At 43.4% G+C, this 72,089-nt stretch overlaps 1 protein-coding gene across 1 annotated transcript; it reads right to left on the reverse strand.

Moving 5' to 3' along the window:
* Window positions 1–11,881: 11,881 nt before the first annotated feature.
* Window positions 11,882–60,557, reverse strand: LOC141128134 (uncharacterized). Its single transcript, XM_073615230.1, has 10 exons — window positions 60,493–60,557; window positions 45,053–45,114; window positions 38,773–38,836; window positions 36,731–36,923; window positions 33,108–33,170; window positions 19,866–19,937; window positions 19,689–19,745; window positions 16,626–16,685; window positions 14,899–14,951; window positions 11,882–14,101 (listed from the first exon to the last, which is right to left on the reverse strand). The coding sequence occupies exons 2-10, from the start codon at window positions 45,096–45,098 to the stop codon at window positions 13,993–13,995; spliced, it is 717 nt and encodes a 238-aa protein (XP_073471331.1). The 5' UTR covers window positions 45,099–45,114; window positions 60,493–60,557; the 3' UTR covers window positions 11,882–13,992.
* Between the last annotated feature and the right edge of the window lie 11,532 nt (window positions 60,558–72,089).

A 72,089-nucleotide genomic window follows, 5' to 3' on the forward strand; every position in this document is an offset into this window, starting at 1 on the left:
AACTAATTTGTCATCATGCTAACAGCTTGGCTTTTATGTTTGTGCATTTACTCAGGTTTTAATAAACCATGTTGCTATGTTTTACTCTACTTTGTTGGCCCCCATGCTTGCCTCATTTAAAGTCCCATGGGCTATTTTCCTTTTGTCTGATTGTACTCAAAGACAATCTGATTTCCACAGCTGACTGTAGAAAAAAGAGAATTCTCCCAATCACGTATTTCCGAAGATGCCATTTTCTGGCTTCACACTAAGCAATATAAGTCTTCCAGACCTTATGATATATCTTCCTAGTGACAGCATTTTTAGCATTTACTAGGGTAGACATCACTGGTCCCGAGATGCCACGGTCCTTCAACAGCCATGCCGTCAAATTTAGAGACTGTAAATTGGGGTGGAAGATAGGACCTAGAGACAGTAGATTGGGCGACGTGGAAGCGCCCATGGCTCATCTATTGTCAGTCACACAATCTCCTGGGCCAGGCTGGTGCCACCAGAATGACTGGAGCCCCCCTCTCCGAATCATGTGCAACAAATGTGGAAGGAGGGGGGAAAGCATAAACCAGGGAGTACTGGCTCCATGGAACCACCAGAGCATCTGCTCCAATTGATAGAGGATCCCTTGTTCGGGACACAAACTGCTGTAGCTTGTTGTTAAACCTGGATGCCAATAGGTCAACCTCTGGCCATCCCCAACACTGGAAAATTTCCTGGAACACTCCTGGGTGTAGGGACCATTCCCCTGGGCAGATCTGCTGGCGGCTAAGATAATCTGCCTTCCAGTTCTCTACTCCCAGGATATGGACTGCTGATAGAATCGGCACATGTCTCTCTGCCCAGGCTAGTACGTGGTTCACCTCCTTCAGAGCTGAATGACTCCTGGTACCATCTTGGTGGTTTATATAGGCCACTGCAGTGGCATTGTCTGACTGAACCCTGATAGGGCAGCCCTGAAGCTCCATTGTCCGGGACCGTAGGGCCAGACGTACTGCCTGTAACTCCAGGACGTTGATGGGCAGGATCTGTTCTGTCCTTGACTATTTCCCCTGAGCTGTGAGCCCCTCTAGGGTCGCTCCCCAGCCTGAGAGACTGAAATCTGTGGTCAGTACTCCAAGTTACCGGGAGGAAGGATCTTCCCTTTAGCAGGTTCTGATCCTGCAACCACCAGTTTAGGCTTAAGCGTGCCCGAAGAGATAAGAACATTGGAAAATCCAGGGCTTGTCCTCTATTGTTCCAAGCCAACACTATGTCTTGTTGTAAAGGGCCTGGAATGGAACTGGGCATAGGGCACTGCCTCGACGGAGGACACCATCCTTCCTAAAAGACTCATAGAGAGCCGAATGGAGGGTTGTCTGTTGCCCCTTATCTGACGTACCCGATCCTTCAGTACACAGATCCTTACAGGTGGCAAAAATATCCTTGCTTGGACCGTATCTAGGATCAGACCTAAATACTTCAGACTTTGAGCTGGTCTCAAGGTTGACTTTTGGTATTGATGATCCAGCCTAAGCTTTCCAAATACCGCATTGTGCAGGTTATGCCCTGTTCTAGAGCTAGTATTGTGAGATCTCTGAGCAGGAGGTCATCCAGATACCCGAGCACCAAGATCCCTCGGGCCCTTAAAAGACCCAGTACTGGTGCTAGGACCTTTGTGAACACCCAGGGAGCTGTGGCAAGCCCGAAGGGTAGAGCCACAAACGGAAAATGATGTTCCTCTACTGCAAATCGCAGGAACCTCTGATGAGGCTGAAAGATAGGTATGTGTAAATACGCGTCCTTTATATCGATGGGGGCTAGAAGGTCTCCCATCTGGAGTGAGGCTACTACTGAGCGTACAGACTCCATCCGAAAGGACTAGATTGGTAGATACTGGTTCAGGGATCTTAGATCCAAAATGGGCCTTGTGTCCCCGTTTGTTTTTTTAACCGTAAACAGGTTCAAGTAAAACCCCGCACCCCTTTCAGATGCAGGAACCTGTACAATCGCTCCATGATGCACTAAATGATGTAGTGCCTGAAACAATAAGTTTCTTTTTGGAGGATCCGAGGGAATGCTGGATTTTAGAAACCTCTGAGGGGGAACCCCCTGCAACTCCAGCTTGTAACCGTGGGATATAGTTAAGGTGACCCACACGTCCTGAACCATTGTTCTCCAAGTGTCCGCAAAGTGCACAGCCTTCCCCCCACCTGATAGAGTGGGGGCTTCCCCTCAAAAGGAGGGCTTGGTGCTGGGTTTAGAAGGGTTTTGAACCCAAGGCTTTTTCTGGCCTTGCGGCTTGCCCCTGGCTCTAGCGCCCTGTTGGCCGCAGAACTGTCTTGGCGCTGAGACACCTGAGGGACGCCTGGTGCTTTTCTTCACAGGAAATAGAGAACTCTTCCCTCTGGAAATCTTTTGGATATATGTCCAAGTGATCAACAAAAAAAACGTTCCCCAGGAAAGGGGGAACCTGACAATAACTTTTTCCAAGGAGGCTCGGCTGACCACTTCTTAAGCCACATAAGTCTGCGCATATGTACAGACAAGAGCCAAACGAGAAACCTGCTGTATTGAACCTTTTAAGGCGTCAACAGCAAAACAGCGCTCAGGAATATCTGTCTTATTTTCAGCCAGATCATCCTCCTGGTTAACCCTGTCAGACCGTTTGACCTGATCCTTTACGGACTGGCAGATACCGATTGCTGCAACAGCTGGCTGAATAGCTGAACTGGCCAAAGAAAAGGAGGCCTTTTAATAATGACTCCAATTTCTTATCAACAGGGTCTTTCAAGCCCTGTGCCTTATCTACCAGACAAGTTAATTTCTTGTTTAAGGAAGAGACTGCTGCATCTAAGGCTGGCATGCTCCACTTCTTAACAAACTTTTCATCCATGGGATATAAAAGGGAAAACCTCTTAGGAGAAACAAAAATCCTGTCAGGATGTTCCCAACAGCATACACTGCCTGTTCCAACAGAGGGTGTAAGGGAAAAGCCTGTGCGGCCTGAAGAGGCCTCAGGGACCCCAAAGAAGACCAGGGGGGCTCAGTAACCTCTGCAACAGGCAACTTAAAGGCACTCGAACCATCTCTGTAAGAGTCTGGATCAAAAGCCTCTGCGACTGAGACACAGACATCAACTGGATATCTTCTTGTCCAGATTGCTCAGAAGCAGACTCATCCGCCAGGCCGTCCACAGAATCCTGAGCTTTTAGCTCTTCCCCATCCTTAACCCATTCCTGCTCCAAACTAGGAGGCTACGGGGAGGGGGATTTGTAATGCTTCTTGTCACCCTGCGGGATGTCAGCAATCCTGTGCTCTAACCCGGCTAGGGCCAAGGACAGTTCATCGCTGGTGATAAAGTGTGAAGCAGTAGCATTGACAGCAGGCACAATACCAGATAGGAGCAGCAGCTCAGATTGCCTGGAAGCCTCTGGTCCTTCAGGGGATCCAACACTAGGGATACGACTAGGTTCATCAGGAACTACTGACGACATAGGTGTGCCCTTCCCTGTAGTGTTTAGTCCCGCTCCTCTTTTTTGAAGACATTTACAAGCCAAAAAAAGAGAGTACCTGGGTGTAGTATTAACACACCTCATAAAGGGAGACCCTTTGATAAGGCACACCAAGCCCCTATGCAACAATCCTGCTAAGCACCTTTAGCCTGTCAAGCAACACCTTGTGACTCACGTGACCCGGGTAAGGAGAAATGAACCGCTGCAAATGCCTGGTTCAGAGCCTGCTCTCTGTCCCACAGCTGCCTTCTGGAAGCACCGCATGCTTGGCATACACAGCTTAAATAAGCTGGCTGTGCGCCGGAACATTCTGCCCATGCATGCGCATGCACATGAGCGGTCCTGGCGAATGGGCGTGGCTGTATTCGTGTATGCCGCGAATCTTTGTGCGCCCAGATAAAGGCTACTGCGCATTTGCGGCTCCACCATGTGTGCCATGGCCGCCAAACAAACTGCTGAGCACAGCAGCGCTCTTGCGAATGCACATGCGCCATGGCGAACCAAGAGACGAAATGGCTCACCATCGTGCGCCATCATACAGGTAAACAACAGCCAGACACAAGCAAAAAAGGTACACTTTGCAAACACCCACAGCAAGCCCAAAACTTTCCTGTATGGTCACTGCACACAGGTGTCCAGCCTGTAGCTAGCTTGACTGATTGTTACAATCACTGGGACACCCCACAATAAGTAAATAAAGGGGTTTCAATTACCCGTCCAGGCGCAGGGCAGCTTAGAAACTAAGAGTCCAATCTTCACCCATCACGACGGTTTCCTTGTCACTTGAGGACCTTCAAGGACTGGGTACCCTTTTCATGTTTAGGGTCCACACCCTTGGACCTGTACAGCACCCTGCAGGAATGCCTTAGCACTGTGGTGTCCAGGAATCCACTTCACAATGTCCAGCACCTGGAGGTCGCATTACAGGCAAAACCTCGCAGGATCTTGTGTCTTCTTTGCGAGCTCAGGTACCATTTATCTAAGCATATAGAGCTCAGAGAGCACAAACAAACGTGCCCATCCACCTTGCAGACATTGGTAAAAAAAACTGAAGTACTTCCTGTGTGGGAGGGGGTTATATAGGGCATCACTTCCTGTCTAAGATATTGTCTACCAGTGCCCATTCACCTAGAGATGGCGTATAACCCAGTAGGTAATGAATATTAGCCTAACTCTGTGTCCCATGATGTATGAAAAAGAAAGACAGTTTTTTGGCATGATCAGTCATATTTGCAATATTAATGCCAAAATTTCACAATTTCTGCCAGGGTATGCAAACTTTTGAGCACAACTGTATGTACACCTAGGAAAGAATCCAGGCTTTTTTTAAAGCAATCTACTGAGCTGGCCAACCACCTCTGGAGGGAGTCTATTCCACATTTTTACACTTCTTACTGCAAAGAAACCTTTCCGCATTTGGAGATGAAATCTCTTTTCCTCCAAACGCAAAGAGTGCCCCCTTGTCCTCTGTAATGATCTTGAAGTGAATAACTCAACACCAAGTTCACTATAAGGACCCCTTATGTATTTGTACATGTTGATCATATCCCCCCTTAATCTCCTCTCCTCAAGAGAGAATAAATTCAGTTTCTCTAATCTTTCCTCGTAGTTGAGCCCATCTTGCCTCTCATCAATTTGGTTGCCCTTCTCTGCACTTTCTCCAGTTCTCCAATATCCTTTTTAAAAACTGGTGTCCAACACTGAACTGCATATTCCAGATGAGGTCTTACTAATGATTTGTACAGGGACAAAATGATATCTCTCTCTCTCTGGAGTCCATACCTCTCATAATACAAGAAAGGATTTTACCCCCTTCCTGACCGGAGCACTTTTTGCGATTCGGCACTGCATCGCTTTAACTGACAATTGCGCGGTCATGCAACGTTATACCCAAACAAAATTGACGTCCTTTTCTTTCCCGCAAATAGAGCTTTCTTTTGGTGGTACTTATTCGCCTCTGTGGTTTTAATTTTTTGCACTATAAAAAAAAAAAGCGTCAATTTTGAAAAAAACTCAATATTTTTTACTTTTTGCTATAATAAATATCCCCCTAAATTTTTTTCCCTAAGTTTAGGCTGATATGTATTCTCCTACATATTTTTGTTAAAAAAATCACAATAAGCTTATATTTATTGGTTTGCGCAAAATTTATAGCGTCTACAAAATAGGGGATAGTTTTATGGCATTTTTTTATTTATTTTTTTATTAGTAATGGCGGCGATCTGCGATTTTTATCAGAACTGCGACATTATGGCGGACACATTGGACTTATTTACACTATTTTGGGACCATTGTCATTTATACAGTGATCAATGTTATAAAAATGCATTGATTACTGTGTAAATGACACTGGCAGTGAAGGGATTAACCACTAGTGGGCAGTGAAGGGGTTAAGTGTGTCCTAGGGAGTGATTCTAACTGTGAAGGGGCTGGACTTCAACACACAGGACAGTGGTCACTTCTCTCGATGACAGAGAGCTGTGATCACTGTCCTGTCATTAGGCAGAATGGGGAAAGGCTTTGTTTACAAAAGCATCTCCCCATTCTACCTCTCCGTGACATGATCGCGGAGCCTCGTGCCCGCGACACCGCTTCTTAAAGGGGACGTATCTGTACGCTCTTTTGCCTACCAGCACCATTCTGCCGACGTACATCGGTGTGCGCTGGTCGGCAAGCGGATAAACCTCATTTGCCACAAAGTTGCCCAATGAAATAGTGCATTGAGGTTGGCTTGTAAATTGGAGACATCTTGTAAGGACTTTATTCCACTGCAAAGCTTGGTGTCATCTGCAAAAATTAAAATGGTACTTTTAATCCCAGACCCTATATCATTTATAAAGATATTACAAAGTAAGGGTCCCAGCACTGAACCCTGGGGTACACCACTGATAACCTTAGACCATTCAGAGTAATGCCTTGTACACATGGGCGGACTTTTCGACTGGACTGGTCCGACGGACTTTCCAACGGACTTTTGATGGACTTCCGACGGACTTTTGAACGAACGGACTTGCCTACACACGATCACACCAAAGTCCGACGGATTAGTACGTGATGACGTACGACCGGACTAAAATAAGGAAGTTGATAGCCGGTAGCCAATAGCTGACCTAGCATGGGTTTTCGTCCATCGGACTAGCATACAGACGAGCAGATTTTTCGACCGGACTCGAGTCCGTCGGACAAATTTGAAACATGTTCCAAATCTAAAGTCTGTCAGATTTTTGACCGATAAAGTCCGCTGCAGGTCCGATGGAGCCCACACACGGTCGAATTGTCCACCGGATTTGGTCCGTCGGACCAGTCCGGTCGAAAAGTCCACCCGTGTGTAGACGGCATAAGAATCATTAACCACTACTCTCTGAATTCTGTCTTTAAGCCAGTTTTCTATCCATTTACAAACTGATCTTTCCAAGCTTGTAGACTTTACCTTACACATGAGCCGTGTGTGGGGAACTGTGTCAAACGCTTTTGCAAAATACAAGTATACCACGTTCACAGCCACCCCTCTGTCCAAGGTTTTACTTGCCTCCTCATAAAAAGAAATCAGGTTTGTTTGACAACTTCTGCCTTTTATGAATCCATGCTGTCTGTTGCTTAAAATATTTTTTTCTAGCAAGAACTCGTCTATGTGGTCTTTTATTAAACTCTCCAGTATCTTCCCGACTATAGATGTTAAACTAACAGGTCTCCAGTTACTTGGTAAAGACTTCGATCCCTTTTTTGTGTATTTTTGCTGGTGTTTATCTGCTATTATGAGTTCAGGGCTGTATGTGGTCAATGTAGTCAATGTTCCATTGCATAAAAATTTTGTTTAGCTCTGTTGTAAGTTTATAATACCTGCGTATATCGTTGTGGTTTATATAACAAAAAATGTTTATGGTTACATTGTGATGGTCTCTCTCTGTAGGATTTCTTTAGGGCATATGCAAATGGCTGTAAGAGGCTTTACAGTCTCCATAAAAACTTTCCCAATACCTGTACAGCCACCTATAGGCAGCAATTTGAAGAAAGAGGATGCGGTTATCTGCTGGGGGTTGCGTAAAGCATGTATACAGACAGATTTAATGGAGCATACGTCTGTGTGTCAGGGTGTGCTTTAGGCCCGGTTCACACTTGTGCGATGCCAGACATCGCATGTAATTTGCAGCGCACTGCTGTTCACATTACATGCGATGTCTGTGCGGTGCGATATCAGCCATACAGATAGTATGGCTGATATCACACCGCATTCGGTCCAAACACGCACAGGACCCTTTTTTCTGTTCGGACCAGAATCGGATCGCACATGTGTTCACACATGTACGATCCGATTCCTGTCCGAACTGTCAGTTCGCAGTGCGATATGCAAGCTGAACTGGGGGTGTCGTTGACAATGTATTGACACTCCCCAGCGATTCGCATATGGCAGTGTGAACTGACATGCGAGTCGGTGCGATGTGGGAACCCGCAGTGGATTCGCTGTTTTCGCATCGCACAAGTGTAAACCGGGCCTCACACACCCCTGGCACATAACTGTGTACAGATGCATCTTTAAAATTTTTATCTATGGGTGGCAGTACACAGCAGTTTCTACGGAGACTCTAGATGTTGTACAGCCCTCTGGCAGCCGTCTGCATAAGCCCTTAAGCTCACTGCACACATTACAATCTGATTGTACAATCTCCCTTACATCTACTAACAATTATGTAGTGCAAGGGCCTGCCTGATTGGATTAAAATGGATTGGATAGATGTGGTAGGTCCTCATTGTTACATAATTTTGGTAAGGGCTGGGTTCACACTTATGCAAATTGGATGCAGGTTTCTCCGCATCCAATTTGCATGACAGGAGACTGTGACTGGCTCTCAATGGAGCCGGTTCACACATCTCTGGGGTGGCCACAGAGCGCACAGCAGAAGGGTCCTGTGTGTCTTTGGCTCCATTTCAGTTCTGAATTCAGGCAAAAATTCGGACCTGAAACGGTGAACGAGGACGCATCGGAGCCCCTGCTGTGCCCTACATAGTGTGAACACAGCCTAAATCTAAAGTTGATGGACAAGGATTGAACAGTCAGATTGTAACGTGTATGGTGACCCTTAGATGTACCAACAGCTGTATACTGTGAGAACTTTCTGAATGTTTCATTCACTTAAACAGGAATATCAGCTTTACCTGTAGTCCTCTGTTTTGTACAGATTAGAATTCAGGTCAAGCACTGAACTCCCTGTGTCTACATTTGCATGACTATAATTACATGGCTGTGTGAAGAGCAAGCAGTTTAAATAATGTATGTGGCAAATAGTGGGGGTTAAGTGTAGCAGGCCCATTGTGATTAAGTCAAACATCCTTTAATTCCCTCCTAAGCCATACCCACTTTAACATGACACACCCTTGTTCCCATTTTTCTAGCTCTGTCACCTTTTTATGATTACACCACTGGCAATGAAGCATATTATGACAAAGACATATAGTACTATTATCTCCTATTAAAATGAAAAGGCCCTCACTAACCTCAGTAGCTGCAGGCACTGTGGACCAATTAGGCATCAATGTTTACAACAAGACACTGAGGTTCTTCATTCAGCAGCTCAGCCCCCCTTTCTTCCTCTCCCAGTGTAAGTAAGTGCCCTGTGAGGGAAGAGCAAGGTGAGTCGAGTTGCTGAAAGAATCTCTTGAAGGACTTTCAGTACCTCTGCTGAATTGTTCCACAGTGCCTGCAACTACAGAGGTCATTGAGGGATTATTTTAAAGCTGAGGGTTGTTAAGGATATGTAAATACTTAAATGTCTATAATCTCGGCACAACTTTAAACTCAGTAAAGGATTATTTATTTATAATAATAATAATAATAATATAATAATAATTATTTATAATAATCGGGTTATTTATAGCCGAGAATAAATAATGCTATTAACTTTCTTCTGAGCACTGCATATTTAAAGAAGTCATAATGAGGAGAATAATACAATGTCACATTTAGTGGACGAACATATTAAACCCTTCGTTCTCTCAAAACCGTCCTACATTGGCGACACCATCCATCTGCTGCAAATCATTGAAGGTGTACAAGTCTCCAAGGAATGCATACTTGTAAGTGTCGACGTAGAGGCTCTCTACAGTTCGATACCGCACTCCAAGGGACTTGCATGCATTCAAAAGATCCTCTCCCAAACCAGCCACCATGAGAGTTCATTCAATTACTTCATACTTCTTTCCTTGGAATACATATTAAGACATAATGTCTTCTCATTTGACGATCGATTTTTCCTCCAGGTACAGGGTAGTTGTGATCCCCAACTATGCCAATCTGCACCTGGGGGAGTGGAAGCGCGCCATTTTTGGCAACAAGGATCTCTCTATGTACCTGTGCCACGCTGTTATGTGGTACATAGATGACATTTTCTTCGTCTGCGATGGATCTCGACAATTGCTGGACGAGTGCCTGCTGGTCCTGAATAAAAATGAATTTAATTTAAAATTTACTATGCTTTCGGACACATCCAAAATCACCTTTTTGGATGTCGAGATATTTAAAGATAACACCAATATGCTTTCTTGCAAACTAATCAGAAAATCCACCGCAGGAAACACTATTCTGCACGCGTCCAGCTTTCATCCAAGACCTCTTGTTGAGTCCATCCCTTATGGGCAATATCTGCAAATGAAACTCAATTGCTCGAAACACTTAGACTTCAAACGTGAAGCAAATAATTTAAAACAATGTCTTTTAGAAAGAGGCTACAGCCATAAATGCCTAAAAAAGGCATTCAATCGTGCAGAAACCAATAACAGACATGATTTATTGACCCCAAGAAAACAAAAAAATCAAATCCCCAGATAGTGACCATCGAATTATTACAACCTATTCCAATGACCATGCCCAGGTAACACAAATCTGCAAAAAGTACTGGCACCTTTTAACTTCAGACCCTATGGTAGGACCATTTGTACCTCCCGCCCCCACTATGACATACAGACGTGCTACCTCTGTGGGTGATCTTTTAGTAAAAAGTGAGTTTCGGGGATAAAGAAGAGGAGATCCATGCAAGACACTAGGAACCTATCCATGTGGTTCTTGCACATATTGCAAATATATGGATTCTAGAAAAGATATATATTTACCAAATGGAATGCGACTCACTCCAAAACACTTTTCGAATTACCAAACTACTAGAATGGTCCATCTCCTACTATGCAGTTGTAACTACTTTTATGTGGGAAAGACCACCCAGAAGTTATGGCAAAGATTATACTGCCATATTAAAGCTGTGCAGACAAGTAACCCCGATCTGCCTCTTGGCAGACATGTCCTACAAACTCATAGTGGCAATTGTCCAAAAATAACAGTCTTGGTCTTGGATCGGATACACCCCAGCTCCCGTGGAGGAGATTTTAATAAGCTCCTCCTACAACGAGAACTGAGGTGGATATCAAATCTAAATGCAACATTACCACCTGGCCTCGACGAGGCCTTTAATTTCAAGCCCTTTTTACTGGGCTTTTCTTCTGGGTCTTTTGAGAGAGATTTGTAGCCTGCCCATAAAAGGATAAATGTCTGTCTTAGAATAAACATATTTATATAGGCGAATATAGACTTGAAGATCCTCCAATAATTATTTCATCTAGCCTTGCTATGCCTAGATGTTTGTATGGCCTTCTGTATATATTTTTCTTTTCTCTGCTTTCCATCCTCCCCACGATTTTAATATGATTATGACATTAAAGTGTTTAATTTATAGCATTATGTACTGTTCTGTGCTCCGCCTTGTGTATCCTCCTTCGGTGTCTGCCCTAATACACAACCATTTGATATGTTGTACTGTTATAATTATACTGTGATTATACTTCTTGTGTTTTTTTGTTACAGACACTGTCTTATATGGATAATAATGAACAAGATTGAAAATGTACAGACGATAACCTAAGGTTCAAAAGAATTTGCTGCATTACCCCTTATGTACATTATAATCTTTTGCAGATTTATTTGTTCCCACCCCCTGTGATCCATCGAGGCTCCCCGACACACAGGAGCCCCTTATTGGCCTTTGAGCCACTCAGGGGCAGTTTCCCTCATGAGTTGTTTTGTCGAGCGCTTTTGTGGAGACAGTTGTTCCCCCCGCGCATGCGCACTGGACACCTCCATCTGGTCCAGTCATTCTGCCCACTGATGTGTCGGCAGCCGTGATATACACCTTTTTCATTCCTTCCTCCGTTCTTTGAGGGGTGATCCTTGCGAGCATTGATGCATCGCTCCGAGGCGGCTACTTAATCTGCTCACATCCATCTAGCTGCAGTCAGTTTGGTCTGCATGCAAATACACACAGAGGGCTTCCAAACTGTTGTGACTAGCTCTTTGAAATACACAGCCATATCTATTCAACAATTTATGGGTATGAAAATGCAGTTCAGCAGAATTTGAGACCTGACGTTTTCATCTACTTTATTGACATGTAGTGTTTGCAAAGAGAACACAGAGCTGTGAGTACAAAATACATTTCTCCATATATGCCATTTTGTTGCTATGCCAAACCAATCAATGTAAAGGTAAACGTTAAAATGTTAAAAATGTTATTTAAATTGTTACAATATTGATATTGACATATGCTTACATATAACCCCTGAGGAAGGAAAAATATACGTCTATGAAAACCCTTCCCTTCCCCCGTTTTCCGAAACATGTTGGGAATCTTGGTCTATACATCATATTGATTTGACTCAAAGTCTGGAACCTTGGTGTCAAAATTTAGCAGCTTTCATTATTTGACATGTGTTCTATCAATTGTTTTTAGGTGTTTTTGAATACACATATTACTGTTGTTAATTAAACCTTTTTTGTACAAATAAAACTGTTAGACTTTTATATCATGTCACCTTTTCTTGGTGTACCCTGCCCTACTATTTTTCTTTGTCCATAATATCCCTGGGGCACTCTTTCTAAATATGTCTATAATTGGGATTTGACAAAGATTGCTGGGACTCCAAATATCTCTGGTTAGTTTCCACTCCCCTTTTTTGATTACATAGAAAGTTTCAGTCATTCTAGAAAAAAATCTGACCTTTCAAAGCTTGTTTAAATGGTAAATCCACCACAATTTTGACCATTTAAAATGTCTAATTTTTTCTCATGGTATAACACCAAGCTGAAATATTTAATATACCAAAAAGCAATTTGTATGTAAATTGTAGCAACTAATCAGTCAGCATTTATGTTTTGTTATTCTGACAACTTAGTAAAGGGGAATTCTGGTTGCTGGTGGTTACTGCACTTGGCATCTCATCATTGTTCATTTTCCTGAGACATTAAATACACCTAAGTGCACTCAGGATGCATTTGCTATGACTGCTTCAGTCACATAAGGCCTCATGCACAAAGGCAGTTGAGCCTCGGTGCAGAGTACAGCCTCCCTTAGGCATCAATGGCTGTTCGTGGCTGTACATTAGCACATCATATATCTAAGTACAGCCAAGCACAACCATTAATGTCTAAGGCAGGCTGTATGCTGCACTTCGGCTTCGTGAGACACATTGAATATTTACATTGCACGGCTCACTTGCTGTATGCAAGAGGCCTCATCTATACAACAATGAAATTAAATGTTTCAAATATTTCTGCCAAACCAGAAAATAACTTCATTTACTTTAGTATGTGAACTATACAGTAACAAATCTAACAGGATAAGTATACTTAAAAATAACAGTCATTTTTAAGCGGAGTCCAATGAGATTTCAAAATACAGTCAAATAGCTAAAATGAAGATCCTTATCCTTGTGTTCAAAAGGAGCTAAACCCATCAATTTAACGGTCTCAAAAAACAGTTACATTCCTGGGTGGAAGATGATGATGACATTCTCCCACTGCCAAGCTTTGGGTACTTTTGTATTAGTGTTGTCATTTTTATTTTGTACCTTTTTCTCGAAAAAAAACTCAATAAAAAACATTCAAGGCATTTGGGAAATCCTGTCACATTTGTTTGTGCTCTCTGAAATGTCAAGCCCAGCGCAGCGGTTTTGCATAGAGCAGCCTGGATCCTCCTTTTCTCGGGTCCCCCGCTGGTGCTCCTAAACTCTTCCTCTGTGCCGTGTGCCCCCACAGTAAGCAGTTTGCTGTGGGGGCACCCAAACAGGCTCACTCCTGAGTGGTGGTGTCCATTCACACACAGAGCTGTGGCTCAGCCCACCCCCTCTCTCACCTCATTGGCTCACTGGCTGTGATTGAAGCAGCGGGAGCCAATGGCTCCTGTTGCTGCCTCAGCCAATGAGGAGTGAGAGTCCCCAGAGAGCTGAGGCACATCACTGAATTGAAAAAGGGCTCAAGTAAGTATTAGGGGGGCTGGGGGGGCTGTTGCATAGAGAAGGTTTTTTTTACCTTCATGCATAAAAGGCATGAAGGTAAAAAAAAACTTGAGCCTTTAGGTTATTTTTAGCTGTTGGTATTCTTTAATATCTTCTATACTGTGACTGGTAAATTTGTTTATAACCACCAGCAATGTTGGATGGAATATCAATACTTTAATTTTTAGAACATCTATTTTCTCCAGCTGAGCTTCAGCAATCGCAGGCATCTTCCAGTGGACTCTTCTTCCTCTTCTTTCTCTTCTTTCTCATCCTCCTCTTTTGAGTCTCTTCGGTTCATTCTAAAAATGAGTATAGCAAAACATCAATTAGCAGATCACTAATGAGCAGTACCACACAACTGTACCACATAAACATATTTTGAAGATACAACATTAACTTTAGTTATATTCATTGGTGCAGATATGTGCATGCATCCCTAGGTGTCTGTCCCTTATACCTGCAGCAGTTTTTTTTAATAGCCAATTCTCTTTAGGCACCTCACTACAAATATTTAGTATAATAGGGTCTGTATGATCATTTGTTTTTACAAATAATGCATACATTCTTAATATTTCTCCATACCAGTGGTCTCCAAAGTGCGGCCTTTCGCTTTTGTTTATCTGGCCCTTGGGACATTATTCCTTCAACTGACACCAACAATGGGGGCATAATTCTTGCCACTGACGCCAACAATGGAAGACTATTCCTCTCACTATTACCACTGATGGGCAGCCTCTGACACCAATGATGGGATACTATTCCTCCCACTGACACCAAGGATGGGGCACTATTCCTCCCACTGACACCAAGGATGGGGCACTATTCCTCCCACTGACACCAAGGATGGGGCACTACTCCTCCCTGATGGCAACAATGGGGCACTGTTTACTCCCTCTGACACAAGGGCATTTTTTACTCCCACTGGCCACAGTTCTGCCCCCCTAAAGTCTGAGGGACAGCAAACTGGCCCTTTGTTTAGAAAGTTTGGAGACCCCTGCTTTATACTGTACAACTTGAGTCATAAAGTATTTTTTTTTTGTTTTTTTGAGCGCTCTGGGAAGATAAAGATGCAAGTTTATTTTATAATAATACTTACTCTTTTTCTTGTGGGATGTAAATACATAAGTCTTCATTGACAAAATCAAGACCCTGTGGTAAAGAACATAAAAAAAAAAAAAAAAAAAAGATAAATGAAAGAAGAAACTACAGTATAAATCACAAAATAAGCTTATGCTTATTTTTGTGATATGCAGGGTTAGAACATTTGCCTGGTTTTTACTGCTATCCAGGACTCCATTTTACCAGACAGGAAGAAACGCTCCAACAGCACCAGAATGCAATTAAAAAAATGTTTTTTGGCTGACCATACACTTTCAGGTTACATACAGTAGTAGCTTTGGCTGGCTGATGCAGTGGTCATCATGCCAGTGGGTCCAGGCAGGAGCTTATATGGGTGTGGTTTTTTTTTTTAAGTCTTTGTTAGTTTTTGGAAGGAGATATTAATCTCTATTCTGCACACAGGGGAATTAGTACATCAGAATTAGAAACATACATAAGGCTCAATTAACGTAACAGGATAAGTGCACTTATTTAAGAAATGACAGCTGTTTTAGCTGAGACCAATAAGATTTAAACATTACAGACACAAGACAAAATTTCAAGAGCCTTCTCCTTGTGTTAAAGATTTGTTAACTGATTGGCTTGTAGCATACAAAACCACGTGCGTTGTGTAAGCCAAAACCTTGAAAAATCAGGCATCTTGAAAGGAGATTGTCTGATAGGGACAACTGTTTTACTCTCTTGAGTTCAGCAGGAGAAGTAGGTTAAACTTAGAGTTCCACCTAAAAATGGAACTTCCACTTTAAGTACTGGTGTCACCCTGACATGCCACATTTGGCATGTCATTTTTTGTGGGGGGGGGGAGCGGGTACCCAGTTTTGACAGGCACCCAGCTCCCACTTCCTCCCCTGGTGCCACGGCGCCGGAAGGAAGTTCACCTATCCCCCTCTCTCCCTGCAACCTTCTGGGACCTGTGACGTGATTGCCCGGCCATTCACAGCATGGCTCACGCATGCACAGTGGGCGCCCGGCTGTGAAGCCACAGCTGGGCACCCACAGTTACAATGCCGGTGCCGCGGAGAGGGAGAGGAGCGAGGCTTTGTGCGCCCGCATCGCTGGACCGTGAGACAGGTGAGTGTCTGTTTATTAAAAATCAGCAGCTACACTTTTTGTAGCTGCTGAGTTTTAAATGGGTGGGAATCTGCTTTAAGGCCGGCCATGGGGAGGGGGGGGTGTAGATGGGGGGGTGTAGATGAGGAAAACCATCTGCGCCAGGAGAAGACAGTGATTATTGCTAGCAGCTATAGCAGCCGCTAGCGATAATCGCAAGTGAATCTGGCAGGCTTGTTGTACCCAAGTTGATTGATCGATCCTGCTGAACCGGCCGAGATTCGAACTGACTATGGCCTGACTAAGGCAGTGCATCAAGGTGGGTTGAAGTAAATTTTGATATATTGCTGCCACTTGTCAATGCTACAATATCTCTTCTTTTTCGTTTAGGTGGTCGTGGTAATGGTAAGGAAAGATAGTTTTGTTGAAATGTAAACAAATATTTCCCATCAGTTGATAAAGCAAAGTGAGAAAAAAGGAAGGCAAAATGACGGTAGGTATTAGAAGATGATAAAGAAAGCAAAAGAAAAGAAGAGAAAATTTGGGCAAGAGAAGGTGGAGGGGAAATGAGGAAGGGAAAGAGAAGGAGAGAGAAGGAGAGAAAAGGATATTCCCTAACGTGATAATTTTTCCATCCATTAAAATAATCCTTACCGTTTTCAGCTGCTGAGGTCCAATCAAAGCTTCTTTAATATCTCGTAATAATGAATGTTTCTGAAAATAAATATAGTTCATTATATTCATGTTGGTGTCTACACAGCTAGCTTTCCTCCACAATGATGATAAACAACCTGCCTGTGAAGTAAATGCATGTATACTGAAAAATGCTATATATATTCACATTTTACAGTATATTTCTAGTACAAGTGATTTTACCAAAAAGTTTGATGCAAGGTACTTAAAGGGGCAGTCCACCCAACAATTATATTTGGTCATGGATAGGTCTTTGTATGTTTAAACATGTATTCGCTTCTAATATTTTCATTGTCCCCAATTTTGAAATGTTCCTACTGATGAACCCTTCCTCTTCCTTACCAAAGCCACAAAGTCTTCAGGCACAGTTCAGTAATGTAACATTAATGTAAAATATGACACTCCTTGTTATGGCCATTTAGAGGTAAATCAGAGAATTCATGTTTATAGATTGGTACTAGTGAGTCTCAAAAACACTTACGTATGAAAATGATGAGCAATTGAACTGATAAGCAAAAAACTACAAAAACTACAAAACTACAAAAAAATAAAATTTCAGTTTTGGTTGAAATGACCCTTACAAGAAATACCATAAATATTTTTACAAGCAACAAAAGCAAAAGAAATTCATAAGTGCTGACCTCGATATTTAGTAAAGGCAAAGCATAGTGCTGAGAGAAGTATGCCTTTGTCACAAATGTATCATTTTTAAAAATGAGTCATAAAACATTTTTAAAGTGCTTATATATTAGGATTGTAAATTCTATGTTCTATATCTCTGCCTTGTTTTATTTGGAAAATTGCCTAACCCTATGTTTGAATGGTATATAGACCAGTTACAGGAAAACCAGCGAAAGTCACAAAAGAAGCAACCCCCAAATATGTGAAATTCTGAACCTAAAATAAAATGTATGCGTTGTCATGTGATACTAGAATTCTTGTTTAGGATAGAAGCTGTGCACACATCATGCGTGTATATCTAACCATTCTCTAAAGTTCATGGTCAGCTATAGGAAGTGCCTCAAACACACTCAAAGAAAGATCAACACCACTGATGACTACTGGATAGTTATAAGGATACTTAGGGACACAAGAAAAAACATATTTAAGAACAAATTGGCAGGAAAAAGAGATTAAAAAAGAACCATGGTTTGTAAGGAATTCTAGTTGGGGGTAAGGTAAATGTAATTGTATATTCCTCTTACTTCCACTCCTCCAATCCAGATCATTTAATGTACCATACCCCAGTTTAGATACAACCCAGTGTTTTTCCTTAAAGTAGTTGTTCAGGCAAACAGCTAGATACAAAGCTGAAATAGAAGTGCTGTATGTCAACTGTCTTATATGCCAAAGAATCTTACATTTTGTCCTGACACTTTAGTGATGTTTACAACCCCGCCAGGAGGCAGTCAGGAAAGTGAAACCAGTTTCTCTGTTAGACCTTCCACTGCCAGCCTGCTGATTAGACCATGAAGGAGAAGAAACACACTGATACATCATAATATCTATTTACTCTCCTACTGTCAGCCTATGCACATGCAGCAGAATCGAATTGCTGTTATTGCTGCTCCCCCCTGCCTCTCTCAGAGTGCCGCTGTGCAGAGAATGACCGAAGGCTGATCAGCATACACTCAGTTTACTTATGCTAACTATATATGAAAAATAAATCTAATTATTATAAGGAATGCACAACTGATGGTTTTAGTATCTGTCAAAATAACTTTAAAGTGATACTAAAGCTTGTTTTTTTTTTCTATGTGGGTACTTGTGCGGGCTCACTCCTGAGCCACCCTCTTTGCGTCTATAGACACAGACAAGGTGGCTCCATCCTGCCCCCGCTACTTTGTCACAGAATTTGATTGACAGCAGCAGAAGCCATTGGATCCCACTGCAATCAATCTGCCCACTGCTCATATGCACATTGCTGGATGGAGATCGTGCTCGGGTAAGTATACAGGAGGGCTGGGGGGATCCTTTGGCACAGCAGGTTTTTTAAAGGAGAAGTACAGCCAAAGCTTGTTTGGCTGTACATCTCCTGTGGATCACAGGAGTGCAGTTCATTTTGCACTCCTGTGACCCGTTTTCAGCAGACAGCGGGCTGCAGTCCGCTGACATCACAGAGCCGGTCCAGGCTTGGGAAAGATCACGACACTGGGATCAGGATCTGCCCAAATGCCCGCTGAGAGCCTGAGCCAGCCACTCCCACCCCCTCCACAGCCCAGCACTCCAGTGAGCGAGAAGAGGGCAGAGCAGACAATGGTGACTGACTGTGAGAACCAAGCGATCTGCGCTGTCAGATCGCTTGGTTCTCGGTGTTGGAGCTGGCAGGGGACAGATGTAGCATTTGGCCAATGCTGCATCTACCTAGGTAAGTCTTTTTTTTTTAATACATATAATGCATTAAAGGGGTTGCAAAGTCAGAAGGTTTTTTATCTTAATGCATTCTGTGCATTAAGATAAAAATAACTTCTGTGTGCAGCAGCCTCCTCGGCCCCCCTAATATTTACCGGAGCCCCATCTCTGTCCAGTGATGTCCACAAGTGTCTCGGCTGTCTGGGACTCTGCCTCCTGATTGGCTGAGACACAGCATTGCTGCCATTGTCTCCCGCTGCTGTCACTCAAAGTCAGTTAGCCAATCAGGAGGGAGAGGGGTGGGGCCAAACCACAGCTCCATGTCTGAATGGCCACACAGCACTGCAGCTCTGCTTGGGTGCCCCCATAGCAAGCTGTTTGCTGTGGGGGCACTCAACAGGAGGGAGGGGCCAGGATCACAGAAGAGGCACCCGAGAAGAGGAGGATCTGGGCTGCTCTGTTCAAATCCACCGCACAGAGCAGGTAAGTATGACATGTTTGTTATTTTTTTTAAAATGAGACTTTACAATCACGTTAGGATAAAAAAAAAATCCTTCAGCCTTTAAAACCACTTTAATTGTAGACTACTTGCCAAGGAACAAAAATAAAGGCATAAAATAATATAGTTAGCAGGGCAATACATCAATCTTATATAACAAATATTTCTCTCACCTTGCGCATTCTGTGCCTCTTTTGAAACGATATTAACTTTGCCTGTTCAATTTGTTTCTGAAAAATAAACATTTTGTCAAGATACAATATTATGATACTATATTATAAATGTTAATACAAATATTAATTTATAGATAAGACAAGTGCCAAAAAAAAGTAACTGCATAATTGTTTTACCTTAATTTGCTGTATTTCTTCCTTTAAAGCAGTATGTTCATGCTGTTCACATTCTTCAAGAATGCAAAATACCTTTAACAAAAGTATTTCATTGTTATAGATTGATTGTGTGTAAAGCATTAGGAAAGCACATTAGGAAAGTACATTAATGATAACTGTAAGCCCACTTGGCAAGTGCAACTACCCAGTTGCTTTATCTTTAGGTAATGCTATAGAAAGATCTCACATGTCCCAACTACATTCCATTATGTTTTAGAGAATACTGCTGATGCAGCATTGTGAGTCTCTGGATTTTTACACTTGATGTGCTTTGCATATTTCTTCCAGATCTGTGCAGTAAACCATTGTGAAACTTTGTACTGGAGCTTCCTGTAATAAAGACCAGTCACTGCTGCTCTCTCTCCTTGTGCAGGATGACTGGGCTTGTCTCCAACCCCTCCCATACTTTTCTGCAGGCAGCCTGTGGTGGGTGGGATCTCCTGGCTACCTTCTACAGCTCTGTGCCCTGCACATGCTATTTACAGCACAGTATAAATATCCCCTGTGATAGCAAAGGCCGTGACAGGTACTCTTTACTGGGAGATCTGGGGACTATTAGACCCCAGATCTCTCCTCTGCCCTTAAAGGATATCTAAAGGTTTTAAAAGAAAAAAAAACAAAAAAACAAACAAACATGTCATACTTACCTTCTCTGTGTAGTTGGTTTTGCATAGAGTGGCCCTGATCCTCCTCTTCTGGGGTCCCTCAGCGGCGCTCCTGGCTCCTCCTCTTCTCGAGTGCCCCATGGGAGAGGCGCTCCCGTGTCCTGCTGCTGCATCTATTGACACAGACAGCAGGACTCATCCACCAGCCCTGTGATGTCATCATGGAGGAGTGGAAGAGGACTCCAAAGGCTTGAAAATAATGGTGGCCACACAAAATATTGACACTTTGGGCATAATTCGGACATTTTCACTTAGGGGTGTACTCACTTTTGTTGCCAGAGGTTTAGACATTAATGGCTGTGTTGAGTTATTTTGAGGGGACAGCAAATTTACACTGTTATACAAGCTGTACACTCACTACTTTACATTGTAGCAAAGTGTCATTTCTTCAGGCTGGGTTCACACCTATGCGAATTGGATAGGTATTATATAAACAGTATTAACAAATGGGATATGTCAACTTTTGATTAGGGTCATTTGGGTAGTTTCTGTTGCCATTATGATTTAAAAAGAGTAAACGCAGTTGATTGATAATAAATATTTTATTGTGTTATCATTCATATGCTCTGAAGAATGGCCAAGAAATCATAAATTTCCAGGGTATGTAAACTTCACAACTGTATACACACATATATATAAAAAGTATTCATATCCCTTAAAATTCTCCATTCTCCACATTTTGTTATGTTACAACCCAAAACATAAATGTATTTTATTTAGATTTTATCTGATAGACCAACACAAAGTGGCACATAATTTGAAGTGGAAGGAAGATGATAAATAGTTTTCTAATTTTTTTACAAAAACATTTTAGAAAAGTGTGGCGTGCATTTGTATTCAGCCCCCTTTAATCTGATACCCCTAACTAAAATCTAGTGGAACCAATTGCCTTCAGAAGTCATCTAATTAGTAAATGTGTGTCATTTAATCTCAGTATAAATACAGCTGTTCTGTAAACCCCTCTGAGGTTTGTTAGAGAACCTTAGTGAACAAACAGCATCATGAAAGCCAAGGAACTCACCAGACAGGTCAGGGATAAAGTTGTGAAGAAGTTTAAAGCAGGGTTAGGTTATAAAAATTATCCCAGGCTTTGAACATCTCACGGAGCACTGTTCAATGCATCATCCGAAAATGGAAAGAGTATGGCCGTCCACCTAAGCTAAAAAGCTGGGCAATTAGAGCATTAATCAGAGAAGCAGCCAAGAGGCCCATGGTAACTCTGGAGGAGCTGCACAGATCCACAGCTCAGGTGGTAGAATCTGTCCACAGGACAACTATTAGCCATGCACTCCACAAATCTGCCCTTTATGGAAGAGTAGCAAGAAGAAAGCCATTGTTGAAAGAAAGACATAAGAAGTCCCATTTGCAGTTTGGGGGGGCCATTTGGGGGACACAGCAAGCATGTAGCAGAAGGTACTATGGTCAGATGGGAGCAAAATTAAATTTTTTGGCCTAAAAGCAAAACGCTATGTGTGGCGGAAAACTAACACTGCACTTTAGAAAAAATGAAAAAACTAGTCAGGGAAATACCGTCTGTAGATACAATCTCTTGTGAGAAGAGTGTAAAATTTCTAGACAGAATTAATCAATATATAAAACACTACACTCACCCAGGGGCAGGGGGGCCTATTGCCTATAGCTCAAATGATTAAATACTGATGAGGCTAATAAGGCAAGTTCCTCTGAATCAGACCAATGTAATAAACAAAAAACCAGGGATGGGAAGAGAGCAGGAAAGAAACCCCGGAGGGCTGGAAACAAGGATTCTTCAAGGAGGAACACCCACTAAGTATATTAAACAGGATTCTTTATTTAGAAAAAAGCAAAAAATTCCACCCACAATAAATATAAGTTACCAAAATACCTCCACTATAAATATAAAATTATAACGTTATCATAAAACAGGTGATCACCACGAACAACACCCCTCAGTCAGTCAAACATTCACCCACTATTAACAATAAATATTACAAACTGAAGAGATTATACAAATCATAGGTATATGGGAAATTCATATCGTGGATTAATTGGTGAACCTTCAGTTCTTAGAAAACAGTTTAAACGAATTTAACAAATAATGCTAAACCTGCCCTGATAGATTAGCCCAGGAGGGAGCAGAAAAACATTGAATGTAAACAGGGAGCTGCAGAAATGATCGTGAATGATAATGGAAGTCTCCTGATGTAAAGGCAAAACAGGGGGGGGGGGACCTGAACACACTATCCCCACTGTGAAACATGGTGTGGGGATGCTTTTCTTCAGCAGGGAAAGGGAAGCTTGTCAGAGTTGATGGGAAGATAGATGGAGTCAAATACTGGGCAATCTTATGCCGTGTACACACGACCGGTTTTGCCATCAGAATAAACTCTGAAGGTTTCTCCGATGGAACTCCGACGGAATTCCATTCAAGCGGTCTTGCCTACACATGGTCAAACCAAAGTCCGACCAAAGGCCAACCGTCCAGAACGCGGTGACGTACAACACTTACGATGGGACTAGAAAAAGGAAGTTCAATAGCCAGTAGCCAATAGCTTCCGTCTCGTACTTGCTTCAGAGCATGCGTAGTTTTTGGTCCGTCGGAACAGCATACAGAAGATTGGTTTTCCTGATAGGAATTGGTTCTGTCAGAAATATTTAGAACATGTTCCATTTCTAGGTCCGTCAGAATTTTCGAAAAAAAAAAGTCAGATGAGGCCTAAACACGATCGGAATAGAGGATGAAAAGCTTCCGTTGGACTTATTCAGTCAGACATTCCGCTCGTTTTTAGAAGAAAACCTGTTATGCCGCGTACACACGGCCAGACTTTCCGACAGTAAAAGTCCGATGGGAGATTTTGGTCAGACATTCCGACCGTGTGTATGCCCCATCAGACTTTTTCTGTCGGCATTTACGATGGACTCAGATATAGAACATGTTCTAAGTCTTTCCGTCGGAAATGCCGACGGAGTTTAGCCTGTTGGCAAGTCCGCTCGTGTGTACAAAAGACTTAGATCAAAGCATATTCATGTGTTGGAATGGCCTAGTCACAGTCCAGACCTAAATACAATTGAGACTCTGTGGCAAGACTTGAGAATTGCTTTTCAGAGACGTTCTCCATCCAATCTGACAGAGATTGAGCTATTTTGCAAAAAAGAATAGGCAAAAATGTCACTCTCTAGATGTGCAAAGCTGGTAGAGACATCCCCAAAAAGACTTGCAGCTGTAATTGCAACGAAAGGTGGCTCTACAAAGTATTGACTCAGGGGGGCTGAATACAAATGCACACCACACTTTTTACATGTTTATTTGTAAAAAAGTTTGAAAACCATTTATCATTTTCCTTCCACGTCACAATTATGTGCCACTTTGTCTTGGTCTATCACATAAAATCCCAATAAAATACATTTACATTTTTAGTTGTAACCAGTGGCAGTTGGTGCTCAAAATTTTTGGTGGGTGCAAACAAACTGAAAAATACTGAAAAAAATCATCAAATGCAGCCACTGAGCCATCAGTTTCAGCCACTGTGCCCATGAAATGCAGCCTTGTGCCCATGAAATGCAGCCACTGTGCCCATCATATGCAGCCACTGTGCCCCATGATATGCGGCCTGTGTGCCCCATCATATGCAGCCACTGTACCCATCATATGCAGCCACTGTGCCCATCATATGTAACCACTGTGCCCCATTATATGCAGCCACTGTGTCCATCATATGCAGCCACTGTACCCATCATATGCAGCCACTGTGCCCATCATATGCAGCCACTGTGCCCCATGATATGCAGCCACTGTGCCCATCATATGCAGACACTGTGCCCCATCATATTCAGACACTGTGCCCCATCATATGCAGACACCGTGGCCCATGATATGCAGACACTGTGCCCCATCATATGCAGACACTGTGCCCATCATATGCAGACACTGTGCCCCATCATATTCAGACACTGTGCCCCATCATATGCAGACACTGTGCCCCATGATATGCAGACACTCTGGCCATGATATGCAGCCACTGTGCCCATCATATGCAGCCACTGTGCCCCATGATATGCAGCCACTGTGCCCATCATATGCAGCCACCATGCCCATCATATGCTGCCACCGTGCCCATCATATACAGCCACTGTGCCCTATGATATGCAGCCACTGCCCCGTGCCCCATGCAGCCACTGTGCCCATGATATGCAGCCACTGTGCCCCATCATATGCAGCTACTGTGCCCATCATACGCAGCCACTGTGCCCAATGATATGCAGCTTCTGTGCCCATAATATGCAGCTACTGTGCCCATGATATGCAGCCACTGTGCCCAATGATATGCAGCCACTGTGCCCATGATATGCAGCCACTGTGCCCTATCATATACAGCGGGCATCACTAAATGGCAGCCCGTGGTCCGCGTCCGGCCCAAGCTGCTGCTCTTTCTCCTCCGGTGTCTTGCCAAGAAAGTTCCCCCGGCGGATAAGGACCCCCCTGTACTGCGCAGGTGCAGCGTTTGCGCAGTACGAATGACTAAGGAGCCGCCGAAAATAGCCGAAGCTGAAAACCTTCAATCATCTTTACACGGCACCTGTGCCCTGGGTCCAGGTTCAAGCCCCACCATCCAAGTGGACCTAGAGGGAGAATAAAAAAGTGCCGAGCGAAGCGAGGCTGTGCCCGAAGCGTGGCGAGCGAAGCAAGCCCACGAGGGGCCCTCTTACAGTCGCCGTGTACAGCTGATTTACAACTATTCGGCTTCGGCTATTTCCGCCGGCTCCTACTGCGCAAGCGCTGCGCCTGCACAGGAGTGGGGGGTCCTTATCCGTTGAGGGGAACTTTCTGGGCAGAACACCGGTCCATTAGCAGAGCAGAGCGAGTGGCAGAAGGCGGGAGAATTCTGGACTGGGGCGGGAACAGCACTGCATGGAGAGAGGTGATTGGCTGCCAGGAGGCAGTCCTAGCAGTCAATCACCAGTTTGCTAATATGAAAAGTTAACCCGGCAGCACCCGCGCCCCACCCAGTGCTGCTGTGCCTTCAGTTTAGGATTGTCCCGCCTCCTGCTCTCTGCTCTGTGAAAGGTAGGAGAGTGAAGGAGGGAAAAGACACAGAACTGTGAAGGGTGGGGAGTGGGGGTAGGGTGGCCGTGCTGTGTGTGGGGGGTCATGTAAAGGGAGGCAGTACTGTGTGGGGGGGGATATGTGAAGAGAGCAATGCTGTGGGGGGATATGTGAAGAGGGCAATGCTGTGGGGGGATATGTGAAGAGGGCAATGCTGTGGGGGGGATATGTTAAGGGGCAATGATGTGGGGGGGATTTGTGAAGAGGGGCAATGCTGTGGGGGATATGTGAAGGGGCAGTGCTGTGGGGGGTATATGAGGGGGGCAGTACGGGGGGGGGGGATATGTGAGGGGGGGCAGTGCTGTGGGGGGGGATATGTGAAGGGGGTCAGTGCTGTGGAGGATCTATGTGAATTGGCAATGCTGTGGGGGGATATGTGAAGGGGGGCAATACTGTGGGGGGGATATGTGAAGAGGACAGTGCTGTGGTGGGGAAGATGTAAAGGGGGAAAAGCAGCTGCACACAAAATGAGGTGCTGCACAGAAAACATGCAGGGGTACTATTGACTCTGAAATGCACTGAAATACAAAGTGCAATTTCCTGCACATTGAAATTGCATGGTACAAAGGCACCAGGCAGTTTCCATGCAGCTGCATTTTTAAAAAGGTGCCAGGACCATTTCCCAGCAGAAAACGCAGGCACAGCAGCCCATTTAAATGAATGAACTGTCGTGCCTGCACACCTGGGCTGTGATGTAAAGAATCTCAGTCATCGCATTAAACTGCGATTCGGACCTCCGCTGGAAGACAATTTTACTAATTGGTCCTCTATGAATTTTAATTTAATACCTCTAATATACAGCCACAGTGACCCCCCCCGCCGTCTACTGTCTGACCGGCACCTACCCCCATCTTGGTGGCGGGCCAGGCAGAGGGACCCCGGCAAGCTGTGTGGGAAGAGCAGTGGGTCCTCCATGCTATTCTTTATGCATCCCTGCATCTCTTCTTCAATTCTGCTAGGCATCCAATAGGATCACTTTGCCTTCAGCCAATCAGGTGCCGGGTATTAGACCCGTGCTTCCTGATTGGCAGAGAGGCGGTTTAGTGGACATGACTAATGGATAGATTCATGCATTGCATGAATCTATCCATGGCCACTGCTGCCATCCCCTATTCAGGCGTCCGGCCCCTTTTCGGACACTGGGAGCCTGAAAATACAGCGGCTTTTCTAACACACCTGGGTGGAGTGACAGAGGGGGCGGCGTGACAGAGGGGGCAGCGCTCGTGCACCCTTAATGGACTCACTGCTACTGGTTGTAACATGACAAAATGTGGAAAATTTCAAGGGGTGGGAATAACTCCAATGTAAAAATGCATATAAAAGCAAAGGAGAAGGCCTTCAAAAAATACAAGGCTGAGGGATCATCATCAGCATTCAGACTTGCAAAACAATCATCAGCATTCAGACTTGCAACAACTACAAACAATGCAGCAAGAAATGTGAGGGTGCTATTAAGGCAGCTAAGATAGAACATGAAAGACAGATAGCGGAGGAGAGCAAAAAAAATCCCAAGAAATTCTAAGTATTTAAACAGTAAAAAAGGGAGGACAAACCATATTGGCCCCATAAAGAATAAGGAAGGACATCTGGTTACAAAGGACGGGGAGATGCCAAAGGTATTAAATTTATTCTTCTCCTCAGTCTTCACAAGGGAATTAGGGGGCTTCAAGTAACCAAAAGTGCAGTGTTTATCCTCATGGCACATCACAGGAAGCACCCTCATGGCTAACAGAGGACAGAATTAGAAATAGACTTGCGAAACTTAACATCAATAAATCACTGGGGTCAGATGGCTTGCCCCCGAGGGTACTTAGGGAACTCAGTCAAGTAATTGCCAGACTAGTGTTCCTAATTTTCCTGACAGTCTTCTGACTGTAATGGTACCAGCTGATTGGAAAAAAGCCAATGTAGCACCAATATTTAAAAAAGGGCCAAAATACATCCCTGGGAATTACAGACCAGTTAGCCTTACATCAATAATATGCAATAGTATGCAAGCTCTTGAAGGGGATGATAAGGGACTATTTACAAGATTTTAGTAATGAAAACAGTATCATTAGTAGTAATCAGCATAAATTCATGAAGAATCGTTCTTGCCAAACCAATCTATTAACCTTCTATGAGGAGGTAAGCTGCCATCTAGATAAAGAAAGGCCCGTAGACGTGGTGTATCCGGATTTTGCAAAAGCATTTGACACCGTTCCCCATAAACGTTTACTGTACAAAATAAGGTCCGTTGGCGTGGACCATAGGGTGAGTACATGGATTGAAAACTGGCTACAAGGGAGTTCAGAGGGTGGTGATAAATGGGGAGTACTCGGAATGGTCAAGGGTGGGTAATGGGGTCACCAAGGGTTCTGTGCTTGGACCAATCCTATTTAATTTGTTCATAAATGACCTGGAGGATGGGATAAACAGTCCAATCTCTGTATTTGTCGACGATACTAAGTTAAGCAGGGCAATAAATTCTCTGCAGAATGTGTACACCTTGCAAAAAGATCTGAACAAATGAATGGGGTGGGCAACTACATGGCAAATTAGGTTTAATGTAAAAAAATGTAAAATAATGCATTTGGGTGGCAAAAATATGAATGCAATCTATACACGGGGGGAGAACCTCTGGGGAATCTAGGATGGAAAAGGACCTGGGGGTCCTAGTAGATGATAAGCTCAGCAATGGCATCAATGCCAAGCTGCTGCTAACAAAGCCAACAGAACAGTGGCGGCCCGTCCACATGGGCCGCCACTGCCCCTGACTGGCCTATCTATCATCCATCAGTAACACCAGTCCACCAGTAACAGTAAGTTGCAGTGCCGTTATTCCAATTTACAGGAACAAGCTCCAGTAAGGACGGCCACCTTTGCATATCTGACAGTCACAGTTCTGATATCAGCCGACCACAAAAGGTGGCCGTCCTTACTGGAGCTTGTACTCAGAGTCTGTATGTCAAGCTGCTGCTCTTCTCCCCCCTCACCCCTTCAGACTGCTTCGGCTGTTTCTTCTGCACAGGCAGTAACTCATGGCATGGCAGCTGCCAGCTACTGTGTGGGACTCTGTGATAAGAAGATGGGTGAGTTTTACAGCAACAGGTTGTTTTAAAATGTGTCAAACTCAAAACGGGAATTCAAGCCGGGAAGAAGTGTGTTCTGTGTGTATGTACTGTGTGTTCTGTGTGTATGTACTGTGTGTTCTGTGTGTATGTACTGTGTGTTCTGTATGTATGTACTGTGTGTTCTGTATGTACTGTGTGTTCTGTGTATATGTACTGTGCGTTCTGTGTGTTCTGTATGTACTGTGTGTTCTGTATGTACTGTGTGTTCTGTATGTACTGTGTATATGTACTGTGCGTTCTGTGTGTTCTGTATGTACTGTGTGTTCTGTATGTACTGTGTGTTCTGTATGTACTGTGTGTTCTGTATGTACTGTGTATATGTACTGTGCGTTCTGTGTGTTCTGTATGTACTGTGTGTTCTGTATGTACTGTGCGTACTGTGTGTTCTGTATGTACTGCGTGTTCTGTGTATGTACTGTGTGTTCTGTGTATGTACTGTGTGTTCTGTGTGTATGTACTGTGTGTTCTGTGTGTATGTACTGTGTGTTCTGTATGTATGTACTGTGTGTTCTGTATGTACTGTGTGCTCTGTGTGTTCTGTATGTACTGTGTGTTCTGTATGCACTGTGTGTTCTGTATGTACTGTGTGTTCTGTATGTACTGTGCGTACTGTGTGTTCTGTATGTACTGCGTGTTCTGTGTATGTACTGTGTGTTCTGTGTATGTACTGTGTGTTCTGTGTGTATGTACTGTGTGTTCTGTGTGTATGTACTGTGTGTTCTGTATGTATGTACTGTGTGTTCTGTGTGTATATACTGTGTGTTCTGTATGTACTGTGTGTTCTGTATGTACTGTGTGTTCTGTGTATATGTACTGTGCATTCTGTGTGTTCTGTATGTACTGTGAGTTCTGTATGTACTGTGCGTACTGTGTGTTCTGTATGTACTGCGTGTTCTGTGTATGTACTGTGTGTTCTGTGTGTATGTACTGTGTGTTCTGTGTGTATGTACTGTGTGTTCTGTGTGTATGTACTGTGTATGTATTGTGTGTTCTGTGTATGTACTGTGTATGTATTGTGTGTTCTGTGTATGTATTGTGTGTTCTGTGTTCCCTGTATGCATTGTGTGCTCTGTGTTCTCTGTATGCATTGTGTGCTCTGTGTTCTCTGTATGCATTGTGTGCTCTGTGTTCTCTGTATGCATTGTGTGCTCTGTATGCTCTGTATGTACTGTGCGCTCTGTGTATAGTGTGTTCAGTTATTGGAAGCTGTGACAGAGGAGGATGGGCAGGTAAGGACCTGAAGGGATTTGCGCCCCCTCCCAAAATTTTTTTTTATCACCAGCCACCACTGCAACAGAATATTGGCATGCATTAAAAAGGGGATCAACTCCAGAGATAAAACATTAATTCTCCTGCTCTACAAGACTCTGGTCTTGCCGCACCTAGAGTATGCTGTCCAGTTCTGGGCACCAGTCCTCAGGAAGGATGTACTGGAAATGGAGCGAGTACAAAGAAGGGCAACTAAGCTAATAAAGGATCTGGAGGATATTAGTTATGAAGAAAGGTTGTGAGTACTGAACTTATTCTCTCTGGAGAAGAGACACTTGAGAGGGGGTATGATTTCAATTTACAAATACCATTCTGGTGACCCCACAATAGGGATAAAACTTTTTGCGGAAGGGACTTTAATAAGACACGTGGCCATTCATTAAAATTAGAAGAAAAGAGGTTTAACCTTAAACTACGTAGAGGGTTCTTTACTGTAAGAGCAGCAAGGATGTGGAATTCCCTTCCACAGGTGGTGGTTTCAGAGGGAGGCATCAATAGTTTAAAAAAACTTAGATAAACACCTGAACGACTGCAACATACAGGGATATACAATGTAATACTGACATATAATCACACACATAGGTTGGACTTGATGGACTTGTGTCTTTTTTCATCCTCACCTACTATGTAATGTAATGTGTGTGTATATATATATATATATATATATATATATATATATACACAGTATCTCACAAAAGTGAGCACACCCCTCACATTTTTGTAATTATTTTCTTATATCTTTTCATGTGACATCACTGAAGAAATGACACTTTGCTACAATGAAAAGTAGGGAATATACAGCTTGTATAACAGTGTAAATTTGCTGTCCCCTCAAAATAACTCAACACACAGCCATTAATCTCTAAACCGCTGGCAACAAAAGTGAGTACACCCCTAAGTAAAAATGTCCAAATTGGGCCCAATTAGCCATTTTCTTCCCTGGTGTCATGTGACTCATTAGTGTTACAAGGTCTCAGGTGTGAATGGGGAGCAGGTGTGTGAAATTTGGTGTTATCGCTCTCACTCTCTCATACTGGTCACTGGAAGTTCAACATGGCACCTCATGACAAAGAACTCTCTGAATATCTGAAAAAAAAAGAATTGTTGCTCTACATAAAGATGGCCTAGGCTATAAGAAGATTGCCAAGACCCTGAAACTGAGCTGCAGCATGGTGGCCAAGATCATACAGCGGTTTAACAGGACAGGTTGCACTCAGAACAGGCCTCGCCATGGTCGACCAAAAAAGTTGAGTGCATGTGCTTAGCATCATATCCAGAGGTTGTCTTTGGGAAATAGACCTATGAGTGCTGGCAGCATTGTTGTAGAGCTTGAAGGGGTGGGGGTGTCAGCCTGTCAGTGCTCAAACCATACGCCGCACACTGCATCAAATTAGTCTGCATGGCTGTTGTCCCAGAAGGAAGCTTCTTCTAAAGATGATGCACAAGAAACAAACAGTTTGCTGAAAACAAGCAGACTAAGGACATCGATTACTGGAACCATGTCCTGTGGTCTAATGAGACCAAGATAAACTTACTTGGTTTAGATGGTCTCAAGCGTGTGTGGCGGCAACCAGGTGAGGAGTACAAAGACCAGTGTGTCTTGCCTACAGTCAAGCATGGTGGTGGGAATGTCATGGTCTGGGGCTGCATGAGTGCTGCCAGCACTGGGGAGCTACTGTTCATAAAAGAAACCATGAATGTCAACATGTACTGTGACATACTGAAGCAGAACATGATCCCCTCCCTTCGGAGACTGGGCCCCAGGGCAGTATTCCAACATGATAACGACCCCAAACACACCTCCAGGACGACCACTGCCTTGCTAAAGAAGCTGAGGGTAAAGGTGATGGCCTGGCCAAGCATGTCTCCAGACCTAAACCCTATTGATCATCTGTGGGGCATCCTCAAATGGAAGGTGGAGGAGCGAATGGTCTCTAACATCCACCAGCTCCGTGATGTCGTCGTGGAGGAGTGGAAGAGGACTCCAGTGGCAACCTGTGAAGCACTGGTCAACTCAATGCCAAAGAGGGTTAAGGCAGTGCTGGTGGCCACAATAATGGTGGCCACACAAAATATTGGCACTTTGGGCCCAATTTGGACATTTTAAATTAGGGGTGTACTTACTTTTGTTGCCAGCAGTTTAGACAATAATGGCTTTGTGTTGAGTTATTTTGAGGGGACAGCAAATTGACACTGTTATACAAGCTATACACTCCCTACTTTACATTGTAGCAAAGTGTAATTTCTTCAGTGTTGTTACATTAAAAGATATAATAAAATATTTATGAAAATGTGAGGGATGTACGCACTTTTGTGAGATACTGTATATAAATGCTGGCTGCAGAACAACAATGTAAAAAGGTACCAGCATGTGTAGATGGCCATTTTTGATTCATGTACACTAAGGCTTCATGTACACGGGACGTTTTTACAACCTCTCCTGAACGATTTAAGGTCCGTTTTGTCGTGTTTACATACTGCGTTTAGCAGCGTTTTGCTGCATTTGCGTTTAGGAGTGGTTCTAACAAAAAAAAGCGAAAAACGCCTATAAACGAAACGTGGGCTACCGCGTTTAGACGTGTTTGGCGTCTGAAATGTCTGAAACTTCGGCGTCTGAACTGATTTTTTTGCCTTCAAAAAAGGCCTATAAACAACAGTAAACGAACCTGTGTACATGTACACATAAGATAGCATTGTATGAGTTCAGGGGCAGTTGAAAAAAGTGTCCAACTGCCTCTGAACGTCCGTTTACCAGCAGCAGTGTACATGGGGCCTTACTTATTACTCAATCCCCAATCAGCAGGCTCAGCCTCTAGTACAACTCCCTCTACAGCTGCGTAGAAAATGGGATCTGTTACTAGCTGTACAGAGCTTCCAAATCTACCATGTCTTTTATCTGTGCAAATCAACTCAAATACGTTTGTAAAATGTTTACTCATCTCTTGTAATGAGAACTTCTTAAAACAATAAAGCACTTAAAATCTACATATCAGGAATAATATTTAACTTTAACTTCATTAGCAGCATACATGTCTTTTAATGACATTGAATGCTGGAATGAAAATACACTTACCTGTGCACAAAGTTGGTCTTTGTATTCCTGCAGCGCTTCTGAGACTTTAGCGACCCGTCTATTCTGAAATTTAAACAGTTAAACCAAATTAGAAGTTTATTCATTCTTAACATATTCTACACTTCTTACATTACTATCTGTTTCTTTACTTTAAAGTAGACATTTTGCCAAAACATTTGTTTTAGTTTCGGATAGCATGGGGAATTAGAACTTCTCAGGGTTTTATTACTGTTTGTGTCTGTCCCTTATAGGCAGGATTTCCCTTGAATTCCTGTCCCAGTGATGGTGGCCACTAAGGGAGAAAGTGAGGAGATGCGAGAAAGACAGACAAAAATAAAACATAGCAAAGGCTAAGCGATTTTAAGACATTGTTGGGGACCACCCACCTCAGCTGTAACAACACTTGTTTTGGTATCGTTTGGGTTTCATGTAGACCTGGAAGCACATAGTAATGTCACAGGACCTTCCTGCTGCTATTTCTGCTAATTAATGAGAAGATACGCGCATCATTCGTCTTCTCTTCAAGCCTAGACACATTCAATTTGTGCTAAGAAGTTGAATGATCCATTTCTCAGGATGGGAAGGCGGGTAGAATCTTTTATTTCATGGGTTGTCTGATTTTATCATCGCAGGAAAGCTGGTCATGAGAATCAGGAGCTGTGGCTCAACTGCCTTAAGCCAGACACACATGGATCAAAATTCAGCGGGTTCAGCAGGGACTGGTTGAGTTTCAATCCATGTATGGGCTAGCTGCTTGTACACAAGTCGATCTATCAATTAACTTGTGTACAACCAGCCTGTCGGGTGTTCCCCAATAATCAGTGCTGCCGGCTATAGCCGGCGCCACTGATCAAAGGCTTCCCACCAGCAGAATGCAGCAGGTCAGCAGGAAAGATTCCCTCATCCACATCGAATGTGCGGATGGGGGAATCAGCCCACTTTTTTTTTCATTCAACCCACTGTTGAATTATGTATGGCCTGCCTTAGAGAGATCTACAAGACTGTGCTTTAGACAGCATTAGTGATAATGCTAACCAGCTGGCGCCCACTCCCCCGTATAAAAACACTGCATCTGGCACAGCTACCACTCTTGTCCCCCCCTGGCCCCAAGCCAAACATCCCATGAGTGGGCCCGAATTTCATCTATTCATTCCCCCAACACAATAAAAGTATGATTATATCAAAAATAGGAAGGATAGAGTTTTGTGGAACTACAACAAAGTGAAAATCCCCCCTTATCCCCTATGCACCAGTCTTGTGACATATGTTGTAATCACATGACTGGTGTGTTCCTAATCTGAGAAGAGATCTAATCTTTTCTCCTAATTTATAGACATATGCACCTTTAGCTTTACTAGTTTGGTCCCCAGCCTGCCGTTCCCTAGATAGTAGGGAGACCATCAGGTAGGGCTGCAAGCTTAAGGTGCATGAAAATTCAAAGGGCTGGGTTGGGGGATATGGCTAATAGTAATGGTTTAAACCAGTAACTTTAGCGATGCAGTGCAAGTGAGTGGGTCTATCAGTTCTGTAGGGGGTAGGCCACAGGCAGGCAGAGACTGAGTGTTTCTCCTACATTATACTTAGCTGGCCGCCACAATTATCTAGTTGCAGAGAATTGCAGTTGCAGAGAATTGAGTGGTGTCACAAGATTTTCCACTCTAGTGCACACACCAAGTAGGAACGTATTCAGAGATGCTGTAACTAGTCAGGGGAGCAAAAGTGTCTCCACAGAGCAGATTTACCCTCTTTATTTATTCTGGTGACCATTGTTAGCAGAGAAGAAAATGATGGGAAAATCCCAAAGTTTAGGTTGCCACCAAGCAGAAATAAAGTAGAAAGTATGTCCGATGGGGAGACTTGAAGTGTCAACTACTATCTAATATGGGATTTTCCTCATATCGGAGAGATTTTCACTCACTTCCTGTTGTGTCTACAGGACAGGAAGTGAATGTACATCTCCCCAATAGGACATGGGTGGTGAAAAAAAAAAAATTGACATGGGATTTAATCTTCCCTTACTCCAAAATGAAAAATGTTTTGGCTTTACATTTACTTTAAACTAATAATTCTTTACAGTAAATGAAGCCAGTGGCGTCACTATGGGGTGCGGGAGGTGCGGACCACACCCGGTTGACACCCGCTAGATGGGTGACACCAAGTCCGGCAAATGTTTTTTGTAGAGGGTGCAGCCGATCACCCCAGCTTGTTTTCCTGTTTCAACTCTGTAACAGAGGAGAGGTACAGCTGCAGGCTGCATGTTCTAGAGAGCCTGCTTCTCCCTCTGTTGAGACCAGCAGAGCAGCTGTGAGTCTGTGACAGGGAGTGAGGCAGAGCCAGCTCACTGTGTTCCCCCGCTAGCTCCCCCTTCTCCGGTCAGCAGCACAAGCACGGAGATCAAAAACACACAGAGCGGGCTGTGTGTGCATTCTTCTTCCTCACCCTTCTTCTGTCAGCAGCAGGGGGGTGGGGAGGTGGTGATCAATAAAGCAGCGGCAGGACTGAGCAGCTTGCAGCAACCAAATGGTGAGCGGTAATGTGTAGTAACCTCTAGCAACCAAATGGCGAGTGGTAATGTGTAGTAACCTCTAGCAACCGAATGGTGAGCGGTAATGTGTGGTAACCTCTAGAAAGCAATCACTGAGCCGTAATATGTAGTAACCTCTAGCAACCAATCAATGTGCAGCAATCAGTGAGCAGTAACCTTTATCAACCAAATGGTGAGTGGTAATGTGTAGTAACCTCTAGCACAGATCAGCGTGCAAGCACCAGCAGCATCATTTACAGAAGCCGGCTTAGGGCCTGGCCCGAAACTAGCCTGCCCAGCATCTGTTAAATGGGAAAAAATGTATTGGGGGAGGGGGGTGACACCATGTTTTACTGCACCAGGTGACACCAGCCCTAGTGACACCACTGAATGAAGCAACTTATTAAAATGGTAAAGTTCACTCAATTTACTTTGGTCTTTGTTCTTCATAATTGCCAGGATAATAAAAACACGCACATCTAAACAACATCGGTATGTGGGCAGAAGGAAAAACTCCCTGAAGCCTATGTTGAATCGCTTCCTCTTCCTCCGCATCACCAATCCCCAAATCTCCAAAGCAGGTTTGGCTGTAAGGAACTTCTTATTACAGGAATATTTCACATTAGACTTTCTGTTTGTGTGAATAAAGCTGGCCATGCAAGAAGTGAATTTTGGCCAGTTCTGGATGAAACTTGCTTAGTAGGTTTCCCTGTCAGCTGCATACTACCGACATCCCTTGATTGAAAAATAGAAGGAGCCGAGTGCAAATTTGTCAGCCAAATAGCACGAGCATCCAAACAGATGCAGGCACTGTTTGGGCATTTTGATAGTTGCTGGGGCTGTCTGTCAAAATACAATAGCCGCAACTGAAGATTCATTCATCTATGCTGTGCAGGCTGACTGGAAAAAAGTTTATATGGCCAGCTTTAGAAACATTGAGTGCGTCTTCTCACACTGCCAGCAGGTGTGTTCCAGAATCGCGAGATTACAGATAAGTGCACTGGGGTAAAATACAGAAATGCCTGGATGAAAGGATTTTGATACTGAGAACAGTGTTGTCACTTTGCATTTCTGAGCACTATACAGCTTCAAAACTTACCAGATAAGTATTGTAAACCCGAGATTGCTTGCTTTCCTGAGGACTCAATTTGAGTCCTTGCAGAATTCTCAGTATTTCAATTGCAAGCTTAAGTGGTGGATCTTGTCCTTCTTCCCAAATGCTTATATCGTTCCATAGCTGGGTAAAAAGTGGTATACATGGTGTAGAATGAGAGTGGGGAATGTAGAACGACCTGGGGACACAAAATCAAAATTAACTTTACAATTACTTAAAGTGTTTGTTACCCCATATTCCTGATATGTGCCTGCTGTACCATGTACTTGTATGAGAAAGTATCCTGTTCTCTTTGTATTGTTTCCTTTATGTGGAATCACTGGTGTTCCTGTCAGTCCCTCTGTTTTTCTATTAAAAACTGGCCACACTAAGCAGGAAAACACATCGTGGTCAGTTCTCCAGCTGTGCTGGAAACTCAGCCCGCTCTCCTCCAAGGATCATGCTTGTCCTGCCCCCCCCCCCCCCCACACACACACACACACACACAATCTTTCACTGGGAAGCTCAGCGTGCTGCTGTCTCTCCTCCCACTAGCTCTTATGCAGCAGGAGAACAGAGAGAATATGATCACTTCTAAAAAGGGAAAAAAAGTTATTTATAATAAAAAAATTTTTATATCTACTGTATACACAAATGTTTTGCCTTTCAATTCAATTTTAAACTGAATAGGTTGTTTTACAAGGTGATTGCTTACAATCATTTTAAGGCTTTACAATCATTTTAAGGATTTTAAAAACTGCTAAGCAGTGGCGGCTGGTGCTCGATAATTCGGTGCGGTAAACCAACGCCACCCCCCCGGGAGACGAACATTATCGCAAGGGAACACGGGGAACACCTTCCCCTACCGCCACGGGAGACGAACAGCCTCCTTACCACTGTCCTGCTCAGACTCTCCCCTCCTCAACCAGGTAGTGCTCGGTAGCTGAGCCGGATGCTGGATGGTGAGCCATCCCTGGAGTGGCGGCTGGTGGGTCTATCGGTCTTCCCCTTGCTTTTCCCCTGGCCATGCGTCTCCTCCCTCCTCCTCCCCTTTGGCCAATAACATCGCTTCTCCTTTCGGTCAATTGGGAAACCCGCTTCCTGATTGGCTGGGAGGAGAATCATTGTGAGAATAGCGAATATTCATTTGCTATTATCACACAACTGGGTGGGCTCAGAGCGCATGGCTCTGCGCTGCGAGCCCACCCTTTTTTGAAGCCTATTAGAGCCTCTGGTTTTAATCGTGTGCTTAACCCCCCCAATTGGAATCCATGGTCCAGCGCCCTGTATGTAGATTAGGGGGCTGGATGCATTAACGGGGCGGGGGGGGGGGTTTGGGGGCTCGGTGCCCATGCATGGACAGGCCACCACTGCTGCTAAGAGGTATACAAACTGAAGTAACTTATTATTATTTATTTCAGGTACTTATATAGCGCCATTAATTTATGCAGCACTTATCTGGTATACTGGGTTATATTAAATATCTGGTATTATATAGCATACTGAACTGTATAAGAAGGTTATAAGAAAGATTAGTTCTTTCTGATTAAATCTAGGCTAACTACTGCACAAGCATGGAGACATCTGCCCAATGCTTGTAGTGCCCACCACTACCTCTAGCACAATTGGCCTAATAAAATAAAGATAAAGCACAGTTAACACCATCTACCAAAGTGTGATGCAACTGGCCAGCTTGAACATACAGTCTATATGCACAATATATGCAAACTAAAAAAAAAAAAAAAAACATTTTATAAGCAAATGTTTGCTATATGTTAATGTTAATAAATGGTTATACCAGTTTAGCATCTCATGATGTGTTGTGTATATATGGAAGCTACTTATGACCTGATCTTATGACTCATATTTCCTTTTTAAAAGCACGGTGCACATTAGTAACTAAAAAGAGCAGGGATGCCTGAAATGCTATATTATTGATTTTTGATGCAGCTTATACATTTATGCTCACTGTGCTGTGCTGTGTACCCCCCCCCCTATTATATATAGATCCTTTTGGTGTGTGTGTGTTTTTTACAAATGCATCTTACATGTAGTCATTTTCAAATCCTTCATCTTCTTCGTCACTGTCATTTGCTCCAATATAGAAGTACACTGAAATAAGAGAAATTCACAAAGTGAAAAGTGTAGTTAAGCATGAGCTCCAATAAGATGAGTTTATTTACGGGACAGGAGGTGAAGGGACATCTTCCCAATGGATACAGATTGCAAAAAACTGAAGAGGGTTATAACTTTCCTTACAAACAACCATCCAAAATGAAAAAAAAAAAAAAAGGTTTTGCCTTTAGTTCTACTTTATTATTAAAACATATTTTGTATGGGATATTGACATTTAAGGTTGAAGGGTTTGTTAACCCAAAAAACTCAAACACTGCCTGACTCTCTATTAGAGCCTGGCAGAGCACATTGTACCTGTCTTATAAAAAAAAAAACAAGCGCTGTAAGTACCTATTTAGAGTTGTCTTCAGGCCGGTCACATGACTCGCGGCCGCTGTACAGCTCCGATGGATGGATATTGTAGGAGGGGCCGTGATCTCCCTCTGACATCAACTGGGGAGATCATATGGCTGCTTGGCCTCTCCTGCACTAGCCATGCAAACCAGCCGAGAGTCACGTGACCGGCTTGAAGACAGCGCTAAAACGGTATTTACAGCGCTTGTTTTTCTAAAAGAATAATGCAGTGTGCTCTGCCATAATATGAAAGAGTTTCTGGCAGTGAGCAAAAAACATTTAAAATTTTACTAGGAGCGGGGGGGGGAGGAATAGGGGCGGGGGGGGGGGATAGGGGCAGGGGGCGGAGACACAGACATGAGCTGACATGCAGGAAGGAGGGTGTCACAGACCTAGCCGGGACAGAGGCTGTTGGAGAGGACTGTATGCAAGCCTGTTGCCTTTTGATTATGGGCCCTAGCATTTGGGGGAATGGTGCTCTCTGTGAGCTGTATGCCTGGGGACCCTGGGGTTGGTGTTACGTTGGATTCAGCTCCATGTCCCCCCAAAACACACAGACTCTGGAACCCGTTATATGCCATATTAAAATGATAAGACTGAATTATACTGTTGGGACACATACTGTGAGGAGATGCTAATGTCATCAACTCCACTCACCTGTCTGATGTCAGCTATAATGTGTTTAATGTATATAAGTTTAGTCTAGGTTCTAAGGGTATTCAACTCATTGTTGTTTGTTCTAATTAACCCTGTGTTGATGTTTATGGTAATGTGTGTAAATTGAATGAGCTGATCACATTGTCCTCTATACAATGTAGGAGACGGGACGACTCCTATTGGAGCTCATGTTAATTAGGTTAGCTTTGAGTCATCCTGGTGTATAAATGTGTGGGAGATCTCAAATAAAGGGTAGTTCTGATGTACTCCAAGACTGGTGTTGTCTAGTTTTTGGGGGTTCCTATAGCCAGATCCATTGGACTCGTGTTCCAGAACTTAGGAAGCGGTATACTGACGGAAGCACTCAAGCGGAGTGTGGGACGTTCCGTGACATTGGTGGCAAGCAGCGGGAAAGCTTCCTGAAGTCTGGGACATCCAAACCTCCAACTGGATCCAAGATCAGCATAGCAGACTTCAGTCACCCCAGCGGAGATATGGACCTGGCATCAGAGTTCCCGGGGCTGCTGCGGATCATCCTTTCAACATACACCAGGACTGTGTCTGAGGATGAATACCTGGATCTTAGGCAGCAAATTCGGGTGGAGCTCTGGATTGCAGCCCTCCGTCTCGCTGGTATAAAACAGGGCAAGTGCTTTCCAACCCAAGAGCAACGGGCCAGTGACCAACGGGCATTGCGGATGGCATTCCTGGGAGAGCAGCCCCAGGAGCAATGGGTGACTGAGTTGGACAGGTTGGTCCAGCAGGAGATAGAGCTGGACAATCGTTATCGGGCTCTGCAATGGCACGCAGAGGAGGGATATTTAGGGGAGACAACAGAATGCTCTCCGGAGGGATATGACTTTGGCGGCCCTGGATTGCTGTGGGAGAGCCTTACAGATCTTTTTATGTTTGGCGATGAAGGGGAACCTGACCTTGAGGACCTGAGAGACTATAGAGAGTCTATGCTCGGTCTTGCAGGGGTCTCAGAGCTCAAACCTGATCTGGACCATTTGCTAAGGAAGGAACAGCATCTGGAAAGGGCATACAGGAAACTGCTAGGACAAGTTCAGCAGCATGCCAGAGAATCGGCAGTGGAAAATCCGGAGATTGCCGTCCCCAAACCTGAAGTGCTGGCAACAGGGCAGAGCTCTGCTAACCTCTGCCCAAAAATGATAGCATCTTCTGGGTTCCATGGACAGGAGATGGTGAACCTCTATCCCCAGACATCAGTTGCAGAGACATGGGATTTGATAGACTTTTCTGCTGAGGAAGAACAACCTGATGAGCCTCCAGCAGAAGAGCTGCTATCAGGGCCAAAGTTCACTGTGCTCTGCCCAGCACCAACAGTGGCTTCGGCCTTCTTGAGAGAAGAGGTAGTCGGCCTTTCTCCCACAACACTGACAGGGACATGTGATTTTCTGCCAGCAGCATCTATGGAGTTAAAACAAACTTCTCCAGCTGAAGATCTGGTAACTGAACAGAGGGTCCAAGACCTCTGTCCCACGCTTTTACCAATTCCAGAGACTGGGGATTTAATAGACGTTTCTGTAGAGGAGGAACCACCTGGCAAACCCCCAGCAGAAGTGCTGGCAACCGGACAGAGGGTCCAAGACCTCTGCCCCACACCTGCAGCAATTGTGGAGGCTCAGGCTGAGAAGATGGCAATCACTTCCCAGCAGCAGATACAGGGGGAGAAGGGAGAGGAGGTGTGTGTTTTCCCTCCCCAACAGTTGGCCAGGGTGGAGGAAGTGGGCTTTCCTCCCCAGCAAAGATCCGTGTACCTGGGAGACAGTACCATCGACATGTCGTCCCAGCAGCCAGATGAGGGAATGGAAAAGGAAGCAGCCGGCTCACCTCCCCAATGGCAGCTACACAGTTTGGGAGTGGAGGAAGCCAGCCTCCTGCCCCAACAGTTAGCCGGAGCAGAGGATGCGGAGTCCCCAGCAGAAGTGCTGGCAACAGGGCAGAGTGCTACCAACCTCTGCCCAGCACCGGCAACAACTACAGAGTTCCAGGGAGGCGGGGCAGTCGGCCTCCCTCTCCAACAGTTAGCCGGAACAGATGGTGTGGGGTTTCCAGCAGAAGGGCTGGCAACAGGGCCGAGGACTGCTGGACTCTGCCCTCAACTAACAGAGGATGGATTTCCTGTGAAGGTGGATGGGACTTCAGTCTCCACCTGTATACCCCAGGGATGCTGGGCAGTGGGCCCAGATCCCCAACAGCATGACAGAGTGAGCCCAGTCACCCTGTCTTCTCTCCAGCGGCAGAAAGGATTCCAGGGAGAAGAGCCAGTCCAGGCCTCTCCCCAGCGGCAGATATGTTCTCTGAGAGAGGCAGAGGTTGGCTGGGTGAGTAATACTCTGTTTGGAACAATTTGTTTAGGGTACTGTGTGGGTACAGGCAGTAGAGGACTGGAACTACTGACTAACTTCGGAGTCAACCCGTCTGGGGTCTCCTCCTGTGTTAGTCTCCTGCCGAAAGGGGAGAAATGTCACAGACCTAGCCGGGACAGAGGCTGTTGGAGAGGACTGTATGCAAGCCTGTTGCCTTTTGATTATGGGCCCTAGCATTTGGGGGAATGGTGCTCTCTGTGAGCTGTATGCCTGGGGACCCTGGGGTTGGTGTTACGTTGGATTCAGCTCCATGTCCCCCCAAAACACACAGACTCTGGAACCCGTTATATGCCATATTAGAATGATAAGACTGAATTATACTGTTGGGACACATACTGTGAGGAGATGCTAATGTCATCAACTCCACTCACCTGTCTGATGTCAGCTATAATGTGTTTAATGTATATAAGTTTAGTCTAGGTTCTAAGGGTATTCAACTCATTGTTGTTTGTTCTAATTAACCCTGTGTTGATGTTTATGGTAATGTGTGTAAATTGAATGAGCTGATCACATTGTCCTCTATACAATGTAGGAGACGGGACGACTCCTATTGGAGCTCATGTTAATTAGGTTAGCTTTGAGTCATCCTGGTGTATAAATGTGTGGGAGATCTCAAATAAAGGGTAGTTCTGATGTACTCCAAGACTGGTGTTGTCTAGTTCTTGGGGGTTCCTATAGCCAGATCCATTGGACTCGTGTTCCAGAACTTAGGAAGCGGTATACTGACGGAAGCACTCAAGCGGAGTGTGGGACGTTCCGTGACAGAGGGGGTGAGGGGGAAGAGAGGAGAGCAGAGGGGACAGCATGACGGTGGGCCGCACTTAGACCACGGTGATCAGGGCGGAGCTGCCCAGATTTTCATGGTCTGTTTAGAGAGGGGATACAGAAAGTGCCAGATTCAGTTTTTTTTATAGTTTGGGGGGTGGGGGCAGATTACACAGCACAAGCACTGTGCTGTTTAATCTGCTTTAAGGTACAAGAAAATCTATTTTGGAGGGGGGGGTTTAACAAACGCTAAAAAGCTTTTTTTAAATAATGGTGCATTTATTTGGGATAACATATAAAGTCCACAGGTGTAAACCTTTTTGACCATGTGACCAATTACTATTGGATTCTTTATTATCATATCCGAAATGTAGGCAGCATGGTGGCACTCCTGATTTTGGCGCTGGGTTTATTTGAGGCTGTGACTCTATTTGTATGGGGTCTAATGCATATTCATACCACTTGAAATTTTCCACATTTTGTCATGTTACAACCAAAAACATAAATGTATTTTATTGGGATTTTATGTAAAAGACCAACACAAATTGGCACATTATTGTGAAGTGGAAGGAAAATGATAAATGGTTTTCAACATTTTTGACAAATAAATATCTGAAAAGTGTGGCATGCATTTGTATTCAGTCCCCTTTACTCTGATTCCCCTAACAAAAATCTAGTGGAACCAATTGCCTTCAGAAGTCACCTGATTAGTAAATAGAATCCACCTGTGTGTAATTTAATCTCCGTATAAATACAACTGTTCTGCGAAGCCCTGAGAGGTTTGTTAGAGAACCTTAGTGAACAAACAGCATCATGAAGGCCAAGGATCACACCAGACAGGTCAGGGATAAAGTTGTGGAGAAGTTTAAAGCAGGGTTAAGTTATAAAAAAATATCCCAAGCTTTGAACATCTCACGGAGCACTGTTCAATCCATCATCTGAAAATGGAAAGAGTATGTCACAACTGCAAACCTACCAAGACATGACCGTCCACCTAAACTGACAGGCCGGGCAAGGAGAGCATTAATCAGAGAAGCAGCCAAGAGGCCCATGGTAACTCTGGAGGAGCTGCAGAGATCCACAGCTCAGGTGAGAGAATCTGTCCATAGGACAACTATTAGTCGTGCACTACACAAATTTGGCCTTTATGGAAGAGTAGCAAGAAGAAAGCCATTATTGAAAGAAAACCATAAGAAGTCCCGTTTGCAGTTTGCGAGAAGCCATGTGGGCTAAAAAGCAAAACGTGGAAGAAGGTGCTCTGGTCAGATGAGACCAAAATTAAACTTTTTGGCCTAAAAAGCAAAACACTATGTGTGGCAGAAAACTAACACTGCACATCATCCTAAACACACCATCCCCACCGTGATACATGGTGCTGGCAGCATCATGTTGTGGTAATACTTTTCTTCAGGGAAGCTGATCAGAGTTGATGGTAAGATGGATGTAGCCAAATACAGGGCACTCTTAGAAGAAAACCTGTTAGAGTCTGCAAAAGACTTGAAACTGGGGGGAGGTTCACCTTCCAGCAAGACAACAACCCTAAACATACAACCAGAGCTACAATGGAATGGTTTAGAGCAAAGCATATTTATGTGTTAGACTAGCCCAAAGTCCAGACCTAAATCCAATTGAGAATCTGTGGAAAGACTTGAAAATTGCTGTTCACAGACACTCTACATTCAATCTGACAGAGTTTGAGATATTTTGCAAAGAAGAATGGGCAAAAATGTCACTCTCTCTAGATGTGCAAAGCTGATAGAGACATCCCCAAAAAGACTTGCAGCTGTAATTGCAATGAAAGGTGGTTGAATACAAATGCACGCCACACTTTTCACATATTTATTTGTAAAAAAAATTGAAAACCATTTATCATTTTCCTTCCACTTCACAATTATGTGTCATTTGGTGTTGGTCTTTTACATAAAATTCATTTATGTTTTTGGTTGTAACATGACAAAATGTGGAAAATTTCAAGGGGTATGAATACTCTTTCAAGGCACTGTAAATACTGAAAAAGTATACACGTCAACATAAAATGACTTACCACTCGGTGAGCGGTCTGAGATGTCTACAGGCATAGTACACTCCATGAAAGGCTCTAATGTCCTGTTTAAAGAAACAAAGCAATGAATAAACTATCTCAGACAGATACATCTAGTTTTTAAAAAAGTCAGTCTATCCAAAAGAGATATTTAAGTTCTATATGGAGCATGGCAGGCTGAATTAGCCCCTGGATTTTTATATTTATTCATGAATGACCTAACAGAGAGATCTCCCTGCCACAATTACTGACTGTTTTTCCATGATGTAAACTTCAAATCCAAACAGTGAGTGAGAAAATAAAACCTTAAAAAAGAAAACCGCTCTGATAGCAATACATAGGCTGCCATTGTTCACCTTCTGAAAATGCTATTTGCCTGTCAAGTCAGTGCAAATGCTCCAATATTAACTTTCTGACCATAGATTTTACGGTTTGGTTGTTTAATATCCTATAGGTCTATCACTTGTAGTGCAAATGCCTGTCCTTAATAGGTTTGAGTGTACTTTTCCACTATAGTATGGTAACAGAGCTCCTGCACTCTGATTGGTGGAAAGTATTTCCCAATCAGAGGAAACAGTGCTTGTTGCCGGGGTGTTAAGGTCATTCTGCTTTGACAGTGAAAGAGGCCATATCCTCTTTTCATGGTCAGATGAGAAGCCAGCCCTACCTTGTGAGCACCAGCGTTCCCCTGTCCTGGAGGAGCACAAGGTTGGGACTGTGTTCCCCAGAGAATTCCAGACATTGTGGAAGCAAGCAGTCCACTGATGAGTGAGACTGTTAAATAACAAGAAAAGTATCAGGCAGCACTTAATAACTTTATTGCTGTTGAAGTGAGTGCCTTTTCTGAGAATTAAGATGTTATTTTGTTCCACACTTGAAGTATTGGGTATACGTTCCTGGGCATGCAGATCAATGAGTTTCCATTGTTTCCAAAGCCACTAAAAAAGAACCTATAAAGTGGGAAGTGAAGTGAGTGTTAGTTAAGGGAAATGGAAGACTGGCCACTGGGTGCAGTGTAAAGAGACAGCATTGGTGTACCACACTTGAGTCTCAGATGTCCCTGCTCAGAGAAACCAATGGGTGCTGCAGGATGTAGCTTGGGCATACTGGCTAAAGCCGCGTACACCCGAGCGGAATGTCCGACAGAAAAAGTCAGACGGAAGCTTTTCATCGTCTATTGTGATCGTGTGTGTGACTCATTTGACTTTTTTTTTTGAAAATTCTGACGGACCTAGAAATGGAACATGTTTTAAATATTTCCTACAGAACCAATTCCTATCAGGAAAACTGCTCGTCTGTATGCTGTTCCGACGGACCAAAAACGACGCTTGCTCTCAAGCAAGCTACTGGCTATTGAACTTCCTTTTTCTAGTCCCGTCGTAGGTGCTGTACGTCACCACGTTCTGAACGGTCGGACTTTGGGTTGACCGTGTGTAGGCAAGACCGCTTGAATGGAATTCCGTCGGAGTTCCATCGGAGAAACCTTCAGAGTTTATTCTGACGGCAAAACCGGTCGTGTGTACACGGCATAAGTGTGCAACTCTGAGGCTCCCAATGCTACAGAAGTGTTTTTAGCTGTGTATTTTACATTTCCCTCTCTTTACTTTAGGTGTGGCCCTCAGTGCCGGACATTAAAAGATTTTCTATGGTCAACCAGGTCTTAAAAGCCTACCAGGAGTTCTGACTTTATTATGACCTAGCTGGCTGCATCCTTGTTCTGAATTTGTGACCAAGAAAGTATGAAAGCCATTGGGTCACGCCAACAGTCAAATAACTACCACATTTTAAAGAGGTCAACAATAACGACCTATGTATTTTTATTATTAGCACAATTTTTCTTTAATATATACAACAAATTTCAAAAAGATGTAACCTTTAACCTAAATTCCATGTTTAAAGTTTTTTAGCAGATATTAGGTCATATCTGGTTTCTTTCATATCATAGCTGATCATTTATTTAACCACTTCAGCCCTGGACCATTTGGCTGGCAAAAGACCAGAGCATGTTTTGCGATTCAGCACTGCGTCACTTTATCTGAAAATTGCACGGTCATGTGACGTGGCTCCCAAACAAAATTGATGTCCTTTTTTCCCCACAAATAGAGCTTTCTTTTGGTGGTATTTGATCACGTCTGCATTTTTTATTTTTTGCGCTATAAACAAAAAATAGCGACAATTTTGAAAAAAACGCATTTTTTTTTACTTTTTGCTATAATAAATATCCCCAAAAAATATATAAAAAAACATTTTTTTCCTCAGTTTAGGCTGATACGTATTGTTCTACATATTTTTGGTAAAAAAAATCGCAATAAGCGTTTATTGATTGCTTTGCGCAAAAGTTATAGCGTCTAAAAAATAGGGATAGTTTTATGGCATTTTTATTAATAATTTTTTTTTTTACTAGTAATGGCGGCGATCAGCGATTTTTATCATGACTGCGACATTATGGCGGACAGATCGGACACTTTTGGCGCTATTTTGGGACCATTTACATTTATACAGAGATCAGTGCGATTAAAAATGCATTGATTACTGTGTAAATGTGACTGGCAGTGAAGGGGTTAACCACTAGGGGGCGCTGTAGGGGTTAAGTGTGTCCTAGGGAGTGATTCTAACTGTCGGTGTGGGGGGGATGGGCTATGTGTGACATGACACTGATCACAGCTCCCGATTACAGGGAGCTGTGATCAGTGTCAGTATCACTAGGCAGAACGGGGAAATGCTTGTTTACATCAGCATTTCTTCCTGTCCGTGAGACGATCATGGGTATCGGACCCGCGATCACACGCACAGAGATCACAGCGTGCGCGCGCCCGCAAGCCACTTCGTAAAAGGCATCATACAGGTACGTTAATATGCCTGTACGTGCCCTTCTGCCGACATATATCGGTGTGAGCCAGTCGGAAAGCGGTTAAAGAGTTGTTGGGGGGGGGCGCATGTGTGGCGCAAAGCAGGAAGGAAGCAGAGGCTAGGAGCTCCATGAACGACGGAGACTGACTGCGCTTCCCCGGGGCTATACAGACACACTTTCACAGCAATTGCAGACCGCCCCCCCCCCCGGCGGAACGATCAGCGCATGCCTGGATCCAGAAATCGCCGCAATAAACTGGATCAAAGGTCTCTAACTAACTACCTGGTTTAGGTGAGGGAGCAGAGCAACATGTCCCAAGATGGCACTCGGACACAGCCACGTTCTCAGGCTGAAGAGGCATCCCCAACATACTCCATGGGTGACGGTGAGTATGCTGTACAACTCACAAAAGCTGATCTGAATGAAAGTCTCACTGTCATGTATGACACGATAGCACAGAAGTTTCAATCAGAGCTGCACAAATCCACTAACACCTTATCCCTGGAGATAGCAGCATTAGGCACCAGGACTGACTTATTAGAAACAAAACATGATGAGCTCAGCCTAGTCTACACTGATCTCAGGAAAGACCACAAATCCCTTTCTGAAACTGTGATACAGCTCCAAGCCCACCTGAAGGACCTGGACAACAGGACCAGACGTAACAACTTCAGGGTGCGAGGGGTCCCAGAGACCATAATGGATCTGCTTCCTGTGGTACAAAAACTGTTTAATTCTCTTCTCCCTGACTCTGCCTTGTCTGCGTTTACCTGCGACAGGATTCACAGAGCCCTGCGTCCTAAACCCCCACCTGAAAAACCCCCGAGGGATATTGTGCTCTGCCTTAAAGATTTCCTGATTAAGGAAAAAATCCTCAGGGCCTCCCGCAATACTCTGAATATACAATATGAGGGCATTTCTATCCAAATATACCCTGACATATCGCCTACAACCCTGGCTAAACGCAGGAGGATGAAAGAGGTCACTTCTGTTCTTCAGTCCACCAGGATTTGGTATCGCTGGGGATTTCTATTTAAGATGCAGGTTCCCCACAAAGGCATGACATACACGGTCACCACGGTTCCAGAGGGTAAAGAGCTCTTGGTGAAGTTGGGCCTCCTCAACGCAGCTGTGCTTCCTAGGCTATTTTCCACTCCACGATCAGCTCCCATCTGGGCTACTCCATCTCCAAGACAGGATAATCGGAGTCAACATTAATACTTGCTTCTCCCCCTCCTTTGTGTTTTTTTCCCCCTTTCTCTTCCTTTTAAGGTTACGGATGACCGAACGAAGCAGGCATGCTCATTAACCACTGGACACTCTCTTGGCCGTGCTGAGGTCCGGTTGCGCTCGTTTGACTGTCCCCCTACTCTAATTCAGTCCCTACCTGTTGGCTCCACCATGGATCAGGAGATCCTGTCCCGAAGGACCCCTACAGGTGCCTGGAAAACTCAGTTCCTTGGAACAATTTTTTCCACAGCTACACTTTATTAGAGTAATGGACCCTTTGGTCCGAATTGACACTTTTCTTTTGGTCAGGGTGAGAGCTTTTCCCCTGACCCCACCAGCTAACTTTAGCCATTTTTTTGCTTGTTTTTCTGGTTCATAGACTTTTTATTTTTTCCTTATTTTTATTGTTTAGTTCTGTTCACTCTGCATTATCAAAGTACTACCTATATGGTTGCTCTACATGTTAAGCTCAATGTATGGTGTTGGTATTCTACTCACCACTTATTTTCTCAGTCTGATCTCTTTAGAAATGTACTGTCAGCTGTTTTATGGACCTACTCCTCGACCTGTACTCCTATGGACTCCTTAGCTACCCCCCCCCCAAATAGGAATTGGGTCTTGAGGTGATTTCCCATAACGTTAACGGTTTCAATACCCAATACAAAAGGAAAAACGCATTCAGATCTTATAAAACCTTGGAAGCAGTCATACTACTGCTTCAGGAAACACATTTTTCCACTCACAACCACCCATCCTTCCTAGACAAGTCCTTTAAACAGGGCTACTTTACCACATACAAGTCCAGGTCGAGAGGGGCGGCTATACTGATCAAAAATTCGGTCATGTTTGATGTACACCAGACTTATAAAGACCCAGATAGCAGATTTGTAATAATCAGAGGATCACTTCAGGGTAAGATGGTCACCTTAGCCTTAGTGTATGCTCCGAATACATCCCAAACTTCCTTCTACAAATCATTCTTCCAGGTGCTTGACAGATATCACTCACCTCACCTCCTCATAGGGGGAGATTTTAATTTAATGGCCCATCCCAAATTGGATAGAAGTCGGGCAGGCCCCGTAAATAATTAATTTCCTAAAACCCTTCAACATTCCCCTTGGATCACGCCAACTAATAGACTTCTGGAGAGTCCATAATGTGGGATCCCGAGGATACACGTTTTACTCCCACCCTCACGATAGTTACTCCCGACTAAACTACATATTTTGCTCCCCTATTCTAGTCGCGTACTCCACATCTGCTGATATATAAATATGCCCCTGGCCTGATCATCACAGTGTCATGCCTCTCATGCATGGGACTCCCTAGCGCAACAGGGTCTTGGCACCTCAACGACTCCTTACTCACAGACCCCAGCTTAGTTAGCCAACTATCTGAACGCTTCACTGAATATTTTCTCCAAAATGACATCGAAGGGATTTCCTCCACGACTTTATGGGCGGCCCATAAGGCTGTGATAAGAGGTCATCTGATTGAAATAGCCATTACTAGAAAACGCCAAAAACAAAAAGATATTCTCACTCACTAACAATGGATCTTGAGAAACTTTACCACAGACACAGCCAAACCCCTTCTCAGGAATTAATGAATCAAATCAACAGCAAGAGAAGTGCCCTAGACACCCTACTCTCAGAAAAATCCCTCCACTGGTCTAAAGCCAGATTCCTCTTGTACAGCAATTCGGCTTCGGCTATGTTTGCCAGGAAGTTGAAATAATCCATCCAACCCACGCATTCATACAAATTCAAAATTTCATACAAAAAGATAGTAATGGTAACCCCACCACCCACCAGAAAGACATTTTAAAGATCTTTTCCTCCTACTACCAATCACATCTGTCCTCCCCACCACCCCAATCCTGCCCAGCCCCTCAGACCTGGTTAGATGCCCTTCAGCTACCTCAACTCACTGTAGAACAGCTTCATATTCTCAACGCTCCTTGCACAGAGGAAGAAATAGCCACTATCATTTCTTCCTTAAAATCGTCCAAATCCCCTGGCCCGGATGGCTATACAGTGCCATACTATAAAAAATGTGCTGGCCTATTGGTTCCTAAGTTGGTCAAGCTATATAACCGTATCCTAGGCGGAGATTCATTCCCCGATGACATGTTGCTAGCAAACATGTCCTTAATACCGAAACCTGGAAAGGATCATTCGCCCCATTTCGGTCATTAATAATGAGTTAAAGATTTTCGAACGTTTACTAGCGGATCGTCTGGCGTCGGTTATCACTTCCCTGGTCTCCCCGGACCAAACAGGTTTCACCCCCAATAGGCAAATCACATATAACATACGGCTAGCCACTAATGTGATACAGGATGCCGACATTATCTCCCGTAAGGTCTTATTACTTAGCTTGGACATTGATAAGACCTTCGACAGCGTCCTATGGCCTTATTTAAACTCCATTTTAGCCAAATTTTGCTTTAATGGGGAAATCATCCATGGCTTTAAGGCTCTCTATCACAATCCCTCGAACCTGTATCAAGCTCCCTGGGTGTAATTCGGAATACAGTGGAACCTCGGATTGCGAGTAACGCAGTTAACGAGCGTTTCGCAATACGAGCACTGTATTTTTAAAAATCGTAACTCAGTTTGCGAGTGTTGTCTCGCAAAACGAGCATGATTCAGGCCAAAGCGGTGTGCAGTACTGCTTTTGGCCTGAGGTGGGGGAACGCCGGAGCCGAACAGAGCCGAACGCCGCCGATCGGCGGCGTTCGGGAATGCACGGAAAGGCCCGAGTACAGCACGGCTGACCTTGGCAAATCAGGGGTAGGAAGTCTTTCCGAGTTTTGCCGAGGTCAGCCGAAGTGTCCTCGGGCCTTTTCGGCCTTTTCCGAGGCTCTCCGGCGCCCCCCCTGCCTCTGGCCGCATGCAGTATTGCATCCTATTGAAGTCAATGCGGAAAAAATTATTTTAGTTTCCATTGACTTCAATGGGAAAAGTCGCTTTAATATGCGAGTACTTTGGATTACGAGCATACTCCTGGAACGGATTATGCTCGTAATCCGAGGTTCCACTGTACTTCACCTTAGGTAGAGGCACTAGGCAGGGCTGTCCCCTCTCCCCCCTGTTAGCCTTGGCGATCAAACCACTGACCCGTTCAATCGCCTCTAACCCTAACATCAAAGGATACATGAAGAATAGCCAAGAAAATAAACTGAGCTTGTACGCGAACAATGTCCTCCTTTTCCTTTCGGACCTTCTAAACTCCCTCCCCAATATACGTTTCTAGTAGGAATTCAAGCAGTAAAAATGTCGATCCTCCCTAAGCTGTTATTTTTCTTTAGAGCCCTACCCCTTTATGTTCCCCACTCTACGATAATGGCTGTACAGTCCGATCTGTTTAAATTTATCTGGCAAAACAAGAAACCCCGTATGAGCCGACAGATGATGTATAGGGTCCAGTCTAGAGGCGGCCTTGGCTACCCTGATCTATGGAAATACTTCTTGGCTACACGCCTCATACAATTTGCTCAATGGCAGGCCTCTTACTCCTCTATTCCTTGGTTACAGTTTGAAAGGACCTCGGTTGTCCCCTTCTTTTTCTAGGATGTCCCCTTTTTAAGAATGTTGCACCACTCAATGGCATAGTGAGCCAGTCCCTGCACCTCTGGTCCCTTTACAGGGTAACATTTAAATTACACCCTAGTTCCCCATGTCTAGCCTCCTTCCTAGGTGATCCCCAGTTCCCCCCAGCCTTTAGCAAGGATAAAGAGTTCTCAAATTGGATATCACAGGGCTTTATGAGTCTAGTCTCTTTGCTACAGGGTTCATCCTTTTGCTAATTTGAACATCTCCAACAGAATTATGCCCTTCACAGCTCTGAATTATATAAATACCTACAAAGTCAACATTTCTTCTCTAATATGTTATCTTAAGCGGATGATGGGGCTGTAGCACTATTTGAGAACCTCTGTGTGGAGGCCTCTAGAGACAAGGGACTATCTCAACTTTATATCAATACCTTAATGACTACAATAGTACAGCCAAATCACCAGCTATGCTGGGATTGGAGGCAGAGACTGGCCAAGAGATCTCGGAGGAGGATTGGCATGGCATGGTCACCAACATGCACAAATGCACACGTTCCATCGCCATTAAGGAAACTGTTGTCAAGCTGCATACCCGTTGATATTTTACCCCCTTTAGATTGAATAAGATTTTCAGAGGCACTCTTCTCCATACATTCTGGAGCTGCTTGGTGCTAAAACCCATATGGCAAAAAGCCTCCTCGTTGTTGCTCCAGATAACAGGTGCACCTGTGGCCCTGACTTACCAGATATGCATCTTATTTGCAGAGCTCCCAAAGGTCCCCCCCCCCCACCAAAAGCTGGCACACACACTTTTCAGCGCCATCCACTGGGCAATTGTCCTAAACTGGCGGAGTCCCTCTGTTTCATGGTCACAGGTGTTCCTTCGCATGGAATCCATTAAATTGATGGAAAGGGTACACCACACCCTCATGGATACCATGCACGTCTTTGAACGTAAATGGGCTAATTGGTCGCCTCATCAGTTATAACCTAAGTTTGAAGGGCTTCCCTATTACCATGCATTTATATTTTTGTGCTTGCTCAAATATATAAAAAAAAAAACGTTTGTAAATAAAAAGAGTTGTTCAGAGGACCAATTTTGGTTTTACTAAATGTGTTTTAACAATGACCTGTGGTATGGAGACTAGATTGTTTTCCTCCAGGGAACATGCTAAATTACCTTTGCAGACCTATTAGTAAAAAGGTCACATTCGGGAGGCCAAGGTGTTTTGAAGATATTTCCAATGACATGGCTATTTTGCTTACAGAAGCCTTTACTGGCCACCAGTAATGTTTAATAGAGCTGAAAGAGACTTTGGCTATTTTTAGATCTGCCTTGATAAGTAAGTGATTTATCATTTTTATTTTTATGTTAATAGAATGTGGTTCTGTAGTGGGACTTCACACGTTTTTGATGCGTTTTTTATGCTTTTTTTGTAGGAGGAGAAGACTGGATTTTATACACATAACTCTGCCAAAAACACACTGAAAACGCATGTACATGCAGTATACTTGCAGTTTAACTGCACTGCCATTAAAGTATCTGCACCTTTTCAAAAACACGCTGCAGCTGTGCTGCATTGCTATGAATAGGCACCATAGAAAATAATACAATTTCCTTTGTCATGCAGTGTAGTTTGACAACAAGCATAGGAGAAAGCACACTTGTGTGAAGGGGGGGCTTACAATTAGTTTACATTAGTTACATCAGCACGCATTTGCTTTTTTGTCAATTGCAGGTAACATGCAATGCACATAGAAGCATAAAGTTCTTAGCCGTATGACTAGATTACCATTTACGCTATTACACTGTGCATTACCACAGACACACGAGGCCAGAACTTGAAAAAGGATCCATAAAGTTTTTTTCTATGAAATCTACTAAAACATTTGGATTATTTTCAGTTTTTTGTGTTTTTATCTTGCAATGTATGTACGTTAGATGTGTTAGCACGCATCAGCATCAGTTTATGTGTGTTTAAAGCATTTACATGGAATCATAACTTTAGTTACTATGCATTTCTAACAGTCTGACCAAAAAAATGCATTTTCTTCAATGAACATGGGTCATTTATTTATAGAGCAACATTATGACCTTAAAACAGCCATTCCACTGCTTAAAAAAAACTCAAAACACAGGCACGTCAGGTATGCCTTACAAAGATGTCCTCTACTTTGTTGCTCTGGGACTACAGCAATGATACTATCATTTTAATAAATGGGAAGGAGGAAGTGGGGGAGTGTCATGAGAAGGAGAGCTTGGTCATATGACCTGTCAAAGTCATGTTACTGGGTTCTCCTCCTATCATGCAATGTTCTCTGCAGCATTATGCAAAAAAAAATGTCTGTTATAAATAGCCCCTATAATAACTTAGTGCATTGCACATTAACTCATGTGCTGCTCATATAAATGAGGCCTAACTCTGCATTAAAAATAAGTCAAAGCATCAAGTAATCAATAAATGGTAAGTTAGTATACAGAACTATAGAACATTTAGTAACACAGCACAAAGCTGTATTAATAATAATAATAATAATAATAATAATAAAAATAACTTACTATGTTGTATATGTGAGGAGGAAATCCAGCAGTTGTCTACAAAACTAGCACTGTAAGGTCTGGGCTCTTGGACAACACTCAACGATGCAGCAAAGTGAAAGAGGTTTTTTTTTTTTTTTCTCTTTAGTGACGTCTTAGGAATGCTTTTGTAAATGGATCCTGAACAATGTCCCACTATAATAGGTCACTCTACAGCCAGGGAGAAATGGAATGAGAAAGTCTTTAAAACGCTCTAATAACAGGGCAGGGTAAAAATGCTTATAGGAAATACCGGTAAATGCCTTATGAAAAGATCAGCTGAGAAAATAGGAACCACCCAAGCATATATATATGTAAAATCTGTGTGGAGTTTTAAAAGTGACCTTAGATCCTACAATGGTTTGTCATTTCCATATCCATTGTTATTGCAAACAGAAAATTAAAGCTTTACATACTGACCATGCACAATGAGATTGGAAAAAATGTTCAATTATGCATTAAGCTGACCATAGATCCAGTAGAATTCCAAATGAAAATTCTTAGGAAAAGAATATTTAAAGAAAGTTTGTTTATTTTTCTAATCATTTCAAAATCCATGTTTGTTTTCAACCACAGTGATGAGAAAATTTGAAGGAACAGGATGGAATTTTTTTTTTTTTTGAACAAGCAAATTTTATAATGCCCTGTACACACGATAGGATTTTCCGACAACAAATGTTGGATGTGAGCTTGTTGTCCGAAAGTCCGACTGTGTGTATGCTTCATATAACATTGGTTGTTGGAATTAAAAACTGCCTGCTTTCTACTTCTTTGAGCCTTATGCAGGCCATAGATGGTGCGAATTTCTTTCCTGCAACCCCCGGGTTGCAGGAAAGAAATTTGCACTATTCTCCCATAAACATAGACAGTGCTGACAGGGGAATCCTTCCTGCCAATACATTGTATTCTCCCGGCACGGGGGGGGGGGGGGTTCTGGAAGATCTGGAAGAATTGTTTGTCTGTGTCCTGTACTCCCTTCTTGCCTTCTTGGGAGACTATGTAACCCCACATCCCCCCATTCTTTTCTTGGTCTGCAAGTCAGTTAGATTCTATGCTGTGCATAAAACGACAGTGAAAGTGGTTAAATAGTTTAGCAAAAGACAACAGGCAGGGCTGACACCGTTAAGTCCACAAAAATGCTGTGCGTTGTCAGCCCACAATTGGAGATCAAAAGCTGGGTGCATTTCTGTCAGGCCAAATTGTATTTTTCTGTATTTGCAATGGTCTTAAGGGACAAACCATGGGTAAATGTGCATGTTTTGATAAAATATATTGCCTTTTTTTATTTTGCCTTGCTATACACTTTAAGAAGATAGACCCATCTCTACTGGTATTTTCATATGTGCCATCAGACTAGTCACAGAAAGACCACCAATAAACTTTGTTGTTTTTCTGTGTGATGATGCTTCCAGCACCCTCCATTAACTGGCATAATTAAAACAGAAATAGAGAGAGACAGAAAAAAATAATCAGAAAATGTTTCCTTAAATTCTAATTTCACCTTCTAGGTGTGGGGAGGGGTGTCATCCAGGGGATAGTTTTCCTCTGTGACCAGGGTCCAGTTTTAAGTATACTTGCCATGATCTAAGCAATTATTAACTACTCTTTGTATTTTTACATATTATTTGTGTTGATTCACATTAAAACCAAAATCTTTTTTTTGTGTTTACCTGTCTAATCTTAGCTATTAAATAAAAAAAAAATCATGTTGTTTACAATGTTCACAGTTCAGGCTCAAATTTACTCAGATGTAGTTATAATTAAGCCCTCCCTATCCCTCCCTGCCTGCTCTCTTTCCCTCGTTTTGCCCTCATTCACATTAGACTGATTTGTCATGTGATTTGACAGGTCAAATTGCATGACAAGTCGCAGCCTACTGCTGCCACCTTTCCAATTTGTGCGACGCCAACTTTGTGGCGCCGCACCGATTAGCAAAAGTAGTTCCTGCACAAATTTTGGCGATTTCGGATGCAACTTCAATATACATCTGTGCATAAGGCCGCACAGATGTCTTTCAAGTCGCACCTGAAGTCACACTGAAATGCGGCTTTGAAATCAGATGAAGTCGCATGGTTTCGAAGCCGTGTTCAATGTGAACAAAGGCGTAATCAGAAAAAGATTGTCTGAATGTACACAGCTGCTGTTGTGCTTTGTGAAGTCTGTCCCATGGGTGTACTCTATATTAAAGTTCCTTTCAAACCTGCAAGGTCAGCTGTATTAATTTAAATGCACACATGTTGTGTCATGTGTTAACATATGTTGCTTTACTGCAGCCTAATTATTTTAACCACTTAAGGACCAGCCTCGTTTTGGATTTTAGGTGTTTACATGTTTAAAACAGGTTTTTCTGCTAGAAAATTACTTAGAACCCCCAAACATTATATATGGTTTTTCTTCTAACACCCTAGAGAATACAATGGCGGTCATTGCAATACTTTTTTTTGCACCGTATTTGCGCAGTGGTCTTATAAGCGCACTTTTTTTGGAAAAAATTCACTTTTTTGAATAAAAAAATAAAACAACAGTAAAGTTATCCCAATTTTTTTTTATATTGTGAAATATAATGTTACGCCAAGTAAATTGATACCCAACATGTCATGCTTGAAAATTGCACCCGCTCGTGGAATGGCGTCAAACTTTTACCCTCAAAAATCTCCATAGGCGACGTTTAAAAAATTCTACAGGTTGCATATTTTGCGCTACAGAGGAGGTTTAGGGCTAGAATTATTTCTCTCGCTCTACCGGTCGCTGTGATACCTCACATGTGTGGTTTGACCACCGTTTTCATATGCGGGCGCTACTCGCGTATGCGTTCGCTTCTGCGCGCGAGCTCGTCGGGACAGGGGGGTTTTAAAAATTTTTTTTTTTATTTTTATTATTTATTTTAAAATATTTTATTTATTTTTACACTGTTTAAAAAAAAAAAAAAAATTGTGTCACTTTTATTCCTATTACAAGGAATGTAAACATCCCTTGTAATAGAAAAAAGCATGGCAGGACCTCTTAAATATGAGATCTGGGGTCAAAAAGACCTCAGATCTCATATTTACACTAAAATGCAATAAAAAAAAAAAAAAAAAAAGTCATTTAGAAAAATGACATTTGAAAAAATATGCCTTTAAGAGGCGTGGACGGAAGTGACGTTTTGACGTCGCTTCCGCCCAGCAGTATCATGGAGACGAGTGAGCACCATCTTGGCCTCACTCGTCTCCAGACACACCACGCAGAAGGACGCGATCGCCTCCGCCGCTACCGAGGGCACCGGATCGCGGCGGGAGGGGGGGGCCCCTCTCCCGCCACCGATAAAAGTGATCTCGCGGCGAATCCGCCGCAGGGACCACTTTTATCTGAAAGCCGGCCGCCGCACGAAAACGGGGATACCGGGGTTATGGCAGCTAGCTGCTGCCATAACAACGATATCCCCGTTCAAACTTAGGACGTATATAGTCGTGCGGCGGTCAGGAAGTGGTTAATGGGTCGTCCAATGCACCACAATAGATCAAAAATCACGTTTGAAGCATTGGCCACAGCACACCGTTGCAGTACGCATCTGTGATTGGCATCACATTATATCAACATGTGTTACACATTTATATTTTTTAATTTTTACAATATAACCTTTCAACCTTGAGATAGATAGATAGATAGATAGATAGATAGATAGATAGATAGATAGATAGATAGATAGATAGATAGATTTAAATTATATAAACAATGATAAGTCCATGAAAACATCTAAAATATTAATGTTCAAATCCGTGAAGAAATTCAACATAAATCAAGTTCTTAAATATTTGTGTCTCAGTGATGATAAACGATTGAACACCAAAAGTGCACCTTCCACTGTGAAAAAAAAAAGGATGTGCCCTTACCAGATGGCTAGACTCCACGTTATAGGAGCCTAGCAAAGCGTGGATTGGTGTAATACACGCGATCTGTATTCTGTTGAATACAAACAGGATGATGGAAGTATCAACACAGGTGGCTGCTCTCTTTGTTTTTCACTCCCAAGTATGATAAAAGAAAGAAGAAGAAAAATGCCAACATAGCATAAAACCGTGATGGTTTATTGAGGTGGCATAAGTCCAATCAGACAAGAATAAAAAAAACGTTTCCAAGGTAAAAAGCGATCAGCAGATCACATAGGAACTAGCGTAGTGAGAGTTAGCATAGACTCTACCCTACTAGTTTTGTCATAACTGACATCACCGGGGGTGAACAAAAATGGAAATTAAGATTTCACTGTGGAGTGTCTTTCCTGTTTGTTAAAGCTAAAGAAGTGTATTCAAAGCATGTCATCATTTTATACAATGTCTACTAACTAGAATATACAATATATGCTTTAATATGGCCAAGAGAATGTCTGGCCATGGTCAAACCATGTGTTACATTTTACAGTCCTTACTACTTATTCATTAAGCCCCTACCTAGCTTAGCAAATGTGCAAATTACAGTAACCCTAGCAACCAATCAAGTTTAATTGTTCTGACAAAGGAAAGGTGAAAGCTGGTTACCATGAACACTTTGCACATCATTGCTCTTTGTATCACCTTATTTTAGTGTAAGCTCAGAAGCTAATCAAATGCAATATTCTTTTATGTGCTTTCAGGGAAAAGTACCTTGCTTTTGAGACGCACATGAGATGCTTTTGTTTCTATTCCCATTGACTTGCACATAGGCTCAGATTACAAAACTCCAGTGAACAGGATGCCCAGCAACAGCAAAGATAAACACAAACTCAATCCAGTTTATAATTGCGTCTGCAACATATGTAGAAAGCAAAATCACAAGCCCTTAGATATACCTAACGTGCTGACATATCTGAACAAGAACACATATTGATTATTTTGCTTCTATGGAATAAGGAAATCAAGAAATTAGCTTGTCTAAAACAATCACACCAAAGCCAATTTATCAAAAACACCAAACATGGGTCAATTACCTAGTTATACACTGGAATTTAGGTATATTGTAAACCCATCAACATTGCCTAAATAATAACTTAACATAACATGAAGTGTATTGATCAAACTTATCTGAAAAGAAAACATGAAAAAGATGCATTTCAGTGAATGAGTTCCTACTGCAAAAATTCAGGAATTCAACAACTAAATTGAGTGCATTGCAAATACAAATTTTTTCAATGCCTTGGCATTATGTTTTGCACATTTAAATACCTAAATTTAGAGTAAAAATCATGCAAAAAAATAAAGCTTGTTACTTACACAACCAGAAAAGAGGTAAGACAGAAAGGTAACTGATCCTCACCATATCCTTCCCACAGACAACTAATACCAAAAGTGATTGTTAAAAGCCCTTTAAGATAACTTGCAAAACCAGGCTGATTTCTATGTAAATACAAGGGATACAAAACCCGCCCCCACAACGTATCCCCAGCTCACAGACAAGCTACAGAAAGGATGTCTCAACAAGTGCCATACAAAGAAATGTATTCTAATTATGGAAAAATCATTGTAGGCTCAACAGCTTTATAAATATTTGTGCATTACATTTTCCCCAGATTTTAGTGGTTGTGTAGAATACGTGCATCTCATGTATTTTTTAACCGGTTCAATACAGGGCATTTTCACCCCCTTCCTTCCCAGACCAATTTTTAGTTTTCAGCGCTGTCGCACTTTAAACGACAATTGTGCGGTCGTGCGACGTTGTACCCAAACAAAATTGACGTCCTTTTTTTCCCCACAAATAGAGCTTTCTTTTGGTGGTATTTGATCACCTCTGCGGTTTTTATTTTTTGCGCTATAAACAAAAGAAGAGCGACAATTTTGAAAAAAACACATACTATATGTAAATATTTTTTACTTTTTGCTACAATAAATATCCCAATTTTTTTTTAGAAAAACAAATTTTTTCCTCAGTTTCGGCCGATACGTATTCTTCTACATATTTTTGGTAAAAAAAATCGCAATAAGCGTATATTGATTGGTTTGCGCAAAAGTTATAGCGTCTACAAAATACGGGATAGATTTATGGCATTTTTAAAAAAAAAATATTTTTTTTTTTTTTTTTTACTAGTAATAGCGGCGATCGCGATTTTTTTTTTGTGACTGCGACATTATGGCGGACACATCGGACACTTTTGACACATTTTTGGGATCATTCACATTTATACAGCGATCAATGCTATAAAATTGCATTGATTACTGTATAAATGTGACAGGCAGTGAAGGGGTTAACCACTAGGGGGACACAAGGGGTTAAATATGTTTCCTAGGGAATGTTTCTAACTGTAGGGGGCGGGGACGTACAAGGGGAGGAGACCGATCAGTGTTCCGCTGTACTGAGAACACAGATCGCTCTCCTCTCACCTGAAAGGACGTGGATCTGTGAGTTTACACACACAGATCCACGGTCCGGCCCGGTTAACGGGCAATCGCGGGTGCCCGGTGGACATGGCGGCCGCCGGGCACACACACTTAGTCCCGAGCAACGCGGTGGGCGCGCGCCCCCTAGACGGCCGGGAACCCAAGGCCGTCATATGACGTCCACCCAGGATGGGAGATCCCATCTGTGGACGTCATATGTATATACGCGGGTAGGGAAGTGGTTAAAAGTAATAAAAAAAATTAAACCAAAGGATTTCTTTTTAAGATTTGAAAAGAGTGGTGGTGGTTTAGAATCACTGTCAGGTTTTTATTGCTGTCTGTGTTCCCCTTATGGCCCATACACAGGATCCAAATATTGTATGACCGACCGTACGACCGTTTTCGCTTAATAGTCGCAAATAGAAATTGAATAGCTAAATAACGTCACGAAAATTCTCGTACGACAGAAAAAAAAATCGGAAGTGATGTCATGTGTTGTAATGTATTTGTATTGAATTTTTGGACGACAACTATACTGACTAACCAAAAATCGTATGATCTGGAATCGTACGAGGAAAATTTTCGTGCATGCCCGATCGAATAAGATCGGATGAGCGGTCGTGATCGGCTGTCGAAAGTAGTGTACACACAATCCGAAAATCGTAGATCCTTCCTTGGACGACCGTTTTCGCACGATATTTGGATCGTGTGTACGGGCCATTATGGAGATTCACTCTTCAACTGTCTTGATCACCAGTGTCACCAGGAATGAAAGTGAGGGTGAATCCATAATTACAAGTTTCCACCAGAAAAGGAGTAGAAACAGAGGCATCGTCAGGGCGTCGTCAGGGGGTGGCTATTGGGGCTACAGCCCCGAGTCTGGGGCCAATAGCCCCGAGTCTCTTGTCCCGGTCCAGAATGCAGGGAACAAGGGCAGACTGAGCCGTGGTAGAGCTGGCTCCGGCTCCAGCTCCGCCCCCCACCTGACTCTACTCTTGGTCACTGGTTGCTATAGCCGCCTAGCGGTTAGCAACCAGTGACGTCACTGCCCAGCATTCAAAGCGGAGGAGGATTACACTTCCTGCTCCTCTGCGCTAGTGCTCGTGGGGCCTGGCCTGCGAGTTCTGGACTGGAGCGTCCCGCCGCTGGTCCGGTGGTGGGGTGGAGTGCAGAGCAGCAGGCAGGGGGATACCTGGGCACCCGGGAAGAGCCCAGGAGGGAGGGAGAGAGAGAGAGAAGACACCGCCACCCTGAGCAGAATTCCCAGTGCCTCCCAGGTCAGTGTATGTCAGGTACCAGGTCAGTGTATGTCAGGTACCAGGTCAGTGTGTTACAGGTAGGTCAGTGTATGTCAGGTAGGTCAGTGTGTGTCAGGTAGGTCAGTGTATGTCAGGTAGGTCAGTGTATGTCAGGTCACTGTATGTCAGGTAGGTCAGTGTGTGTCAGGTAGGTCAGTGTATGTAGGTCAGTGTAGGTCAGTGTGTGTCAGGTAGGTCAGTGTGTGTCAGGTAGGTCAGTGTATGTAGGTCAGTGTGTGTCAGGTAGGTCAGTGTGTGAAAGGTAGGTCAGTGTGTGTCAGGTAGGTCAGTGTATGTAGGTCAGTGTGTGTCAGGTAGGTCAGTGTGTGTCAGGTAGGTCAGTGTAGGTCAGTGTGTGTCAGGTAGGTCAGTGTATGTAGATCAGTGTGTGTCAGGTAGGTCAGTGTGTGTCAGGTAGGTCAGTGTCAGGTAGGTCAGTGTGTGTCAGGTAGGCCAGTGTAGGTCAGGTAGGTCAGTGTGTGTCAGGTAGGTCAGTGTATGTAGGTCAGTGTGTGTCAAGTAGGTCAGTGTGGGTCAGGTCAGTGTGTGTCAGGTAGGCCAGTGTATGTAGGTCAGTGTAGGTCAGTGTGTGCCAGGTAGGTCAGTGTGTGTCAGGTAGGTCAGTGTGTGTCAGGTAGGTCAGTGTGTGTCAGGTAGGTAAGTGTGTGTCAGGTAGGTCAGTATATGTAGGTCAGTGTGTGTCAGGTAGGTCAGTGTATGTAGGTCAGTGTGTGTCAGGTAGGACAGTGTGGGTCAGGTAGGTCAGTGTATGTCAGGTAGGTCAGTGTATTTAGGTCAGTGTGTGTCAGTGTAGCTCAGTGTGTGTCAGGTAGGTAGGTCAGTTTAGTGGTCAGCATTGATGGGTCAGGTAGGTCAGTGTGGGTCAGGTAGGTCAGTGTATGTGTGTCAGGTAGGTCAGTGTGTGTCAGTGTGTGTCAGGTAGGTCAGTGTATGTATGTCAGGTAGGTCAGTGTATGTATGTATGTATGTGTGTCAGGTAGGTCAGTGTGTATCAGGTAGGTCAGTGTATGTAGGTCAGTGTATGTAGGTCAGTGTAGCTCAGTGTATGTCAGGTAGGTCAGTGTATGTAGGTCAGTGTAGCTCAGTGTGTGTCAGGTAGGTAGGTCAGTTTAGTGGTCAGCATTGATGGGTCAGGTAGGTCAGTGTGGGTCAGGTAGGTCAGTGTATGTGTGTCAGGTAGGTCAGTGTGTGTCAGGTAGGTCAGTGTATGTATGTCAGGTAGGTCAGTGTATGTATGTATGTATGTGTGTCAGGTAGGTCAGTGTGTATCAGGTAGGTCAGTGTATGTAGGTCAGTGTAGCTCAGTGTATGTCAGGTAGGTCAGTGTATGTAGGTCAGTGTAGCTCAGTGTGTGTCAGGTAGGTAGGTCAGTTTAGTGGTCAGCATTGATGGGCACTGGTAAGCCAGGCAGCAACCAGTAAGTGAGCTTAACCCCTGCCACACAACCACACAACCCCTCCGCCCAACCAAAAAACTCAGTACCACTAGAGACCCCCCACCGTGCCGGCCTTGGACTTCGGGCTGAAGCCCCTGGTCTTTTTGCCACCTAGCAACGCCCCTGAGTAGAAAAGAAAACTTCCACTGGGGACACTTGTTCCTGTGACAACTATCCAAGAAGGGGTTTCCTTTACAATAGGAAAGAAGAGGGAAGAGCCCAGGAGGGAGGGAGAGAGAGAGAGAAGACACCGCCACCCTGAGCAGAATTCCCAGTGCCTCCCAGGTCAGTGTATGTCAGGTACCAGGTCAGTGTATGTCAGGTACCAGGTCAGTGTGTTACAGGTAGGTCAGTGTATGTCAGGTAGGTCAGTGTGTGTCAGGTAGGTCAGTGTATGTCAGGTAGGTCAGTGTATGTCAGGTCACTGTATGTCAGGTAGGTCAGTGTGTGTCAGGTAGGTCAGTGTATGTAGGTCAGTGTAGGTCAGTGTGTGTCAGGTAGGTCAGTGTGTGTCAGGTAGGTCAGTGTATGTAGGTCAGTGTGTGTCAGGTAGGTCAGTGTGTGAAAGGTAGGTCAGTGTGTGTCAGGTAGGTCAGTGTATGTAGGTCAGTGTGTGTCAGGTAGGTCAGTGTGTGTCAGGTAGGTCAGTGTAGGTCAGTGTGTGTCAGGTAGGTCAGTGTATGTAGATCAGTGTGTGTCAGGTAGGTCAGTGTGTGTCAGGTAGGTCAGTGTCAGGTAGGTCAGTGTGTGTCAGGTAGGCCAGTGTAGGTCAGGTAGGTCAGTGTGTGTCAGGTAGGTCAGTGTATGTAGGTCAGTGTGTGTCAAGTAGGTCAGTGTGGGTCAGGTCAGTGTGTGTCAGGTAGGCCAGTGTATGTAGGTCAGTGTAGGTCAGTGTGTGCCAGGTAGGTCAGTGTGTGTCAGGTAGGTCAGTGTGTGTCAGGTAGGTCAGTGTGTGTCAGGTAGGTAAGTGTGTGTCAGGTAGGTCAGTATATGTAGGTCAGTGTGTGTCAGGTAGGTCAGTGTATGTAGGTCAGTGTGTGTCAGGTAGGACAGTGTGGGTCAGGTAGGTCAGTGTATGTCAGGTAGGTCAGTGTATTTAGGTCAGTGTGTGTCAGTGTAGCTCAGTGTGTGTCAGGTAGGTAGGTCAGTTTAGTGGTCAGCATTGATGGGTCAGGTAGGTCAGTGTGGGTCAGGTAGGTCAGTGTATGTGTGTCAGGTAGGTCAGTGTGTGTCAGTGTGTGTCAGGTAGGTCAGTGTATGTATGTCAGGTAGGTCAGTGTATGTATGTATGTATGTGTGTCAGGTAGGTCAGTGTGTATCAGGTAGGTCAGTGTATGTAGGTCAGTGTATGTAGGTCAGTGTAGCTCAGTGTATGTCAGGTAGGTCAGTGTATGTAGGTCAGTGTAGCTCAGTGTGTGTCAGGTAGGTAGGTCAGTTTAGTGGTCAGCATTGATGGGTCAGGTAGGTCAGTGTGGGTCAGGTAGGTCAGTGTATGTGTGTCAGGTAGGTCAGTGTGTGTCAGGTAGGTCAGTGTATGTATGTCAGGTAGGTCAGTGTATGTATGTATGTATGTGTGTCAGGTAGGTCAGTGTGTATCAGGTAGGTCAGTGTATGTAGGTCAGTGTAGCTCAGTGTATGTCAGGTAGGTCAGTGTATGTAGGTCAGTGTAGCTCAGTGTGTGTCAGGTAGGTAGGTCAGTTTAGTGGTCAGCATTGATGGGCACTGGTAAGCCAGGCAGCAACCAGTAAGTGAGCTTAACCCCTGCCACACAACCACACAACCCCTCCGCCCAACCAAAAAACTCAGTACCACTAGAGACCCCCCACCGTGCCGGCCTTGGACTTCGGGCTGAAGCCCCTGGTCTTTTTGCCACCTAGCAACGCCCCTGAGTAGAAAAGAAAACTTCCACTGGGGACACTTGTTCCTGTGACAACTATCCAAGAAGGGGTTTCCTTTACAATAGGAAAGTATCCTCTCAATTCATGCTGAGTCTACACGTCTGGAAGTAAAGGGAAATCTCCCTGATGAGACACAGATTGCCAAAAATAAAGACAGCTGTTTTAACCTTCATCTTTTCAATCTAAAATGCAAAAAGATTTGGCTTTGGATGTGCCTTAAAGCCTTTAGTGCCCGGTTCACACAGGGGCGACTTGTCAGGCGACCTAGCCGCCTGACAAGTCGCCTCCCGTTCTGTACAATGGAACCGTTCTAATAGGAGTGACGCAAGTCGCTCCAACTTAGAAAAAGGTTCCTGTACTACTTTGGGGGCGACTTGGGGCAACTTGCATAGACTTCTATACAGAAGTCGTTTTGCAAGTCGCCATGGCAGTCGTGTGCAGGTCGCCTCGGTGAGGCGACCTACAAGTCGTGGCGTCCCTAGTGTGAACCGGGGCTTAAGGTTTTTGAGTAATTTCCTGTATGCAAGTTGAAATCCATTGTTGATTTTCCAGTTTTAGAGGGTTAGGAAGCATTAGAACCTCTGTCTGGCTTTTATTGCTCTACCCCGGTGAGTAGTCTTCTCCTTCACTTTAATAAGACTGTGTAATAAGCAATGAATGAGGTCAACTTGCACATTGATCTTTGCCATATTGTGCAGGTATACTATTTTAGTATCATATATAAATGATTGAAGCTCAGCATTAAAAAAAATGCTATTTTTTTAGTTTAAGACATAAAAATTTACTGCAGAAAACATTTGCATGTCTCTTAGTTTTTTTGTTCAGGTATCATTCTTGCTATTACTTTTACAAGAAAAAATAATTTGGGTTGTCTAGATGGCATGGATATTTGACATGGTAGGCATTGATCTATGCAGGATTAGGATCATCGGTGCTTCGATCCTGTATACAATTTTATTGACTAAAAATAAATGTGCAGCCTGCTAGACATGTGTGCCATCAATAAATTTGTTTCGCTTCGTTCCGTTCCGCTTCGTATTAGAATTATTTCGTATTTTGTAATTTGTGTCCGAAATTTAATTTGGATATGTACGAAATACGAATTTTCGTTAGGTTCCTTAACTTTTCGTAACAATTACGAATGTTTGTTATGATGAATTTATCATTATGGGGGGCTCCCACCATCCCTGTGCTGTGCTGACTTCCTGGGTTTTTTAACTTCATCATAACAAATAATCATAATTAACGAACATTCTCGTTTCTGTTGTAATGGAATTTGGATCTGAAATTCGTAAACGAAATTTCGTATTTCGTACAAATTTCGGAAGCATAGCAATTTGTATTTCGGATCCTCCCGAATGTACGAATTTATGGAAATTCGTACGAATTTTCAATTCGTACGAAACTAATTGCACATGTCTACAACCTGCCTAGGGCCCCTCTCTGACATTTTATTCTGCAATAGAGCCTAATCGTAGAGTAGGAAAAGACAAAGAGGTGAGGAACTTTATATACAAATTGATGTAATAAATTTAAAAAAAATACACATTCAGTTTCACATTCTAAGCAAAACCCTTCTAGTAAGAACACATTAAGATATTCATAGATAACTACCCAATATTAAGGGTCTATTGTTTTCACAAAAAGTATTAACTAAACCATGCACTCGTATAATAATTTCAATGTATGTCACTTACATTTCCTCCATTTGCCAACCAGCCGCCATCATTAAAGCGGGATTCCGGCCAGCTAAAAAAATTTTAAGTCAGCAGCTACAAACACTGTAGATGCTGACTTTAAATAAGTAGACTTACCTGTCCTGGGTGCCCACGATGTCGGCCGCCCGAGGCCGACCTGTCCCTCGGCTCTCGGGTCCTGGCATCGCCATCCTAGGTAAGGGAAACAGGCAGTGGAGCCTTGCGGCTTCACTGCCAGTTTCCTACTGCGCACGCCCGAGTGGCGCAGCGATCTGTGAATGGCCCCGTGGTGTTCTGGGAACACACACAGTTCCCAGAAGACAACGGGGCCGCTCACCGAGGAGAAGAACACGCCGCGGAATAGGAAGAGGCAGATTAGGAAGACTGCCTAGCAACAAGGGTTTAGGTAAGTATAATTTTTTTTTTTTCCAAATGTTTTTTTTTTCATTTTTTTAGGAATTTTGGTGGCACTTTTTTTTCAGGGTGGCCCTCCGCTTTATACTACGGCAGGTCGGCTCGTTCCCACAAATTACCATACCTGTACATCGGTCCATTTAATAGCTATAGCAGGCACGCGCGCATGCCCGACTGCACGGCGGGGGAGCTGATGCGCTTGGCCGGTGGCCCTGATGTACGCCGGCCACCCACGATCGCTCCACAGAGAGCCAGAACGGGGATCTGTCAATGTAAACAAACAGATCTGACCGGGAAGGAGAGAGAGATCGTCTGTTATTAGTGATTAGGAACAGCGATCTCTCTGTACTGCCAGTCAGTCCACTCCCCCCACAGTTAGAAACACCTCCCAGGAAAAACATTTAACCCCTTGATCTCCTTCTAGTGTTAACCCCTTCCCTGCCATTGTCATTTATACAGTAATCAGTGCATTTTTATAGCACTGATCGCTGTATAAATGTCACTGGTCCCAAAAAAGTGTCAAAAGTGTCCAATCTGTCCACCGCAATGTCACAGTCCCGCTAAAAATCGCTGATCACTGCCATTACTAGTAAAAAGAAACAATAATAAAAATGGCATAAATCTATTCCCTATTTTGTAGATGCTATAACTTTTGCACAAACCAATCAATATACGCTTATTGCAATATTTTTTATCAAAAAATATGTAGAAGAATATATATTGGCCTAAACCGATGAAGAAATTCATTTATTTTTTATTTTTTTGGGGGTTATTTATTATAGCAAAAAGCAAAACATATTGGTTTTTTTTTTCAAAATTGTCGGTCTTTTTTTGTTTATAGCGCAAAAAAAAAACGCAGAGGTGATCAAATATCACCAAAAGAAAGCTCTATTTGTGGGGAAAAAAAGGACATCAATTTTGTTTGGGTACAACATCACGCGACCGCGCAATCAGTGTTAAAACGACGCAGTGCCGTATCGCAAAAAATGGCCTGGTCATTAAGTGGGAAAATCTTCTGGGGCTGAAGTGGTTAAAATCATTGACAGCTTTAGAAAGATATATGTCCTGTATGTAAAAAAAAAAACTCCAGTCTTAAAAACTATAATAGGTATATCTCCTTAATATTTTATGCTGTATATGTTCTTTCTATTCCACCCAGGAAAAATTAGTTTCATCTGTAAAAGCAAAAGATTTATTGAATTTAATTGCATTGAATTGCATCTTGTAAAATAGGTAGTGAGGTGCCTAAAGATTAATTTTTGGTGTTATACAAAATTTGTGTTCGGCGGGATTTAATAGGAAGGACTTTATATAAAAATTATTTTAAGGGGCAAACAGTGTGCAGCATAACACTGTAGAGCCAAGATAATCAACATCAACATATATGATGTAATGGCATGTAATTACACATAATGAATAAGTGCCAACTCTGATATAATTCACCGTCTTGGCTGTAAAGTCCACAGATGATGACTAAGTGATTTATGTAGGGAGTCTTAGAAACTATTTTTAGTTTAATTGTTGTAGAATGAAATCATTCTTGCCAGTAAATAACCAATAAAAAGCAGAAGTGTGGATTAATCATTTATATATTGTCCAATAGTATTGCTCCCTTTTACTGTTGTGATCTTTGTTCTTTGACTTCAGCACCTTGAATACTTACACCTCTTACCAACTGTTAAGTAGGAAACTGATACAGTGCAGACTTTGATCCTCGGTGGTCAACAACACCAGTAACTGAACGCACTTTTATCTTGCTTACTTGTTTTAGAGATTTTCTACTCAGATCATTCTCTGATCTTGCTACTAAACAACAAAAACTGTCTCAGAATGATCTTGGGTACTAAAACGTGTTCCTCTGCAAAGCCATATGGATTGCAGGGGCCTGCAACTGTCAAAAATTAATTAAAGTAGAACTATAGGCACTTTTTAAAACATTTTGGATAGAGTAATAGAGGGTCATAACCCCTGTCAGTTTATCTTTTTTGCCATCTGCATCCAATTGGGGAAATTTCCCTTTCCCTTCCTGTCCCATAGCCAAAACAGGAAGTGAGGGGAAATCCCTCCAAATTACGGTAATCCTTTGGGGGACCCCCAGGCCACCAGAATGAGTGGCCCCATTGTAAGATTTCCCCTCCATTACTGTTCTGGAGACAACCCAAACATTGTGATTTTCTTTTACTTTCACTTTCAATGATAACGGTAAACAGGACAAAGAGGGAGAGTGGATCTCCCTAATTGGGGCACATACAGCGATAAAATCTGACAAGTGTTCTAATCCATCTCCACTCTGTCCAAAACCCCAAAAAAGTTTTCCCTGTAGTTGTACTTTAAATCCTTTCACATCCCTCATGTGGCCATTACAGGATACCTAAGATTTTAGTATGGGCAAATAAGAATCAGGATGTCAGTGGGATAAAGCGGAAAGTCTATCATAAAATCAACAATTTAAAAATGATTAGATGATAACCTATTGTACCCACATTCAATGATCAGAGCAACAATGGGGGTGTCCAGTCTACAGACACATAGCTGTAACCAGGGCTTTTTTTCTGAGAATAGGTGCAGGAACTCCCCATTCTGAGTCAATTTGCATCTCCAATCCCTACCCATCTCCAAGCACCGACCCTTGGTTTCACCACCTACCCACCTCCCAGTACGACCCCTTTTAGAGAATACAGGGACAAGTATCAGTTTGCAGTGCTAAGTAATTTGTTTGGAACTTGGTAATAATAACAAAAAAATCAAGAAAACAGATCCCCCACAGCCAGCAGCACTAGAACCCCACAACAAAATACCACTCCAGCAACAACAGGCCCCCAGCAGCAACAGCAGATCTCCCAACAGCCAACACAAATACTCTCCAGCAGCCAGCAACAACAGACCGCTTAATCAACAGTAAAGCCCTTCCAGCAACAATTGACCCCCCCCTCCACCCCTGCAACAAAAGATCCCCTCAGCATTAACAATAAAATCACAAAAAAATAGATCACCTCCAGCAAAAAGAAAATCCCCCAGCAGCCAGCACCAATAGACCCTCCATCACACCCCAGTACCCCTTTCCAATTGCACACATTCAGTGCTGGAGGTGGCGGAACTGCGTTCCCCATGTTCCTGCTGAAAAAAGCCCTGGCTGTAACTATGAAGCAAGTAAAACCTCTCATGGTCACGCTTACTAAACCTTTTTTCCACTTCTGTGGACCTTACCCTCACACTTAAAATGAGCCTGCTTATGAATGAACACACTTTTGCTAGTAATAAATCATTTTCAATAATTCATTTTTAATGATTAGTTTAGTAAAGAACCATTTTGTTATTCAACCTAGGGCGTGGTAGATGTCCATCTGGCCCAGCTATAGCCTTCATGCCCCTACAGTAAACCAGGTGGATAGCACAAGTGGTCAAAACTGTTCACCTTTCTGTAACTTTGCAAGGAAAGATACATTTGTAGGCAGTTGGTGACTGATAGAACCACGGCAGTACAAACAATGCAAGTTGGGCAGTTTCCCTTTACTTACGCTACTTCTTATCAATATCAATTGAAAGGAAAGGGAGCCAAAGCTATTACCTTACCTAGGGCCCCATTCTGGCTTATCCAACCATTGCTCAGCAGTTCCATGTGCATGTCAACTTGACCTGGATTCAGTAATTTATTTTAATCATGTTTTTTTAGTTAATCATAAGCTTTAATCATAGGCACCCTGTGCTCCATGTATCACGCTTATTGAGTAAA

The sequence above is a fragment of the Aquarana catesbeiana genome, linkage group LG02 (assembly GCF_042186555.1).
Source record: "Aquarana catesbeiana isolate 2022-GZ linkage group LG02, ASM4218655v1, whole genome shotgun sequence".
Taxonomy (NCBI): domain Eukaryota; kingdom Metazoa; phylum Chordata; class Amphibia; order Anura; family Ranidae; genus Aquarana; species Aquarana catesbeiana.

Coding starts and splice junctions, on each gene's coding strand:
- LOC141128134 (XM_073615230.1), bottom strand. CDS start 45,098: ATGGAGTGTACTATGCCTGTAGACATCTCAGACCGCTCACCGAGTG. Junction 38,837..45,052: donor CTCAGACCGCTCACCGAGTG/GTAAGTCATTTT, acceptor CTCTTATTTCAG/TGTACTTCTATATTGGAGCA. Junction 16,686..19,688: donor AGAGGCACAGAATGCGCAAG/GTGAGAGAAATA, acceptor ATTTATTTTCAG/AAACATTCATTATTACGAGA.